The sequence below is a fragment of the Daucus carota genome, chromosome 2 (assembly GCF_001625215.2).
Source record: "Daucus carota subsp. sativus chromosome 2, DH1 v3.0, whole genome shotgun sequence".
NCBI lineage: Eukaryota > Viridiplantae > Streptophyta > Magnoliopsida > Apiales > Apiaceae > Daucus > Daucus carota.
The window spans coordinates 24,763,574-24,822,216 of NC_030382.2; the positions used below are offsets into that span (position 1 = coordinate 24,763,574).

At 37.4% G+C, this 58,643-nt stretch overlaps 4 protein-coding genes, 1 long non-coding RNA gene and 2 other non-coding genes across 10 annotated transcripts; 2 read left to right on the forward strand and 5 right to left on the reverse strand.

Moving 5' to 3' along the window:
* Window positions 1-5,801: 5,801 nt before the first annotated feature.
* On the reverse strand, window positions 5,802-31,997 carry LOC108206854 (uncharacterized). 4 transcript variants are annotated; one of them, XM_064086998.1, is made up of 3 exons: window positions 31,430-31,997; window positions 31,126-31,355; window positions 11,203-11,747 (listed from the first exon to the last, which is right to left on the reverse strand). In XM_064086998.1, exons 1-3 carry the CDS (start codon window positions 31,767-31,769, stop codon window positions 11,622-11,624), a joined length of 696 nt encoding a protein of 231 aa, XP_063943068.1. In that variant the 5' UTR covers window positions 31,770-31,997; the 3' UTR covers window positions 11,203-11,621. The 4 variants fall into 4 exon arrangements, with proteins under 4 accessions (XP_063943067.1, XP_063943068.1, XP_017232766.1 ...); XM_017377277.2 differs by lacking the exon at window positions 11,203-11,747 and adding an exon at window positions 29,834-30,306 and having other exon boundaries at window positions 31,439-31,994; XM_017377276.2 differs by lacking the exon at window positions 11,203-11,747 and adding an exon at window positions 29,834-30,306 and having other exon boundaries at window positions 31,430-31,986.
* On the forward strand, window positions 9,822-9,928 carry LOC135150925 (small nucleolar RNA R71). Its single transcript, XR_010289386.1, has one exon. It is a non-coding gene; the product is annotated as a small nucleolar RNA R71 (small nucleolar RNA).
* A 1,586-nt stretch (window positions 31,998-33,583) lies between the features above and the next one.
* Window positions 33,584-36,992, reverse strand: LOC108206714 (uncharacterized). The gene is made up of 3 exons (XR_001804170.2): window positions 36,761-36,992; window positions 36,086-36,148; window positions 33,584-34,029 (listed from the first exon to the last, which is right to left on the reverse strand). It is a non-coding gene; the product is annotated as an uncharacterized LOC108206714 (long non-coding RNA).
* Window positions 36,993-43,223: 6,231 nt separating this feature from the next.
* Window positions 43,224-44,183, reverse strand: LOC135150473 (uncharacterized). The gene has a single exon (XM_064086783.1). The coding sequence runs from the start codon at window positions 44,181-44,183 to the stop codon at window positions 43,224-43,226; it is 960 nt and encodes a 319-aa protein (XP_063942853.1).
* Window positions 44,184-44,776: 593 nt separating this feature from the next.
* LOC135150985 (small nucleolar RNA R71) lies at window positions 44,777-44,883 on the forward strand. Its single transcript, XR_010289438.1, has one exon. It is a non-coding gene; the product is annotated as a small nucleolar RNA R71 (small nucleolar RNA).
* Window positions 44,884-49,829: 4,946 nt separating this feature from the next.
* Window positions 49,830-51,470, reverse strand: LOC108208778 (3-oxoacyl-[acyl-carrier-protein] reductase, chloroplastic-like). Its single transcript, XM_064086999.1, has 2 exons — window positions 51,240-51,470; window positions 49,830-50,635 (listed from the first exon to the last, which is right to left on the reverse strand). The coding sequence occupies exon 2, from the start codon at window positions 50,616-50,618 to the stop codon at window positions 50,124-50,126; it is 495 nt and encodes a 164-aa protein (XP_063943069.1). The 5' UTR covers window positions 50,619-50,635; window positions 51,240-51,470; the 3' UTR covers window positions 49,830-50,123.
* LOC135146790 (uncharacterized) lies at window positions 51,232-51,576 on the reverse strand. The gene is made up of 2 exons (XM_064086784.1): window positions 51,486-51,576; window positions 51,232-51,428 (listed from the first exon to the last, which is right to left on the reverse strand). The coding sequence occupies exons 1-2, from the start codon at window positions 51,574-51,576 to the stop codon at window positions 51,232-51,234; spliced, it is 288 nt and encodes a 95-aa protein (XP_063942854.1).
* Between the last annotated feature and the right edge of the window lie 7,067 nt (window positions 51,577-58,643).

A 58,643-nucleotide genomic window follows, 5' to 3' on the forward strand; every position in this document is an offset into this window, starting at 1 on the left:
GCCAAGACAATAGAATTGTCTGACCGAAGTGGAATGGATGCTTGCAAGACAATCAAAATTGTCTAGCCGAAAGTTGCATCCTGCCAAGACAATTTGATTGTCCTACCGAATTCCTGTATTGTCTTGCCCTTCCTTTGGTTTGTCTTACTGCCGTATAAATGGCTTTGTAAGACATTTAAATTGTCTTTTCTTGCTTATGTTTTTTCTTGCCCTTGCTAGATTGTCTTTTCTACTTGTATTTGTCTTGTCTTTCCATTGTCTTACAAGTACAATGCTTTGCCTATATATATGGCTTAGCATTCTTCATTTCAAGTGTTCATCACTTTGTAAATCAAAGCATTTGTAAAACTTTCAAGTTGTTCGTAACTTGCTTGATCGTTATATCCACAGTTTTCTGTGCTTTGATAACCCGGTTGTTTTAATCACTAAAATCTATAATATACCCTGTCGAATTTATTCTACGAACTTTAGTGAACATTGAAACTGAACCATATTAATTATATAACAACTTCAAACATTGTTATATTAATTAATTATAATCTGATTAACAAGTTATATTTAAATCAGATTCACTTCCGCGATAATTTGGTATCGATTATATTCAACCCCCCCCCCCCCTTCTACAATCGTATCTGGACCTAACAATTAACAATAATATAGAAAAGGCAGAATTATGTAAATCATAATTAATAAAAACACATCCACTATTATGGCCCCGGAAAAATCAGCTTCGAATTCATCCTTCGAAAAATTCTGGAAATCTTCGACAGCCCGTTTGGAGGCCTAAACAGCCTTAGACAAGGTATTATTCGCCCATATCGGACATCGTATGCAAAAGTTACGGCCAAAACAGCGAAGCACGCCTGAAAACAGATCTCAGCAGCGGAAAATCTTTGTTTCTTGCAGCCCCGTTGATCAAACAATTACATACAAACTTTTACAGACGAACCAGCCTATTCTATTACATCATATCATAATCTAAAACAATTACAAATTGATTTACAAGATCAAAAATATCACGGTCAACCATCGTGATTTACAACAAAGCCACGATAAACCACGTGGAATCCAAACATAACAGAATAACCACGATAAACCATGTGGGATCCAAAACACATAATCAAAACATGGCCATAATAGTGGATAACAACCTGCATCACAGAACCACTATATACATGCATATATGATCATGACATGGACTACATATCATAAAACGTAGAATTGCAAACCTGGCTCTGATGCCATTTTAGGAACAATCGGATCTTGGCCCTGCGTTTTATGATATCAATTGAAAAAGTTCGAACAGAATATTAACCTTAATCGCTACGGCGCAAACGATTCAAATCCACGTCTTCTACTGTATTCTTTGATTCTCCTTGGACGAAGTGTGGCCTTCGATCTCCCAAAGTGTACCTCTCCTTAAAGCTTCGAAAACCCTAGCTGGCTCCTTGAGAAAAACGGCTGGCTCTCTCAAACCCTAGGATGAATTCGTATTTTGTGTGTATCATAGCTTTAGGAGAACGAGAATATATATAGGCTACAGTAGGGATCATGGACCATTAGGTCAGGCCTTCCAATGACATTCCGGGCCAAGCCCAATATCATTAAATATTAATTCAATCCACTAAAGAATTAATATTTGCACTACCTTTTTTAATTCCGTAAATTAATTATTTAATTCGGCTCCCATATTAATTGCTTATAAATTCCCCATGTTTAAGATATCGCATGTCCATTAATTAAATTAATTTCCGACAATTAATTTAATCAATATCTTTTATCCTTGATCATCCACTCAACCTTATAATTATGCAACAACAAATCTGCTTGCAGGACTAAAGCATGATTATCTTTATGAGCTTTCAAGAGGACATCATCACCCGAATATATTTTTCGGAGATGGTTTCCTTTTATAGTTAATATCCCACTCTGTATATAATGTCATTGCCCAATACATAAATTCGTAATTTAAAATAAATTACTTAACGTATGAATCAAGGCATGTGCATTAGATACAAGTGTCAATCACTATTTCCGGATTAAGAACCTAAGCAATAATAATGTCATAGAATCTTAATTCTTTATTGTCAGAATTAAAGAAACAATTATTCTACTATTTTGATCCCGTTCAATATACACAAAGTATATAAGTATTATTCAATAGTCAAGATAAACTATTTCCAAATAATACTTCAGTCGTTCCAATGGTTTGTCTAACACCATTTAGACTGTGAACCTTTATTATATTATATAAGGAGTTTGACAATCCAATCTTCTGCTATCTCATTTGATACTAAATTGTCTACAATATATAATATACAAACAATGTGAAAACATGCATTCAAAATTCTCATATAATAATTATTAAAGTATATACTTCAAAAGAATATTTTAGTATAAACCCCAACAAAGAATTGTCTCACCTGACTTCTCACACAGAGAACTTGGCTTTCGTTGCAGATTCAAGAGTTTCTAAGCCTGGATTCAACAATGTTCAGAAACCTAAAGCTGGTTCTAATGCTACTTCTTCTCTGAACAAGAAGGGAAGCTATTTTCGCACCAATTGCAAGGTGTCTGGACACAGTGTGGATAGGTGTTTCAAAATTCATGGCTATCCCCCGAATTTCAAGTTCAAAGATAAAAGGGTGGCTGCTGTGTCTTTCAATCCTAGTGCTTGTATTGCTGCATCTGAAGGCACTAGTGAAGGAACAGACAGTTCTCCTCCTATTTCACAAGCTCAGTTTCAACAATTGATGGATCTTCTTAATAAATATAATTCTCAGACTTCTTCAAATGTTACAAAACATGCTTTGCTTGCTGGTCTGCTTTGTCTTCTATCAAATAATCATTCTAAATCCGGCTGGATAATAGACAGTGGAGCCACAACTGACATTTGCTCATATCTCAGTGTTTTTCTACTTTTAAGCCTATTAGTGGTTCCAATGAGTTCATCTTAATACCTGATGGCAGACAGGTCCCAATAACATATGTTGGATCAGTTATGGTGACTAATGATCTTACTCTGCATAATGTGCTTCATGTACCAACATTTCAGTACAATCTCATTTCTGTGAAAAAATTGTGTAAAGATCTGAATTGTTCTTTGGTTTTCAATGATACTACATGTATTGTACAAGACCTTTTGCAGAAAAGGCATCAACTTTATATTGGTAGTATACAGGGAGGACTTTATGTACTCTAGAGCCATCAAGAACAGGAGACTTAAGTACTATAACAACTTTGCTTTCCATCAAAGAAGATTTCACAGTTTGGCATCTCAGACTTGGACATGTGCCATTTCAAAGATTATCAAAGCTTCCACAGTTAGCAACTCTACAGAATTCTAATCATAGTCTTATTTATCAAATTTGTCCCATGGCTAGACAAGCAAGAAATGCTTTTCCTCATAGCTCAATTAAAACTGTTTCTCCTTTTCAGTTGATACATATTGATGTTTGGGGCCCTTATCAAGTCAGGTCTTACACTGGATGTAATCAATTTCCGACTATTGTTGATGACTATAGTCGTTTTACTCGAATTCACCTGTTGAAACACAGAACTGAATGTGTGAAAGTTATGACTGATTTCTTTGTCAATGTTGAGACTCAATTTAAGCAGAAGGTTGAAATGGTTGGATCTGATAATGCACCTGAACTGTGTCAAGGTCTTATGAGGGAGTTATTTTTGAGCAAGGGTATAATACACCAAACCAGTTGTAGTCACACAAAAGAATGGAGTAGTGGAACAAAAACATAGACATCTTCTTGAAACTGCACGATCTCTTTATTTGCAGTCTTAAGTTCCTGCCAAATTTTGGAGTGATTGTATACTCTGTGCAGCATATTTGATTAACATCACAACCTTTCAAAGCATTAATAATGCCACACCTCATTTCAGATTAAATGGTACTGATTCTTCGTTATCTCATTTAAAGGTGTTTGAATGTCTTTGTTTTTCTTCCAGCAGTGTTGATCACAGGATCAAATTTGACCCCAGAGCAATTGCTTATGTTTTATTAGGCTATTCAGTTACACAGAAAAGCTATAAGGTCTTAAGTTTAACTGATAAACAGTTTTTTGTTAGTAGAGATGTTGTTTTTCATGAGACACATTTCCCATTTCATAGTCACACTAGACCTACACTGTTTCCCACATATATCTATCTACCATCTATCACAGAACCGTCCTTTGATACTGGTGTTCCGTTGGAATCCTCAGTTGAGCATGATCTCAATAATTCTACTGATGCTTCTACTTCGACCTTTGCAGAACACTCTTCATCTACTCCACATTGTGCTTCAGAACTATATGATCTTAGCAGCAATGTTACACTGGATTTGAGAAGATCCACCAAAGTGCATAAGCCACCACATCACTTGTCTTCCTATCACTGTTATACTGCAGAATCTGTACCAGCCAAACATTGGAGCAATTTGGTTCAAACATCTTCTTCTGTTTTCCATAAGTGTTCAATCACAGAACCAACATCATACCAAGAGGCAGCATCTCATCCATTGTGGGTTGAAGCTATGCAAGTTGAGATTCAAGCTTTACACAACAACAAAACTTAGGAGTTAGTGCCCCTTCCTTCTGGAAAAAAGGCTATAGGATCAAATTGGGTTTACAAGATCAAGTTAAAGGATGATGGAAGTCTGGAAAGATGCAAGGCCAGATCTGTGGCTAAGGGATATAATCAAAGATTTGGTGTGGACTATGAGGAGACATTCTCTCCTATGGCAAAGATAGGAATTGTTAGAGCATTGTTAGCATTAGTGTTCGCACAAAATCACGCAAGCGTACGTGGTCACAAGTAGTATAGAATCAAATTCAGTTCGTTCCCACAGAGACTGGTGTATTCAGAAATATGTACTTAGAGCAAGTCCAACAGCTGCCTCAAATGATGTCCTAAGTCATAATTTGAGGCATTTGATTGAAAATATTGCTCCAACAGTGTCCTAGTGATACCTTAAATCACTAGGACAACTTACTTCAGCCCTATTTTTAGGGCTCACCTACTTGAGCCTCATTTCACTTTTAATAATAAAATATTATCATTCTCTCTCTCCCCACTACTTTTCCCTCTACTTTTTCATTCAAAATATTAATATTTTAATAATAGGGCTTGTGGATAAGGCTTTTTGTTGGAGTGAATTTATAAAAGTGATGTCCTGAACTACTAGGACATTATATTTTATTATTTATATAGGGCATCCTCTAAGACACTCTTGGACTTGCTCTTATGCACCAATGTATGATTATTGTTCAATGCTTAGACAAGTAACAATTTGGTTGGTTTTAACTAAATTAACTAATTAAGTCGAATTATAACTAGAGAATTAAAATCGAATTACTATGGAGAATGAAACATGGGATTCTAACTTCATTATATACTTCCTTCAGAGCTATGCCTTGTCGATATGTGATGGTTGATAACTAATCAGATAACACGAAACTAATACACGCTAACTGTCGTTATACGTGCACCATACTGCTACACATCCACAATTAAGATAGAAGGTAAACAGACACCAATTATGCTTAGACCCTATATGTCTATAGAATTTGAAAGCATAACGGTTGAAGAACAAGTTATCTATCAAGATTACATAGGGCGATGCAAGATGAGTAAAATCACACCACTAATCATGTATATCGAATACATAATCCTATGTTCGCATGGCAAGTTCTAAATCAATATATCCACTGTCGCTTCAATAAAGATTAACACACAATCCAAGATGTTAGCTACGCATCCAAGACGAATAAGCACAATGAATACGAAGAAATCAAACATTCATCACATAAATAATTAAGGCAAATCAACTACTGAAATCCATATATAAATCCGCTAGAATCCCACGATAATGATTAGCTCATAATCGAACTTCTCATCATCATGGGTTCGAATGTAAACATGGTACTGAACATGAAAAACAAAGTTAAAGTACGAGAATAAGAGTTAAGAGACAAATCCGAAACGAGCATCCAAAGTTACACCTACTTCGAAGAATTACAAAAGTAAAAAGCTATGAAATTCGATCTCGATCTTCTCCGTAGCCGTCACGTGCTCCCTAGAATGTTTCTAGGTTCTGTTTTTAATCCCCCAAGTTTTTCTTGTACTTCCCCAACGGACGGGCCTTCAAACGGATCAAAAACGGTCAAAACGGGCCAAAAATCCCGCTCACAGCTCAGGCCGGGGCCTCACAGCTCAGGCCGGGGCCTCACATCTCAGGCCGGGGCCTCACAGTGGCAGAATGCTTCTTTGCCCATAACTCTCTCCTCGGGCATCCGATTGCTTCCCCGTTTTTTTTCAATGAAAGCTATGATTCTCCTCTTCGTCCTCCTTCCAAGAACCTACACAAAAAAACACTAAAAAAATATCAAAAACACCAAAAGCTTGAGGCCATTTCATCGTTTTAAGTCAAAACGAAAGCTTCCAAGTGGATATGAAATCCACTTATCACACCCCCAAACTTAAACCGATGCTTGTCCTCAAGCATAGACACACACACAAACACTACTAATAATGCATGAATGCAACTAAATGCCTACATCTAAATGAATCCTGAAGTGTACTCCTTGTTAACATATAACCCTCAGAATATGCAACATTCTCGGCATTCATCTCTTTCACATATTTGCCATGTTCTCTTCCACTAACAAGTGTGAAGTGCATCGTGTGTGCTAGCATGCTCTCTAGTGAAACAAAACAAAGACCATCAAACTTCAACAGAGTCCTCACTATGAGCCGTTAATCAGAATCAGGTTTAAACACTTCTTTACTAACGAGTCAACTAAAATTTAGGGTCACTCAAGAATTCCTATGCCTCTCCTATTTTTTTTCTATATTTTTTCTTTTCTTGCTAAGTCTAAGGGTGGGACGCTCCTCAGTGCAAGTGAGTCACAACCGCCATTCGACTTCGCTTATTCTATTTTTTTTTTTTATACTCAAGTAATTCTCCAGTAATCAAGGGCTGTGAAAAGTCACCAAGAAATTGCTTATTTCTAATACATCTGCACTTAATACCAGCACAAGTACATGGATCGTCCCTTTCACATGGCATTGCATTCTACCCATTGATCTCAAAGGAGTACTTGATAAATTTTATTCTCTTTTTTTTTTCTCTTTTTTTTTCTCTTTTTTTTTCTTTTTTTTCTTTTTTTCTTTCAGAAAGGCGTGTTCATCCCTTAACTCCCCCAAACTTAAGATTTACAAGCTCTAAGTTCAAAAAGGGAATATTCCAAACTCTACGCCCGACTCAACGCAAGGACTCAAGAAATAAGTTAGTCTAAGTCTAATCTCTAGAGCATAAGTGTAATTACAATTTTCACACAAGTAGTTTCCAAGTAACAAGGCATCACCTGCGATCAAGACTACTAGCCAAGAAATTATGCACATAAACTCATCATAGGACATCAACTTGTAAAACAACTTCAAGATTCATGCAAATGCAACTATATGCAACTACTAACACATACTAAACACAAGCATATATAAAAAAACTACTAATATGCAACTATATGCGATAATACGCTAAACTATATGCAACATGCAATCTATATGAACATGCACTACTACTAGTCCTTAGATTACCACCCCCAAACTTAAAATATTCAATGTCCTCATTGAAGGTGATAAAAAGGATCGAATGTACCTAGAAGTCGGGATGATCACCCTCCTCGGGTGGAGGATCAGGTGGTGAATATACCATGCCATTTCCAAACACTGGCCAATCAACCTCCACACCAATAGCTCGAAAAGCACTCCCAAGAGCCTGAGTCAAATCCTTTGCAAAACGGCGGTGAATGTCATGCATGTCATCTATGCGCCGTGACAACCTTCTAAATTGCACATCACTTAAGAGATCCGGTGGTAGTTTGAGTTCGAGTATGGGAGCTTCTTCAATAGATGGTTTAAGATGCTCCTGAACATTTTTAAGCTCTGTTACTCCTTGAGACTTGAATGGAATACCAACCTTCCTCTTCCATGGAGATGAATTCAAGAACTGAAGTTGCTCTGCTTCCTCTTCACCTCCGAATTCAGCTTCACCTGTTAGAACCCTTTCCAAGATGTCAGTTTTCAGCCTTGGGTCAATTTCTGGATGAGCTGCAGCTTCTATTGGCTCCACCTTAAAGCATTCTTCTTCGTCAGTTGGAAATTTCATTGCGTTGAACACTTTGAAAGTGACACTCTGATCTTGAACTCTCATTGTAAGCTCTCCCTTTTGCACATCGATCAAAGTTCGGCCTGTAGCTAAGAAAGGCCTTCCCAAGATAATGGGAATCCTCTCATCCTCCTCAAAGTCTAGAATGACAAAATCAGCAGGGAAGATGAGCTTATCCACCTTCACCAAGACATCTTCCACTATACCTCTCGGGTATGTGATGGACCGATCAGCCAGTTGTAATGACATGTTCGTAGGTTTCGGCTCCGGCAGCCCAAGTTTCTTGAAGACAGACAACGGCATCAGATTGATGCTAGCTCCCAAGTCACACAAGCACTTGTCGAAAGATAACTTGCCAATGGTACACGGGATTGTGAAGCTTCCCGGATCTTTCAGCTTCGGAGGCAATTTCTGCTGCAACACAGCACTACACTCCTCGGTCAAAGCCACAGTCTCCAAGTCCTCAAGTTTGAGTTTCCGAGATAGAATACCTTTCATGAACTTAGCATAACTCGGCATTTGTTCTAGAGCCTCCGCGAAAGGTATGTTGATTTGTAGTTTCTTGAAAACTTCTAGAAATTTAGCGAATTGCTTATCGAGCTTATGCTTCTGAAGTCTCTTCGGAAAAGGTGGAGGTGGATATACTTGCTTGACCCCAATATCAACTTTCGGGCTAGATTTCTCGGCTGAATCCTTGCTTGCTTCCTCGTTGATTTTATTCTTGTCAGCTTCAACAACAGTTTTTTCACTATCTGACTTAGATGAGAGCTCGAGTGTTTCAACCTGTTGATCACTCTCTTCCTTGTTTTGCTCTGTTGCTGATTCTTTTTCCTTCGTAACCTTTCCGGACCTTAAGGTGACAGCCTGTACCTGTTCCTTCATCTCTTTCTTACCCGGATTGGCCTCGGTATCACTAGGAAGCGTTCCTTGTGGTCTGTTTATCAACGCGTTAGCAATCTGCCCAATCTGATTCTCCAAAGTTTTGATTGACACCGCTTGGCTTTTAATCATTAATTTCATCTCTTCCCATTCAGATCTTTCGTTGGAAGACTGTCCAGCCACCCCATGATTTTGTTGCTGGAATCCAGGTGGATGGAATTGCTGCTTCGGTGCAAACTGTTGTTGAAAACCAGAAGGGTTGAAAGGTCTAGCTCCTTGCTGCTGAAACTGCTGAAACTGTTGTTGCTGTTGTGGCATGAAGTTCTGATTATTGCTCCAGCTGAAATTCGGATGATTTCGATTATTCGGGTGATAAGTAGCCGGAGCTGGCTGCTGAGATCGCTGAAAATTGGTCACAAACTGAGCTGACTCGATAGATATGGCACACTGATCAGTGGAATGTGTACCCGCACAAAGCTCACAAACTGAAGGTGGCTGATGAATCCCCAAGTTTACCAAAGAGTCCATCTTCATAGTAAGAGCCTTGATTTGCGCAGTCAAGGCTGTAGTAGCATCAACATCCAGAATCCCTGCTACTTTGCCCTGATGAAGACGCTGAGTAGGATTCTGATATTCATTTGCAGCCATCATCTCGATCAACTCATAAGCCTCCTCATAACTCTTAGTCAATAGAGCTCCACCTGATGCTGCATCGAGCATTGGTCTCGATTGAGGACCCAAGCCATTATAAAAGCAATTAATCACCATCCAATCAGGCATCCCATGATGTGGGCACTTTCGCAGCATCTCCTTGTAGCGTTCCCATGCTTCACATAAAGTTTCACCAGATAACTGAGAGAATTGAGTGATAGCATTCCTCATTGCAGCTGTTTTGGCCATAGGGAAGAACTTAGTAAGAAACTTCTGAGCCAGATCCTCCCATGTCGTAATAGATCCTGCAGGAAGAGAATGCAACCATCCCTTAGCTTTATCCCTCAGAGAAAACGGGAACAGCCTCAATTTAATGGCATCTTCCGTAACACCATTGAACTTGAAAGTGTCACAGATCTCAATGAAGTCTCGAATATGCATATTAGGATCCTCTGTCGGAGAACCCCCAAACTGTACTGAGTTCTGTACCATCTGAATAGTGCTAGGTTTGATTTCGAAAGTGTTGGCCTGAATCGCTGGCCTGACAATGCTCGACTGAATGTCATTGATTTTCGGCTCAGAGAAAGTCTTAAGAGCCTTAGTATCATTAACTGCTGGTGGTTGATCATCCATTGTAGTACTCACTATCGTTTCTTCCTTAACCAATGCTTCCTTATGAGCCCGAGAACGTGTTCGCATACACGTCACTCAAGTACCTGAAACACACACAACGAACTAAAGTGAGAAAAGAATCCAAGTCACTGAACTTTAATGACCACTAATGACAAGCACATAAACTAAAATAAAACACCGAGTCCCCGGCAGCGGCGCCAAAAACTTGTTCGCACAAAATCACGCAAGCGTACGTGGTCACAAGTAGTATAGAATCAAATTCAGTTCGTTCCCACAGAGACTGGTGTATTCAGAAATATGTACTTATGCACCAATGTATGATTATTGTTCAATGCTTAGACAAGTAACAATTTGGTTGGTTTTAACTAAATTAACTAATTAAGTCGAATTATAACTAGAGAATTAAAATCGAATTACTATGGAGAATGAAACATGGGATTCTAACTTCATTATATACTTCCTTCAGAGCTATGCCTTGTCGATATGTGATGGTTGATAACTAATCAGATAACACGAAACTAATACACGCTAACTGTCGTTATACGTGCACCATACTGCTACACATCCACAATTAAGATAGAAGGTAAACAGACACCAATTATGCTTAGACCCTATATGTCTATAGAATTTGAAAGCATAACGGTTGAAGAACAAGTTATCTATCAAGATTACATAGGGCGATGCAAGATGAGTAAAATCACACCACTAATCATGTATATCGAATACATAATTCTATGTTCGCATGGCAAGTTCTAAATCAATATATCCATTGTCGCTTCAATAAAGATTAACACACAATCCAAGATGTTAGCTACGCATCCAAGACGAATAAGCACAACCAATACGAAGAAATCAAACATTCATCACATAAATAATTAAGGCAAATCAACTACTGAAATCCATAGATAAATCCGCTAGAATCCCACGATAATGATTAGCTCATAATCGAACTTCTCATCATCATGGGTTCGAATGTAAACATGGTACTGAACATGAAAAACAAAGTTAAAGTACGAGAATAAGAGTTAAGAAACAAATCCGAAACGAGCATCCAAAGTTATGCCTACTTCGAAGAATTACAAAAGTAAAAAGCTATGAAATTCGATCTCGATCTTCTCCGTAGCCGTCACGTGCTCCCTAGAATGTTTCTAGGTTCTGTTTTTAATCCCCCAAGTTTTTCTTGTACTTCCCCAACGGACGGGCCTTCAAACGGATCAAAAACGGTCAAAACGGGCCAAAAATCCCGCTCACAGCTCAGGCCGGGGCCTCACAGCTCAGGCCGGGGCCTCACATCTCAGGCCGGGGCCTCACAGTGGCAGAATGCTTCTTTGCCCATAACTCTCTCCTCGGGCATCCGATTGCTTCGCCGTTTTTTTCCAATGAAAGCTATGATTCTCCTCTTCGTCCTCCTTCCAAGAACCTACACAACAAAACACTAAAAAAATATCAAAAACACCAAAAGCTTGAGGCCATTTCATCGTTTTAAGTCAAAACGAAAGCTTCCAAGTGGATATGAAATCCACTTATCAATTAGCTGCTAGTAAGCATTGGCCTTTACATCAACTGGATGTAAACAATGCTTTTTTACACGGCCAGCTTAAAGAAAAAGTGTAAATGAGGGTTCCAGAGGGCATTCCTAATCCTCATAACTATGTCTGTCTTCTCAAGAAATCTTTATATGGTCTGAAACAAGCTTCTAGAGAATGGCATGGTAAGCTGGTAGAAGAGTTATTTGCACAAGGTTTTACTCAGTCCAAGAATGATTATAGCTTGTTCTATAAAAAGTCTGATGATCGTATCTGCATAGCTACTGTGTATGTGATGATGTCATCGTCACTGGTAGTGATGATATAGCTATCAAGGATCTTAAAACTCATTTGAATGTACTTTTTGGTATAAAGGATTTGGGGAATCTGCATTATTTCCTGGATATTGAAGTGACTCATACTTCTGATGGAATTATTTTGTCTCAACAAAAATTTTCTTGAGAATTGCTTCTAGAATCTGAGTTTGATGTTTCTCAGCGAGCATGCACTCCACTTCCAGTTCATCTAAAGCTCAATCACAGTGAAAGAGACTTGTTCACAAATCCAGAACTTTATAGATCACTTGTAGGTAAATTGAATTACCTCATTAATACACGTCCAAATTTATCATACACAGCACAATCACTCAGTCAATATATGCATACACCAAGGACACAACACATGATGGCACTGCAACACACACTCAGTTATGTAGCTAATATTGTAACTCAAGGTATTTTACTGAAAGCTTTAGACCAGCTTAAGCTTCAGGCTTTCTCAAATGCTGATTGGGCATCTTGTGTTGATTCTCGATGATCCATTACTGGATACGTTTTGTTGTTGGGTGATTCTCCCATTACCTGGAAATCTAAGAAGCAGCATACAGTCTCTAAGTCATTTAGCAGAGGAAGAATATAGAGCCATGGCTGCTGCTCCAGCTTAGCTTACATAGATGGTGCGCTTACTTGAAGATTTAGGAGTAACTAATCTCAAACTTGTTTAGCTGAATTGTGACAACCAATCTACTTTGCACATATCAAAGAATCCCGTCTTCCATGAACGTACTAAATACATTGAACTCAATTGTCATTTTACTCAAGACAAGGTCCTTGAAGGGTTACTACAACTCACTTATCTTCCCACACGTTCCCAGCTAGCTGATGTGTTCACCAAGGTTGTTCAGTCACCTCACTTTAACACACTGCTGTCCAAGTTGGGCATGTTGCCTGCACAGGCAACATGCGGGTCGAATAACCAGATCAAAGTCGAGATGTAACTTTCTCTGTTAGTAAACTAGATTTTTTTATCTAGTGGAGGAAGCATGGCCAATTGGGCATGAAGTGAACCAGATATCTTATTTGGACATTATGAGCTAGTAAAATTCTATCTTTGTTCAATCTGGCCCATACTATATTGTGCCATTTGTAAAAACTTGCATGCTCCTCTGGTGATTAGAACAACACAAGTTGAAGGTCTTGTGGTTGTTTCATAATGAATGTGATAGAAAGCTGCAGAGCTTGAGTCTACTAGAGCTGGGTTGAGAGTTGAGGTGGTGATCATCTTAGTCTCACAACACTGTTGCCAGCTAGCACCAATTTTCCAATGGAGTTGATTAATCAAGATATTGATTAGCAACTAATTTATCTTGTTATTTAGAAGGTGGTTACTCTGCCAAATTCATATTTCCTTGTTATCTTTAGTACACTCTTGTTATTTAGCAGCTAATATATCTTGTTATCTGTAGTTAAGCAACAATTATTATCATTTTAACAAAGTAAGACCCCAGTTACAATGTGCCTAAAGCCCAAGTCAGGGAAGCAGAAAATTTTACTAACGAATATTATTCCTCAATATTGATCATAAATATTGAAAAATAACATGAGATGGAGGGAGTACAAATTAACCAAAAATATTATACATACCAGAATCTTCAACATCCAGGACAACACCAAAATCTTTTAAATATAAATTTCGCCAAGATCTTGAACATAAATCACTCTACATGGGATCACTAATTTCTCCTCTCATCTTTGTAAAATTCATTTTGTAAAATTTTGTTAATATCAAAATATAAATATGTCAGAGGAATTAAAAACGAGCATACGATTTCATGAAAAATATTTCAAAAGATACATAATATAATAACAAAGAGTTTTTTTTTAGTAGAAAATCAATTCAATAATGAAAAGCCATACGGCATCTACAAAAATAGTCGCGTCGAACAAACATAAAACATAAACAATCACTGATTAATCCATTATTCATGGAATCACGCGATTTGTTGAAGATGACATATTTACAAGTACCCTCTTCTCCACATCCGGTTGGAGTTAATCCTGTTTGAGCTATCGACCATAGTTGCAATCCCTTAACATCTTTTATCACTAAATCTACTCTCACAAAGAAAAGAGAGAAAAACCAAAACTCTCACCAAGGAGAGAAACAACCTAACTCCCACCAAGGAGAGACTACACCAAATCGAAATAATAAGTAAAGATAAATATACCTTAGATCTGGAGTGGAACCATAAAAACAAGAGAAATCAAACTGAAAATCCACCCGTTTGAAACAGAGAAGAAAGATAGCGAAATCTCCAATGGTTTTAGATCTAAAAATTCTCCTGAGAATGGATCCGGAGCAGAACCACAAAAACAAGAGAAATCAGACTGAAAACCCGCCCGCTTGGAAGAAAGACAGCGAAATCTCCGATGGTTTAGATCTAAGCTCCCGGAGAAGAACCGTTATTCAAAAACTAAGAAGAACACAAAGTAATTAAATGATTTGGGGCTTTCCACTGGTGAAAACCGATGGAAGTCCTAGGCGGCTACGACAAGAAGAGGCTAGAGGGAACTAGGGTTGAATAACAAAGAGCTGATCATAATAAATGATGTTGCGAACAATATAACAATACTACTAAACAAACACGAAGACAAAAGTCAAAATTAAGACGTGACCAAAAGGACCAGACAGGTTAGTACTTTACAAATAGTTTTGTCTTAGAAAATAATATACTTTCATATTTTATTTTTTATTTAATTTAAAATTATGATTTATTATCGATAAATATTTTTTTCATCATTTTAGATATGTTAAGAATAAAATTTAATAAGAAATTAAAAAGTTCACGTGCATTGCACGAGTTATAAGCTATATACTCCTTCCGTCCCAAAAAGAGTGAGCTGATTTTGACTTTTATGGAGATTAAGAAAAATGTAGTAAAAGAAACTAAATTTAGTTGAAAAGTGGGTAAAGTGGTGGGACCCATTAAAATTTTAATAATAGATTTGAGATAGTGGAGGAAAGTAGTGGGTATAAAAGTATTTATATTATTATACAATGGAGATAGTGGAAGAAGGTAGTGAGTTTAATAGTGAAAAATAGCGTTAAAAAATAATTGAAAGGCTTATGTTAAGCCTATTTGTATTTAAGAGTATTAACTCAACTCTGATAAGAAAGAAAGTAAATTAGCAAGCTCTACTGAAGGAATCTGTACGAAGAACGTCAAGTGATTTATTAAAATCATATGTCTGAAGAATTTCAGGATGCTGCTGCACACCACTGATAGAAGTTCATTAATATGTTCAAGCCTCAGTGTACAAATAATATTTTGTAGCACGTCCAGAAGTCCAGAAGGTATAAAGTTTTAATACTTTATTTATTCAGAAGATTCCAAACTATTTCTACTTATGAAGATGAACTACGAAGACAAAGACTCGACGAACAAGCCACTTCTCAAATGTTTAATTGATAAAGAATATTTGATTCAGCTAGATACAGATGAACCAGACAGTACATTTGTGTGTCAGCTGCTCAGATTAAATATTCTGCATCAACGATAGGTGGTCGTTCAATCAAGACATTGAATCAAATCTTTTAAAGGAAGTCTGAAGACCTGCTGCTGAAGACTGTGCTCAATATAATTATTCTTTTAATTTATTCACATCTCAAATTAATTATATAAGTTATGTAATTTATTTATTAAATTAATTCACACTTGAATTAATTTAATTTATGAATTTATATGATTAATATAATTAAGTGAATAATTATTGAATTAATTATATTAAAGAAAATCTTTTTATAAACTGATTTTGGGCACGGTATGACAATCATATAGATTGTCATACCGCACCTGGTTTGTCATACCGTGTCTAGCAGCATGACTTGCACAATGTCATACCGAATTGTGTAGCATGACAATGTTACACTTTGTCATACCGATTTGGCTTAGCATGACAATGTGATGGTATGTCATACCGAAGCAAAGTGGTATGACATTACCTTGCATTGTCATACTGAATCAAACTTAACCTCCAAGTCATATGTCATGCTATGAATTGTCATACCTAAATTTGTAGTATGACATTAGCTGACATTGTCATATCGATTCCAATTGCAGCATGACAATGTCCTGTTATGTCATACCGATTTCTATTTCAGTATGACATTAGCTCACATTGTCATTCTGATCTTTGTAGCATGGTCATACCAAGTTTGTCATACAAGTTCAAGGTGTTGCCTATAAATATGGCTTCAACCTCTTCATTAGTTGTTGTTCAAAGCTTTGTAAACTTTCAAGTTGTTTGTAACTTGCTATTCGTTATATCCACAGTTTTCTGTGCTTTGATCACTCGGTTGTTTTATTCACTAAACTAGAATACATCCTGTCGAATTTATTCTACGAAATTTAGTGAACATTAAAACGAACCATATTAATTATATAACGACTTAAAAAATTGTTATATTAATTAATTTAAATCTGATTAACAAGTTAAACTCCGATCAGATTATTCCGCCGAGATTATTTTGTGACGATTGTATTCAACCCCCCCCCCCCCTTCTACAATCGTATCTGGACCTAACAATTGGTATCAGAGCAGTTGATACCATTTTTCCGTATCAGATCCTATACACACTCTGTAACGTCCAAATATTTTTTATTCGAATTAATTTTATTCCAAAAATTAATTCTGATTTAAAATATTTTTCTTTCAAAAATCCAAATCTCATCCAAACACTATTCATTTCAAATCCTTAAAAATGAGTACGCAAAAGATCAGTAGCATTAAAATCCCACCGTTCAGCCAGGAACACTTTGGCCTATGGAAAAGGCACATGTTCCTATTCCTTCGAACTGCGAACAGAAAATACATTGGGATTTTAGACAAAGGTGTTACTACTCCTATGAAGGTCATATTAGCACACGAAGAGGATGGTGTGTTGATACCTCATCAGGTCATTCCGAAAGAACTTTCTGAGTACACAGATGAAGAGAGTGAACAGATGAATTTAGATGATGCTCTTCAACTAATTTTGGTTGAATCTCTAGATCCAGTGATGTACAATGCTGTTGTAAATTGTAAGAACGCCAAGCAAATCTGGGATACGTTAGAGATTATCAATGAAGGCTCAGAGGAAGTCAGGGAAAACAAGAAAGAGATACTGATGGCTCAGTATGAACAGTTTGGTTCCCATCCCGGTGAAGGGATTTCAGAAGTATTTATCAGACTTAATAATTTGATAAATGATTTAAATCTGAATGGGAAATTCTACGACAAGAAAGAGGTCAACATGAAGTTTCTCTTAACCCTTCCTGAACATCTGGAACACAGAATCACTGCCATCAGGGAAAGCAGAGATCTGAATGAGATTTCTCTGGAAAGACTCTACGGAGTTTTGAAAACTTATGAACTGGAGCAAGTTCAGAGTAAACAGAGATATGGCTGGGGTAAAACACAGAACCATTCGAGAGCTCTAGTTGTTGAGTCACCTGTACTGGAAGAAAAGAAGAAGGATGTTGTTGTTCCTTCTAAGACTACTCAGGAATTTGTTGTACCTGAGATTGGTCAAACTGCTTCTTCCAGTGGTGACGAAGAGTTCTATACAATGGAAGAACTTGAACTGTTAGAAGATCAATCTCTATCCCTGTTTGCCAAGAAGTTTGGAAACATGAGATTCCGGAAGAACCCTTCCTATAAATACAAACCTACTGTTAATAAATTTCAGAAGGGAGGCTATTCATCTTCAACAAGCAAAGGAGGATACAAGACTGGGATGGTGGACAGAAGTAAATTTAAATGTTTCAACTGTGGTGAACCTGGACACTTTGCAACTGAGTGCAAGCAGCCCAAGGTTCAAGGAAAGAGAAAGGATTCGTATGATGAGCTGAAGCAGAAGTATGATGCCTTAGTAAGAAAGCATCATGGTACTTCTGGAAGTCAAAGCTTCAAGAGCAAATCATATCTAGCAGAAGGGAAAAGCTGGGATGATACAGATAGTGATGAAGAAGAGCAGATTGGGAATGTTGCTCTCATGGCTGATGCTGGATCATCTTCACCTCCTCCTGCTGGAAGCTTTCAGGTAGATCCTACATGCCCTAAACTGTTTATGCAATTAGGACTTGAAAGAGATGATGCTATTAAAAAGTTGAAAGCTGCCAATCTTAAAATTGATACTTTAGTCTTAGATATTCATGCTTATAAAATGAATGAGATGAAAGTATTAAAACCTAAAATAGAACAATTGACTATGGATTTAGGATTTCAAAGTGCTAAAGTCAAAGTTCTAGAGATAGGTGAGATTGCTTTAAGACTTCAGCTAGACGAAGAGAAAGTTAAGTGTAAAGCCTTTAGGGATGCCTCCATGATAGTCAAAGAACTTAATGATAAACAAGAGATCAAGAGAACTGTTGGAATAGGCTTTGACTATAACAAATCTGTAGGTAAGGCTAGTAACATTACTCCCTTTAAGAAGAGTGCAAAGGAGAGAGGAATTCCTTTTGTTTTGAAAGATTCCCCTCAACCTTTGTTTAAGGTCTCAGAAGCTGAACCTCTGTTAGAAACTCCTGTTGTCATTAAATATGAACTCAAACAGGAAGACCTTAAAATGAAAGAGAGTAATGAGAAGAAAGATGAGATCCCGACATCACTGAAACCAATCAAAGTGAAAGGCAATGTTAGGTTGCTTAAAGCTGGTTTAGGTGTCAACTCTGAAAGAACCAAATTCAACAAGCCTAATAGTTTTGTGAACAGTAAGAACAGAGATAACAGATGTCATTCTACTGAGAACTTTAAAACCTTTAACAAAGTTAGAGTAGAATCTGTTGACATTCCTACTGTGATGACTGATATTCTTGTTGCTCCTACATTTGATTCATGTCATAAATTCTGTGGTGTTGATAACTGTATGCTCTGTGCTTTCAATACTATGTCTGCTTATTTTAATAATTTGCATGCTAAAAATGAAAACACGACACCAAGACAACACACAAACCACAAGCATGCTAGATCAAAGACTGCTAGTCCTCCTCGTGTTAGGAAGGAGACTTATGTTCCAAAGCCTAAAACCAAGGTTTATAAGGCTGTTGTTAAGGAAGTAAGTTCAGTCAAATCTGAACCAAGTATCAGTCCAAGAGGCTCCGTTGTATTACCTAATAGAAATCAGTTCTTTAAGACTGCCGGACCCAATCAAGTGTGGGTCCCAAAGACTGTCTAATCAAGTTGTCTTTTGCAGGGTGCCAGTGGAGTTGTTCGTGTTACCTGGGTGCTTGACAGTGGAGCGTCAATGCACATGACTGGCAATAGATCCCTGCTGGAAGACATAAGAGAAGGAGCTGGCCCTACAGTCAGTTTTGCTGATAATAGCAAAGGTCGAACTGTGGGATATGGCAAGTACAAAATTGGAAGGATCATCATAGAAGATATTGCAATAGTTGAAGGACTTCAACATAATCTCCTGAGTGTCAGTCAATTCTATGACAAAGGATATTATGTTCATTTTGAAAAGGAGATATGTATCATTAAACATATCAAGGATAAGCGTCCTTCACTATGTGGCATAAGGAAAGGCAATATATTCGTAGCTGATTTATCTTCAGGACCAGGAAACGAAGTTCACTGTTTCTATGCCAAAGCGTCTGCTGAAGATAGTTGGTTATGGCATAAGAAGCTCTCACATCTCAACTTCAAAACCATGAACTCTCTAGTCAAGAGAGATCTAGTGAGAGGGTTGCCTTCCCTGGAATTCTCAACTGATGATCTTTGTGAAGCTTGTCAGAAAGGAAAAGCGAAGAGAGCATCTCACAAAGGCAAAACCATCAATACCATTACAGATCCACTTCATTTGTTGCATATGGATCTGTTTGGCCCTGTAAATGTTGCATCCATTGATGGAAGAAGATATGCCTTGGTTATTGTGGATGACTTCTCGAAATTTACTTGGGTTTACTTCCTGGCTTCTAAGGATGAAACCCCGTTGACAGTGATTGATCATATAAAGTTAGTTGAATTGGATAAAGGTGTGCCAGTCAAAGCTGTAAGGTCAGACAATGGCACAGAGTTCAAGAATCAAACTCTAATTAACTTTTACTCTGAAAAGGGAATTAGAAGGCAGTATTCAGCACCAAGGACTCCTCAGCAGAATGGAGTCGTCGAAAGAAAGAATCGTACACTGATCGAAGCTGCAAGGACTATGATTGCTGAAGCAAAGCTTCCACTGTACTTTTGGGCTGAAGCTGTGTCTACTGCCTGCTACACCCAGAATAGAACTTTGATCAACAAGGATCATATGAAAACTCCATTTCATCTGTATAACAACAAGAAGCCTTATGTCAAACATCTTCATGTATTTGGAGCCAAGTGTTATGTTCTCAAGGATGGTGAAGAGAACTTGAACAAGTTTGAGCCAAAGGCATCTGAAGCAATTTTTGTTGGTTATACAAACAATGCTTATAGAGTTTTTGTAATTGATACTCTGTCAGTGAAAGTTAGTGTCAATGTTACATTTGATGACACTAAACTTCCAAGTATACAATCTGCTGATCCATCTGAATCTCTGAAGTTTGATAACTATCCAGATTCTGATTCAGATGATGATGTGCCACCTGAGGTTGCAACAGGTGATGACAACAATGATGATGATCCAGGCAATGGTGGAGGAAATGGCAATAATGCTGGAGATTCCACTGATGCTAGTGGTGGATCATCAAGTCAACCTGGCAACAACTCAGGGGGAGCTGGTGGATCAACTAGTCATACACATCAGCCTAATGATAATACTGCTGAATCATCAAGGACACAACTTCCAAGGGAAAGGATTTGGAGCAGAGATCATCCCTTTGATCTGATTATTGGTGATCCTGATGTTGGTGTAAGGACTAGAAGTGCTACGACAAATGAATGTCTATTCTCTGGTTTTCTACCACAATTAGAACCAAAGAAAGTTGATGAAGCACTTGCTGATCCTGATTGGGTTCTTGCCATGCAAGAAGAACTCAATCAATTTGAGAGACAAGAAGTCTGGGCCCTGGTTCCAAGACCAAAAGGAAAGTCTACAATTGGATCTAGATGGGTCTTCCGTAACAAGTTAGATGGTGATGGCATTGTTGTAAGAAACAAAGCCAGACTGGTTGCAAAAGGTTATTCTCAGGAAGAAGGAATTGATTACGATGAAACCTATGCTCCAGTTGCTCGTCTTAAAGCCATCAGAATATTTCTTGCATTTGCTGCACATTCCAGCTTCAAGGTTTATCAGATGGATGTGAAAAGTGCATTTCTGAATGGAAAGCTAGAAGAAGAAGTATATCTGGAACAGCCCCCTGGCTTTGAAAATCCAGAGTTTGCTGATTTTGTGTACTTCTTATTCAAAGCTGTCTATGGGCTCAAGCAGTCACCAAGGACATGGTATGACACCCTCTCTGAATTTTTAATTGAAAATAAATTTACTAGAGGTGTCATAGACAAAACTCTCTTTTACAAATTGCATGATAATGATATGATATTTGTTCAAATATATGTTGATGATATTATATTTGGTTCTACTAACGATAACTTGTGCAAGAAGTTTGCTAAGTTAATGCAGAGTAATTATGAGATGAGTATGATGGGTGAACTGTCCTACTTCCTTGGTCTTCAAGTAAGCCAAAAGGAAGATGGAATATTCATTTGCCAATCAAAGTATGTCAGAGATCTTCTAAGAAAGTACAATCTAGAAGACTCTTCTCCGGCAAAGACACCCATGGCCACTGCCACAAAGCTTGACCAGGATAAATCTGGTAAGAAAGTTGATATTACAAGCTATCGAGGTATGATTGGCTCATTACTTTATCTTACTGCGAGTAGACCAGATATCATGTTTGCAACATGTTTATGTGCTAGGTTTCAGGCTGATCCTAAAGAATCACATCTTATAGCCGTCAAAAGAATCTTTAGATATCTTAAGGGTACACCTGGTTTAGGTATCTGGTACCCTAAGAATACTGGTTTTGACTTAACCGGCTATACAGATTCTGATTATGCAGGTTGCAGGATTGACAGAAAGAGTACGTCTGGAAGTTGTCAATTTCTAGGACGTCGATTGGTTTCCTGGTACAGCAAGAAGCAACACTCAGTGTCCACTTCTACTGCTGAAGCTGAGTACATAGCTGCTGGCAGTTGCTGTGCTCAGATTCTCTGGATCAGGAATCAATTAAATGATTATGGTATTTCTGTCGACAAAATTCCTATATTTTGTGACAACACCAGTGCCATAGCCATTTCAAACAATCCAGTGCAACACTCCAGGACCAAGCACATAGATATCAGGTATCATTTTATTCGAGAACATGTCATGAATGGAACTGTGGTGTTACATTTTGTACCCACGGCTGATCAAATTGCTGACATCTTCACTAAACCACTTGATGAATCCACTTTCTCTAAGTTGGTTTGTGAGCTAGGGATGTTAAATATGCCATGATTCTCTTTGTATATATTATATATTTGTTCTATATATTATTATATATTTTTGTGAATTTTCTGTGTAATATATATATTTTATTAGATTTTATATAATTGTTTGTAAATTATCTGATAATTTTCTGAGTAATTATGCATGTTCATATTTGTTTCTGTTAATTTTCTAAGTGCTGCATACTCCCCTGTATTATTTTTCAAGCATTTGGATAATTATTTGTGCCTATTTTGTGTTTTTCAAAATTAATTAAGCATAAATATCAGTTTTTAAGTTAATTCATTTTTATGAATTAAATTTAAATTCATAAATATTTATATTTAATTAAAGTTGAATTTTACAAAATATATGTGTAATATATTATATATTATTTGTCTTAGGTTTTTGATTTTATGTGTAAACAGTTTTATTCCAAAAGAAAATCAAAAATCATAATATTTATATATATTTCTGTGTTGTTAATCTTATTTAACTCGGCATGACAATCTGATAGATTGTCATACCGAGTTTATGTACCGGTTTTTGACTCCCGTATGACAATGTGAGGTTTGTCATACAAGATTCGTTTAAAACTCGGTATGACAATTCTTTACATTGTCATACCGAAGTTCAAAACTCGTATGACATTATCAACCATTGTCATACTAAACTCTTTCACCAACCCCGTTCAAAACCTCGGTATGACAATCCATTAGATTGTCATACCGAAGTTTTAAATCCGTATGACATAAACAGACTTTGTCATACTAGCCACTTCATCTTCCCCAGTCGATACACACACATACACGCACCTAACTCCACTCGGTTTTCAAGTTTCTTCCATAAAAACTTGCTGGTTACTCGATTTCAAGCACGATTTTGCTTGCTGGTTACTAATTCTTCGATTTCCAAGCTGTTATTCTGCCCGATTTTGTTTTGATCTTACTGAGTTCGACCGAGTCACTGAGTTCGACCGAGTTGCCCGTTTCTGAGCGAGTTTGAACGATTTAGTGCCGATTCCGTGATTTTGTGACTGTGCATTATCAGTATTGATCGATTTCCACCTATCTCGAGTCGACTGAGTTTGAAACCCTAAGATTGTGTTCGAATTTTGGGGGTTCTTGATAAAATTAAGGGCTCGTTTGGCTAATTGGAGTTTTTGGGACTTTGTTGGACTTAATATTGGTCATTTACAATTTAATTAATTTTTAATTCGAGTTTAATCTTTTAATTCGAATTATTAATTAATTGGTTAATTGTTAATTAATTATTAATTGAAGTTTGCGGGATATTTGAGAATTAACCTTTTATTTGAAAAATTCTCGCTTAATTCAATTCTTAATTATAAAAAATGGCTGGCCAATTTGTAATCGGGGAGACAAACTACAATGGGTACTTGGACCCTGATATCAGTTTAGTAAGATTCCGACCGTGGGTGAGATTCCTGAATAGTCAAAGTTTAGTCAGCACGGCGATCACCGCTCATGCTGATTTACAGATTCGACCACTCCAGGACTTTTACTCCTCTGCCATCAACACTACATTGCTGGAAAGCTTCAGAGTCTCGGGAAATATTGGTGGTGGACGAAGTATCACTATATCTGTGGATGATGTAAATAGGATTCTTGGATTTCCACGCGACAACTTTGCTGAGATTCCTACAGATGCTGAGATTATCCAGTTCTTTCAGACCATTCACTATCAAGGAGAGATTCATCTACCGAGAATGCTGAAAGGGAATCTTAAACCTGAGTGGGATTTGTTCTTCGACACGCTGGCAAAAGTCTTTTCACCTACCACTCGAAGCAACTACAACATCATATCTTCGCTTCTTCAGATCATTGGATTCTGTATTGTTTACAATCGACGAATCAACTTTGGCAAGTTGCTTCTTCAGTCGATTTTAAAGAAGTTGGGACCACTCAGCAGCCGATCAGTTGCACAGAATCCCAAAGTGGTGTGCTTTTTCCCTCGGTTCTTAATGCTCTTTCTGAATGATAAGATGACAGACGCGGAGAAGAACTCTTATTTCAATTCTCCAATTGCACCAACTCTCCGTGTCTGTACCAAACTGATGAAATCTCTGACCAACAAGAGAAAGCATGAAAATATACCCCTGGTCGTAACTCCATACTTGTTGGAACAGTTCAATGCTCAACAACAACTGCATCAGTTTCAAGTGGCTCAGGAACAGCAACAGCAACAACCTCAACTACAACCAGAACACCAACAACCTGAACCCCACCAATCACCACATCAATCTCCACATCAGTCACCATACCAATCACCACATCATTCCCCTCTACATCAAACACACACAGTTGAAGACGAACGTCAGGAATACAACTTCTTCGAAACCCAACCGTCTTCATCTGAACCACTACCGCAACAACAACACACCCACTTTTACCCACAAACACAATCAACCTCACAACCACTACCTGCTGACTCTACCTCAAATCCAGAGTTGCAGTCCTTTCGAAAGGACCTACAGGTAGCTCAGGTACTTTCTGACTTCTCTTCTAACTTTAATATTGATATGTCAGATTATGTTTGTGACCTTGATTTTGTTTTCCAGCCTACCAGCAATGAACCTGACAACACACAGGTTCATAACCTAGCTGAAGATTCTCTTCAACAAATATTCGTTTCTCCAAACACATCAACCAACACTTCAATGCAACCTGTTCGTAAAGTTGCGAGGAAACGGAGTTCGAGTAGTTTATTGAGTCAACCCGCAGCTCTGTCTTCCATAAAGAAGCCAAGGTTGGAAGCCCTGGAGACATCTGCAGCCTCATCCTTGCCTTCCCAAAAAGGCTTGGACTTGGAACAGGCAATGAAACAGTCTTTGGACTCATTCTCTCAACAGAATGATGCCATTGAAGTTGACCGTCCTGCCACGGTACCCTGTACAGAGTCAAGCACTGCGCTAGCACTCACGCTAGTGCAAGACCAAACAGTTACACAGGTTACTATGTTTACTGATTGCACAGATTTTCAAAATCCAATTAGTATGTATGAAAACTTTACTGATCGCACTTTCTTTGATGATCAGGAGGAACTTGGCAGCTTGCAAGTAAATCTGCCCTCGCAGGCATTCGGAGGACAATTTGTTCCTCCACTACCTTTGAACCCATCTCAGGGGACATTGGTAGTTTACACAGGTACAGCTGGAAGAGTGAATACTATGAGTGAAGAAAGGCAAACACCGAGCGATACACATGCACGTGAGGCTAGTGAAACAGCTTTGAGTGTACGTGAGGTGAGTGCACACACTAACACAGCTCTGTTGGAGGAACAAATGGCTAAGCTGAAAGCTGAATTAGCCCGAATGATTGCAGAAAATGAGAAACTAAAGGGTGCACAGTTGGTGACCCTAGAAAGGAAAGCAGATGAAAGGCCATCCAGTTCTTCCAGGGATGAGCTTAAAGAAGAAATACATGAGTTGGCTGTCGAGATGAGATCTAACCATGCTCTTTATATGTCAAGATTTGATGATATCGACAGTAAACTTGATCAACTCCTCAGGAACTCAAAGTCAGATGCTGATACCTCCAGAGAGGATCCCTCAACTAAGGGGGAGAATAGAAGAGATAGAGGAGGAGATGGAGACAAAGGTGACAGGGGCAATAGTTCGAATCAAAGCAACAAAGGGAATACTTCTGAATCTGCTCCTGACAATTCTGGAAAGTCTAAGGGCAAAGAGCCGGCACATCAATCTGAGGATGTCTTTAATTCTGATAATTATGATGATTTTCCACAAGACATGGATGATGATGACATCTTCGATGCTACCTACCGTCAAGCAGAGGAAGAAGGCAAATTTGAGGAGAGCTATCTGTTTCAGGATGAAGAACCTGTTGATCCTGAACACGAAGAAAATGTCTAGAAGTTTAAAGCTGAGAATGAAGCTAGGAAGCGTAAGCTTCGAGATTACCAGAAACTTCTAGAGGACAAGTTGATAACTGAAGAGCAAATCAAGATAGAGAAGCAGAAAATCTATGATGCTGCGTGCAAGCAGAAGAATCTTGATATAAAAAGGAAAGTTGGAAAAAGCTGGGACATAGCAAAGAGGATTTTCAATGGACCTCAAAGGGAGTCTTTCAATGACCAAAAGTTTTTATCTCTGATCTACGATCTTCGAGAGGTAAACCCTGACGAGGATATCTTTATGCATGCCCTCGCTTTAGAAATTGATTATTTGACTGTGGGAGTCAATAACTTGCTAGAACAGTGGGAGCTGATTGTATATACACGGAGAAATGGTTCATTTAGATTATCTGTTGAATTTCTTAAATCATTCTCTGTGTCTGAGCTTTGGGTACTTCGCAATAAGGTAAAGCGATGCTCCAACCTGAACGAACTCCTTCGTGATAAGCTGTTGGATTGTGCTGTCTTCAACAGTCCACAGGTTGTCAAAAATCCATATTGTATAAAGTTTGTTCACAAGGAGCTCTTAAGCACTGTCTATCTGAATGAAGAGGCTTTACCTAAGTATCCTGCTAAGCGACTGGCTCTAGCATCCACTCTACTTCGAACCAAGGGCTTCGCTTCTAAAGCTAAGTCTGATGCTGATGATGTGATTCTAGCCTACTGCACCCGAAGGAATATTTCTCAATACTTCCGGAGGATGAAGAATGTTACAAAGGCTCAGCCATCGGATTTCCAAGAAGACCCTGTAGAGATGGAAGTGTTACATCAACTGGCTCTGGCAAGGGAACGTAAGAAGCGTGGTGAGTCCACTACATCAGAAGTGCCATCCAGAGAAGAACCGTCAACTCCTATTCTTCACGATTCTGATATCGAAGAAGGAGAAGTTGATCTTTAGATTTGTTAAGGAATTTGTGATATATGTTCAGTAAGAACATCCTTATGTAATCTAATGTACTTGTTTGAATTCTGGTGAATGTTTAATGAAATACCAGAAACTTTTTGCTATTTACAATTCATGTTTAATCCTTTGTCTTATCATTTAGTTGAGTTATCCTCTCGATAATTTGCATGTTATGTTAACAAACAAATAGGGGGAGATTGAAAGGCATATGTTAAGCCTATTTGTATTTAAGAGTATTAACTCAACTCTGATAAGAAAGAAAGTAAATTAGCAAGCTCTACTGAAGGAATCTGTACGAAGAACGTCAAGTGATTTATTAAAATCATATGTCTGAAGAATTTCAGGATGCTGCTGCACACCACTGATAGAAGTTCATTAATATGTTCAAGCCTCAGTGTACAAATAATATTTTGTAGCACGTCCAGAAGTCCAGAAGGTATAAAGTTTTAATACTTTATTTATTCAGAAGATTCCAAACTATTTCTACTTATGAAGATGAACTACGAAGACAAAGACTCGACGAACAAGCCACTTCTCAAATGTTTAATTGATAAAGAATATTTGATTCAGCTAGATACAGATGAACCAGACAGTACATTTGTGTGTCAGCTGCTCAGATTAAATATTCTGCATCAACGATAGGTGGTCGTTCAATCAAGACATTGAATCAAATCTTTTAAAGGAAGTCTGAAGACCTGCTGCTGAAGACTGTGCTCAATATAATTATTCTTTTAATTTATTCACATCTCAAATTAATTATATAAGTTATGTAATTTATTTATTAAATTAATTCACACTTGAATTAATTTAATTTATGAATTTATATGATTAATATAATTAAGTGAATAATTATTGAATTAATTATATTAAAGAAAATCTTTTTATAAACTGATTTTGGGCACGGTATGACAATCATATAGATTGTCATACCGCACCTGGTTTGTCATACCGTGTCTAGCAGCATGACTTGCACAATGTCATACCGAATTGTGTAGCATGACAATGTTACACTTTGTCATACCGATTTGGCTTAGCATGACAATGTGATGGTATGTCATACCGAAGCAAAGTGGTATGACATTACCTTGCATTGTCATACTGAATCAAACTTAACCTCCAAGTCATATGTCATGCTATGAATTGTCATACCGAAATTTGTAGTATGACATTAGCTGACATTGTCATACCGATTCCAATTGCAGCATGACAATGTCCTGTTATGTCATACCGATTTCTATTTCAGTATGACATTAGCTCACATTGTCATTCTGATCTTTGTAGCATGGTCATACCAAGTTTGTCATACAAGTTCAAGGTGTTGCCTATAAATATGGCTTCAACCTCTTCATTAGTTGTTGTTCAAAGCTTTGTAAACTTTCAAGTTGTTTGTAACTTGCTATTCGTTATATCCACAGTTTTCTGTGCTTTGATCACTCGGTTGTTTTATTCACTAAACTAGAATACATCCTGTCGAATTTATTCTACGAAATTTAGTGAACATTAAAACGAACCATATTAATTATATAACGACTTAAAAAATTGTTATATTAATTAATTTAAATCTGATTAACAAGTTAAACTCCGATCAGATTATTCCGCCGAGATTATTTTGTGACGATTGTATTCAACCCCCCCTTCTACAATCGTATCTGGACCTAACAATAATAAGTACAATAGATTTATTCTTTTTGGCACGTCCCAAAAAGGAACAAGGGTCGATTAAAATGGGACCGAGGGAGTATATAAAAGTTGTACCGCATTATTTGGTGATGGGACCGTATTAAATCCATATCACATGTAAATGGGAAACATGAAAAGCGTTTTTTTTTACGGCAACTAAAAGGAGGAGATGTATGTGTACGAGGAGAGTTTGTCGTAGAGGGAGAAGAAGACAGTTGTACGAGGAGAAAGCTTTGTATGGCTTAAAACAATCGTCGTAGGTCCAGTCCAGTAAAGTTGAAAGTTACTTCAAAAGGATGGGATTCCAGAAAATCAATTATGACCACACTCTGTTCAACTGGTAGGGTCCTTCGTGTATGAACCGAAAGAAGAACACAAGATTATTTCTAAGGCCTAGGAGAGTGCTCACATACTTGAAAGGTACCCTGGATTTCGGAGTTTTCTACAAGAGAGATACGTGTAGTGATCATGCACGAGATTTTGATAACGAAGAAAGTACTGCAGGCTCAATTTTTTTACTATGTGGTACATCAATTTGTCAAAGTTGAACAAAGCAGGAAATTGTTACTTCATCTTCTGCAGAGGCTAAATATATGGCTGCTCCTGCATGCATACGCTCGGCTATTAAGTTTCTAAGAATCCAGTTATGCATCGAAGACAAAATACATTGACGTCAGATATCATTGTTTACGAAATCTGTGAACTGAAGGGGTTGTAAAATTAGTATTTTGCCGAACAAATGATCAAGTAGCAGACATATTGATAAACCTGTCAAATTAGATCAGTTTATAGATCTCAGGGGTTTACTTCCATATTTCAATAACATCAACTATGTTTGATATATCATCCACATAATTTGGATTGAGAACTCTGCTCCTATGTGACATTGTAGTCATATTTCTTAATTGATCAACTTAGATAAGATAATCTTGTTTTCAGAAGATAAATGTAGTTTACAGGGAAGAAAATAAAGGAAGACCAGGAAGAGTAAATCCAGCATCAACTATGAAAACATTGCCTGTGACGTACTCTGAAGAATCATGACTTAAGTAGAGGATGAGCGATGTCAGTGCGGGATCAGATGTAAGAAAAGTTTTCAATGGAACTGTTCTTGCACACACGTTCTTAAGCCACTCCTTTTTCATCAGGTTCTCTGTTATCTCAGATGGGAATAGACCAGGCGATATTGAATTTACTCTTATATTATATTTTCCCAGTTCTAGTGCCATAATCTGTTTATTTGCAAACCAAAAGTTAAAATCGAATAATAGCAAAACAACAATGCTAAACTATACTGTAATGTGTTTTATTACAGTTATACATGGTAATTGGCAAGGCTATGTATTATTCTTTTACTACAACCTCCTCTTCAAATCCACTGATTTGTTTTTCTGCAGATGCTACGTGCTTCTGTATCAGTCTAACTAGCTCATATCCTCTCGATCATACATAGGGGTGTAAACAAACCAAACTATTCGTGAGCTACTCAAGCTCGGCTCAGAAATTATTCGAACTTGATTCGATACTAATCGAGCCGAGCTCGAGCTCGAGCTATTTGGGTGTTTTACCGAGCCAAGCTCGAGCTTCAAATTACTCGGCTCGTAAGGTTCGCGAGCCTTATCGAGCCTCTACTATTTTTTAATTTTTTTATTATGAATATATATTTACAAATATATTTAATATTTTATTTATAATTTATATATTTAATCGAATCGAACTTGAGCCTAACCGATTATATTTCAAGTTTTTGTCAATATTTGGTGACTCGATTCGAGCTGAGCTCGAGCCTATCGAACTGTTTACGAACCGAGTTTCGAACTTGAAATTAAATACTCGATCGAACACGAACTCGAGCTCGAGCCCCGAACTTTTCAGTCGAGCTCGAGCCGAGCCTGACAGTGTTCGACTCGGTTCGGCTCGATTACACCCCTAATCATACGTGTAAGTGTGAGGCTTGTGATGGAAATGTTTTTCGCCATCAATGAAAATCTTCTAATTCACAACTGCATGATATAAAGTTAATATAGGTTAACAAATCAAGAACAGTGTACCTTAGTCATGGAATTTAGTCCCGATTTGGAGGAACTGTAGGCAAGACTTCCATGTATTTGGGTTCTATTCAAACCAGCAGTTGAAGATATATTGATGATACATCCCCCTTGAAGTGCTCCCACCATGCATAATCCGACATACTTGGACACCAACCATGATCCTGTTAAGTTCGTCCTCACCACTTTGTTCCATTCTTCTTCACTTATAAAAAGTGAAGATTTCGTTCCACCTTGTCCAAAAAAAAAAGTTCATATATTTTTAAAGTAATCTTGTGAAATGTTAACCTAAATGGCAAGAAATCACCTCTCACACCAGCGTTATTGATCAAAGTATCAATGCGGCCAAAACACTTCCACGCTTTCTCTACGGCCAATCTGACCGCCTCACTATCCCCTGCCACATCAAGCTCAACAGCAGCTGCACGGTACCTAATACTACCAGGTCTTGGCGCATAAGCAAGCTCACTAGCATCGACAAACTGGTTGATTTCTTCACAAAGAGACTTAAGCCTGTCCATTCTCCGAGCAGCTGCAACGACTTTACAACCTGCATTCGCCAAGTCGATACAGAGTTCTCGCCCAAGTCCGGATGATGCGCCCGTTACCATCACAACCTTGCCATCTAAATTGCTCCACGGTTCCATTTTCTTCAAGGCTCTACTTGTCTTTGCTTCAGCATTTAAAGGCCAGTGTCTCTTTTATGTGGGACTGTGTGCGCCTTATAAACGGGCTCCCTTCTATTTGTGGCCACCCAAAACTCCCAATTAACATATATGATCACCCTAGTTGCACTTTAATTTTTTGGTCACCATAGTTCACAAACACAGCCGGGGGCAAGGGTGGATTGAATTTTTATATGTAATAAACCCCAACAGAGGCGAATATAGATAAAATTAAAGTGTTGGACCATACTGAGGACGAACACTTAGCATTATATTTTTAAAAACAATATTAAAATGTTCCACTAGAATAAGAATGAATAGAGTATAAAATTATTCTGATTTTTTTTAAATAGTTATATGTTCGACCAAGTATAAGGCCACACTGAAATTATTATTTTTTTTTAAAGAAAAGGAGATAATTCAATAAATAATAGCCATACGGCATCTACAAGAATGATCGAGTCGAACAAACATAGAAAAAATTAACATCCCTGTCTTCATACCCAAGATGAGACAAATAAGAGATGTTGAAATTGACGATAAAACTCCGTTTGAGCTATCAACCACAAATGTAATTCCCGGAACGCTTTTATCAATAAATCCAAACCAACTCTCACAAAAGGAGAGAAAAATCACACACTCTCACGAGGGAGAGAAATCAAACTATAACCAAAACTAACTGGAGAAAATCCAACTCTAAACTAAAACAATTAGATCTGCACCACGACATGTAGGAGATAATCGATCCACGCACAAATTCCAAAAGCTTTCGGAAAGTGAATAAGAACAAAATCCGAAAGTTTCGGTGGTATAGATTTAAGAAAACGTTTCTCAAAGAAGGAGATTTATTAAGAAAATTTAATGAAAAAGCAAGAACAATGAAAGGAAAATTTTGAGGTTTTTCACCGGAAAACCGATGGAAGCCACGTCGAAGATGAAAAGAGTGAGGCGGTTAGAAAGTAGCGACAAAAAAAGAAACTAGGGTGTTAGACTTTTCACTGAAAAGTTTTTTAAAACTTTTTTAGGATTCAACCCGGTGAATACGGCATGTACTTCCAATTTATGGTTTTGCTATTTTTTTATATTTATAACTTCTTGAGCATAAAACATACTAATATAACGATAAAATACTGTAACTTATATTTTGTAAATGATCATATATATTTTCGTAAAATCAAAATTTTAAAATATAAATATATCATGATATTATAATTTTCAACTAATATGTGACTTCTGAAATTAAAAATATAGCATTATACTCAACAATCAGTTTAATACTTTTATTTTAATTCAGAAGTACGTTAATGAAACTCATCTCACTATCTAACTTCTTAAACTCAGAGCAAGGGAATGAAAATAGTATCAGCTCATCATTTCATTTAATTCGATCCTGCTTGTCGCATTATTATTTTTTAACTAGCATAATAGCCCGTGCAAGGCACGGGCGCTAGTTATATTCATGTGTTATCAATTTTGTCTATTGTTATTTAAACCAATTTTTTGTTGTAAGTTTTCTAGTGGTGTGTGAAGCTTTTGTTGGTTTTATGTTGAGTCATTTAAAGGTCCTTGGTAGTTTGCTGAATCTTTTAGTTTATGGATTGTGCATAATGTGCCGCATGTGCTACACTCAATTTTGATTATGTTATCGCATTTGGAATTTGATTGTAGGAAACTTTGAGACGATAATTGTCAAAATGGCTCAGTTAATTACTAATCAGTCCTTTTCACAGGTCATTTTCTTGAAAATTGTTGTAATGTGCTTAATCTTCAGCTTTTTACCAGAAAAGTATCATATATTTTTCAAAAATTAAAGACAGAGAGTTTTATCATCGGCAAACACAATATGAACAGAATTCCGCATGTATTTACCCTCTGTAGAGAGCGGTAATAGTACATTTCTAAAACAAAATGGTAATAGAATTACATTATCTCAGCTTTTGTAGAAATGTACTAAATCAACAAACCTTAGTCTCTGAATCAAAAGGGAGAATTTCCTCTTTTGTCAGACTAAGAAATGCACTCTATCTATCTTAGCTCTCAATCAAAAAACCAAATTTCTTAAATCAGTTTAAACTCACGAACTTGTATTAGCTGCCTAGCTTCAGCTTGCCCTGTTAGTAGCCTGTATAACACTCATAGAGCAACATGTTGGCTTCTCTGGATCGAGATGAAAAAGAAACAGCTTTGTCATATCCTGAATGGCCTGTTTCCAGAGTCTCCATCTTTTTACCTTGGCATTCATCTGTTTAAAATATATTAAACAATAGGCTAATATAAAACGAAAAACTTGACCGAGTGTTAACAACAAAGAGTCAATGATGTCCCATGACCTGCCTAACTGAAAATATGCAGAAATTTGTGGTATATACTTATAATAACACGATTTTCTGAAGGAATATCAAGAGGAAATAATAGTTAAGGCCACAGAGGAAACAAACCTCGTGTCACCGGAGCACATTAGGATATCTGAGTAGATTTCATGTGCCAATTTCCCTCTTTATTTGCACATTCCAAACATAGTTAATGAATCAGTAACTTTGTCAGCCTAATCGTTGATTATTATTTTTAGCAATAACCAAAATTATAGACACATTTCTCTATAACATGTCATCTATCAGGAACATTTATGTTATAATACCATGTGGGAACATTTATGTTATAATAACATGCCGTTGTCTGATGCTCTAAGAATATTTTTATTTTTTATGGTGCATTCAGGGGTTGAATGATAATCAGCCCTCTGCCCAAATTCCACCAGCACTGGGGCAGCTCACAGATTTGTTTGACCTGTAATATTTCTGTTGCTGTTTTTTGTTGTTATTTGGGCAATTTGGTTTATGTAATCGAGTAACTAAGTCAATGTGATTGTACTATGTGTATGCAGAAATGTTGCCAACAAACATCCTAAGGGGCCTATACTTAATAATCTTATCCTTGATGAGGGGAATGGGGAAAAACCACATGGGAAGGCCGTAGCTGCCCTGCAAGCAGCCGGTGAGCAGCTTAAAGAAAGTAAAAAAAAGTGTGAAGCTTACAATGCGGCGACACCTGTTTTAAGGGAATTTTGTTTTTACGGGTTAAGGAAGTTTTATAATCTGAATTCCTAAATACTTAATGGGCTTATAAGCACTTAAGCTTTGTTAAATAGTTAAATGTGTGCTTGGTTAACCACTTATAGCACGTTGTGTTATGGCCTGTTAGGTGTGCACGCTCTCCTTTTTTGTCAGGAAACTAATTAACATGTCAGTGTCAGGCCTAATGAGTATTTTGTTTAGAAGCTACCTTGATAATATTAATAAATAACACAAATTTGATTTAGGTACATCAATTATTCTTAAACAATACAAAAGTGTTATCTATGAAACTTGTCTCTCTAATATAGCTGGTAAAATAGGGAAAGTATTGTTATAGCATTTGATGGCAGAGTTGCATATGTGATTATTAACTTCTTTTTTTTACCAAATTTGCAGAGTTATTTGAAGTTCAGCTTAACTATAAAACTATCAGACTTGTCCATATGTTCTACAAACAGAAATTTCGTTCAGTATTTTATCGAGACATAGTCCTGCAAGGCTGCAACCAATATACTTCGGAATATAACATATTAAAAATGTATATGTTAGTATTATACATAGAACAATAAAGTAAGATATATAACTATGCTGAATCTGATGAATTCCATTACCATAGTTGCCAAAAAAACATCAGACATATAGCACTATTAATGCCAAAGCTGAAAACTTGTTCGGAGTCATATTATCACCTTTTCAGTACAAGTACGGAAGCACAATAAATACATCAACATGTTATTATTACTTTTCCAGTAAAATCTTAAGACCAAAATACTTTACCAAATTCCTAGTAACTTGAACTTGACATCGTAAATCCAACACTTGCAATTTTATGTAGTTTAATTCTAATATCAGATGGAACACTAAGAGAAGGCAACATCCATTGCAAGGTAAAAGCTCTGCAGTAAGCCTCAAAGTAGAGAATGCAGTTTCACTAAATCTCCGCACTAAGCATATAATCTTTCCTCAGGTGGAGCTATTCTCTTTAAAATTTATTAAACAATTATTTAATATAAAACGAAAAACTTTACCGAGTGTCAACAACAAATAGCCAATGATGAAGCAATCATACATCATATCATATAAGTTATAGAGGTCACACGTTTAATGTCGCATGACCAGCCTAACTGAAGATATGCACAAATTTGTGGTATATACTTATAATAGCACGATTTTGTGAAGGAATATCAAGAGGAAACAATAGTTAAGGCCACAGAGGAAACACACCTCGTGTCACCGGAGCACGCTAGGATATCTGAGTAGATTTCATGTGCTAATTTCACTCTTTTCCTGCACATTCCAAACATAGCTAATGAAGAAGTAACTTTGTCAGCTTAATCGTTGATTACTACTTTAGCGATAATCAAAATTATAGACACATTTCTCTATAACAGTCATCTATCAGGAACATTTATGTTATAATACCATGTGGGATCATTTATGTTATGACAACATGCCGTAGTCTGATGCTCTAAGAATCTCTTCATTTCTTACGGTGCATTTTGTTATCTAAGTAGTAATTAATATCATTAAAATTAGAGTTGGATATATTTAGTTCTTTGATAGTTTGATTGAAAAGAACATCTCCATTTGCCATTAAAGCTGAAACTAAATGAACGAAAGTTATTTAATTTGGCCTAGTTTGAATACATGTCCAAATCAAAAAAATGAGATTCGAATGAGGAGAGTGTTGAAATATAGCACAAGAATCACTATTTCACGCTTATTATCTAACAACAAATGTACAAATGATACACCCCACCCTGGCTTGTAATTATCTGGGTTTTATTCACTTTGAAATCAAGTCATGGCATAAAACCCACCTAGAACAACCGGGGTCTAAGCCAATCTAAGAGCACAAACATGGATATAAATAACTATTTACCGTGAGGCAGGCCATACCTTTGCTACACCCGAATCCTCCTTCCTCCAATACTCCTTCCCCAATCACGAATATGACCACAACTACCCGATACACGGTCCGCGAACAGCTGAAGAATCACGGGGGACGCGACAGAACAGGAATTGAACTACGACCCTAGCAGCTGCCTATGCCTGATGCTGAATCAGATGTACCTCCATGACCCTTTTATGTCAGTCTTGCTAACGGAAATAAGGCGCAAAGACACGTGAGAACTGAGAAGCGATGGTATAGCTGCAATTTTCAATTTCATAAGGGTATTGCCGTCATTTCGCAACTAATTTCTTGGCATATTTTGCCCTTGGTTCTTCTTTTATATATAAGAGTAGATTTCTGGCACAATGTTATAGAATTTATTCTAGATCGTAATAACCAAATATATTTACAATTTGTAAATTTATAATTTGATATAATATCTCCCACGTATATGATAAATTTTAATTTATTAGTTAAAATTAATCAATTATAATTTTAAATTTAAGTATAATATAAATTTAATTACAGAATTTATTCAAGAATTCTCGAATTATAGGACAATTCTTGAATGAATTTACTAGCAGAGGATTTGAATTTGTAGAACTAGTTCTTCTTGAATCTCATGTTCCCAAATTTCCTGCAAACGTAGCAAGAGATTCGTCCTCAAACTGATCCAACCCCTGCGTAGTATAGAATTCATCATCTCCCATACTTGCTCAAGTATGTCCTATCTCAGAAACCAAATATTTCTGGGCGCTTCGTGAAAGCACAACATCCATTTGCTATGTCATAAGAGGTGATTCTACTATCAGAGCCGTAGACGTGTTAATCGTCTTTCCTCTTTCATACCTCTGTTTGATATAGGCCTTTTCCAATTCATAGGTAATTTAGAACACCGTAGAGTTTTTCAAGTGAAATCTCTAACATATCTTTGCTCTCTTTGAAGGTAGTAATCCAATGTTCGGGAAGCGTTGGCAAAAATTACAGGTTCACTTCCTTGTTTTCGTAGTGTTTTTCACTCAGATCCAAATTATTAATGAGGTTATTGAATCTGATGAAAACCTCAGAAATCCCCTCATCGGTATTAGAGCTAAACTGCCCATACGGAGCAATAAGTATATCTTCTTTTTTTTCGGACTTCCTCAGATCCCTCATTGATTATCTGCAATGTACCCCATGTATGTTTAGCATTTGTACATTTAACAACATTATTGTACATAACAGGATCTGAAGACTCAATTAGACTGAGCTGCAGGCTTATGTCTAGTTATATTAGCTCATTGTTCGCACAAAATCACGCAAGCGTACGTGGTCACAAGTAGTATAGAAATTCAATTCAGTTCGTTCCCACAGAGACTGGTGTATTCAGAAATATGCACTTATGCACCAATGTATGATTATTATCCAATGCTCAGACAATTAACAAATTGGGTTTTGGTTATCTACTTAACTAATTCGATTCGAATTATGAAACCAAGAATTATAAACTAAGAGAATAACGATTTACTAATGAGAATAAAACATGGGATTCTAACTTCATTATATACTTCCTTCAGAGTTATGCCTTATCGATATGTGATGGTTGATAACTAATCAGATAACACGAAACTGATACACGCTAACTGTCGTTATACGTGCATCATACTGCTACACATCCACAATTAAGATAGAAGGTAAACTGATTAGTCCATATTTTTGCATATTTAAGTGCCTATTTTTTGTTTATTTTCGTAGTATTAATCGCTTATTTATTTTATTTCAGGAAATTGTAGATAAATAAAGAAAGAAGAGAAAATGCACTATGATTTACCCAACACACATCACACATGGATGGCTATGATTTACCCAACACACATCACACATGGATGGATTAGATTTAGCCACCCTACCCCTAAACCCTACATTTCTAGCTATAAATACCCCCACCCCCTTTACTTGTAATCATCATATTTTTAACCTAGTCTTTTCCTAATTGGTAGGTAGTATAGTGCTAGATCTTCTTTTGTTCTCTCATTTTCATACTACATTTGTAAACACTTTTATTTTTTAATGCAAATCTTCTTTTAGCTTAATCTTGCATTGTCTCTACTCTCTTTCTACAAGAGAAATGATTCTTAGTACCACCCTATATGCTTGAGGGCTTTTGGGAAAAGAAGATCTTATGATTATAATTAGTGTAGATCTTATAATTGTTTTAGTTAATCGTTAAAGCTCTTTTAAATTCTAGCACAAAAGATGATTTGTGTGGGGGTTTGGCTTTAAATTTCAAGATTACTAACATAATATTAATTCAGCATTTCTTTAATTTATTAAACAAGTTTAGTAGCACAGATTAATATGCTTTGGTTTAGTTGTTTTTAAAACCCATTTCGTTTGTTTTGTAAACAAAACACACTTCCCCTGTTTTCCAGTCCAAACACAAACAACCACTGAGTTCCTTTTTATTTTTTTGTTCTCTTTAATTGCTGAGTTTTAAATTTGTGTTTTGATGGTTGATTGCATTGCTGAGCCGCGAGTTTACCTACTTTGTTTTCTGTCTTCTGTTCGCTCCGTCGCTACATCGAGTCAGTTTTTGTTGTGTTTGATTTTTGGATTTGAAATCGAGTCCCCTGTTTCTTCCTGAGTCAAGCACCGAGTCAGTTCTGTAGTTTCTTTGGGTTGCCGAGTTGGTTCTTTGTGCTGAGTCACTTGTCTGTTTAGAGCTGAGTTTATCCTTTCTTTTTCCGGATTTTTGTTTGCTGGAGTAGCAGTCGAGTTTGGCTACTGAGTTTCTGCTTTGCTTTCGCTGAGTTCACTGTTGTTTCCGAGTCCGTTTTCAAGTCTGTTTTACTGCGTTTCCAGTCGAGTTTTCCTTTGAGTTTGCTGTTCTGATTTGGGCATTGTTTTAGTCGAGTCTTGTGCGTCGATTGTTTGGTTTTGTTGAGTTTTATCTGTTTTTCGACTGAGTCGAGTTCTGTTTTCACCGAGTCCAGTTTCGAAGTTCTGCTGCAATTTGTTTAGCTGTTGCGTTTTTGTGTGCTGAGTCGCGATTCGAGTTCTGGGTTTGCGATGAAGTCTGTTCATTGTTGAGTTGTTTAGCGAGTTCATGGCTGAGTTCGATTTCCTGGGTTTAGCTGTAGTGTTTGTTTCTTGTTGCTACTGTGTTTAGTCGAGTCTTTTTGTTAGGAGTTTTCTGGTTTTCGAGTCGCTTCTTGCTTGCTGCGTTTTTGGTCTCTGTTTGTGTGGTTCAATTTCTGAGTCCGAGTTCTTCCGTTAGTTGTTTGAGTCGAGTTGTTTTAAGTCGCTAGCAGAGTCAGTTTACTTTGGGTTTGATTTGTTTTCGTCTGGTTGCAACGAGTCGGGTTCTGGTTTAGTATGGTTCTGCCGAGTTGCCTTCTGTTGTATTGAGTCTTATTGTCGCGTTCCTTGTCAAATTTGTTTTAAATTTGTAATATGAGTTTAACCAAGTATAGCATCTATTGTTTGTTCCTCTTGAAATGCTCCTGTTTATACGCTTGTTTTTGACTCAGTTAAGTTGTGGGGATTAATTTGTAATGCCGACTTTTTCTTTGATAATTAGTTACATCTTTGATAAAGTAATAATCAATTAAGTTTATATTCGACTTGATAATTTTAGATTTAGTTTTAAAAACCCTCTTTTACAATTAATTGTTCTAATTCGCCTAGGTTAGATTTAAAGGTTAGCGAAAAATAATTTTAATCTCTGTGGATCGAATCTTAAATATTAAAACGGTGATCGTGCGCTTGCGATTTTAAAGTCATATTTTCTAGCACATCATAAACAGACACCAATTATGCTTAGACCCTATATGTCTATAGAATTTGGAAACATAATGGTTGAAGATCAAGTTATCTATCAAGATTACATAGGGCGATGCAAGATGGTTAAAATCACACCACTAATCATGTATCGAATACATAATCCTTTGTTCGCATGGCAAGTTCTAAATAAATATATCCACTGTCGCTTCAATAAAGATTAACCCACAATTTAGATGTTAGCTACGCATCCAAGAAGAATAAGCACAACCAATACGAAGAAGTCAAACATTCATCACACAAATAATTAAGGCAAATCAACTACTGAAATCCATATATAAATCCGCTAGAATCCCACGATAATGATTAGTTCATAATCGAACTTCTCATCATCATGGGAATAAGAGTAAACATGGTACTGAATAGTCTAAACAATATCAAAAGAGTAAAACAAGAGTTTCGAAACAAATCCGAATGAGCATCCAAAGTTACGCCTCCGTAGAAGAATTACAAAAGTGAAAACTATGAATCTAGATCTTCTCCGTAGCCGTCATGTGCTCTTTAGAATGTTTCTAGGTTATCTTTTAAGTCCCCCAAGCCTTACTTTAAGTTTCCCAGCGAACGGGCCTTCAAACGGATCAAAAACGGGCAAAACGGGCCAAAATTCCCGCTCAGGTCGTGGGGCGGCCGCGCCAAAGTTGGGGCGGGCGCGCCAAAGTGGCAGCCTCCCGTCCAGGTTTTGGGGCGGCCGTGCCACATTTGGGGCGGCAGCGCCAAAACAGCAGCCTTGCACCCTAATGTTTACGCATGCATAACTTTCTCCTTGTGCATCCGATTGCTTCGCCGTTTTTTTTCACTTGAAGCTATGAGTCCCCTCTTCGTCCTCCTTCCAAGAAACCTACACAACACAACACTAAAACATATCAAAAACATCAAAAGCTTGAAGCCAGATCATCCATTTAAGTCAAAACGAAGGCTTCCAAGTGGATATAAAATCCACTTATCACACCCCCAAACTTAAACCGATGCTTGTCCTCAAGCATAGACACACACACAAATACTACTAATGCAATGCATGAATGCAATTAAATGCCTACATCTAATCGAATCATGAAGTGTAATCCTTGTTAACATATATAGCATCCTCAGAATATGCAACCTTCTCGGCATTCATCTCTTTCACATATTAGCCATGTCCTCTTCCACTACAAGTGTGAAGTGCATCGTGTGTGCTAGCATGATCTCTAGTGAAACAAAACAAAGACTATCAAACTTCAATAGAGTCCTCACTATGAGCCGTTAATCAGAATCAGGTTTAAACACTTCTTTACTAAAGAGTCAACTACAATTTAGGGTCACTAAAGAATTCTTATGCCTCTCCTATATTTTCTTTTTTTTTTCTTTTTAAGTCTAAGGTTGGGACACTTCTCAGTGTAAGTGAGTCACGACCGCCATTCGACTTCGCTTATTCTATTTTTTTTCTCTTTTTTTTAATCAATTAATTCTCCAGTAAGCAAAAGTTGTGAAAGGTCACCAAGAAATTGCTTATTCTAATACATTTGCACTTAATACCAGCACAAGTACATGGACCGTCCCTTTCACATGACATTGCATTCTACCCATTGATCTCAAAGGAGTACTTGATAATTTTTATCTTTTTTTTTAGAAATGCATATTCATCCCTTAACTCCCCCAAACTTAAGATTTACAAACTCCAAGTTCAAAAAGGGAATAATCCAAACTCTACTCTCGACTCGATGCAAGGACTCCAGAAATAAGTTAGTCTAAGGCTTATCTCTAGAGCATAAGTGTAATTACAATTTTCACACAAGCAGTTTTCAAGCACAAGGCATCACATATAATCAAGACTACTAGCCAAGAAATTATGCACACAAGCTCATCATAGGACATCAACTTGGGAAACAACTTCAAGATTCATGCAAATGCAACTATATGAAACTATTAACACATACTAACACAAGCATGTATATAAAAAAAAACTAACTACTATGTTACAATATGAGATAATATGCTAATCTATATGCAACATGCAACCTATATGAACACACACATTACTACTAGTAATCCTTAGATTACCACCCCCAAACTTAAAATATTTAATGTCCGCATTGAAGGTGATAATAAGGATAGAATGTACCTAGATGTCAGGAGGATCACCCTCCTCGGGTGGAGGATTAGGTGGTGAATATACCATGCCATCTCCAGACACTGGCCAATCAACCTCAACACCAATGGCTCGAAAAGCACTCCCAAGAGCTTGAGTCAAATCCTTTGCAAAACGGCGGTGAATGTCATGCATGTCATCTATGCGCCGTGACAACCTTCTAAACTGCACATCACTTAAGAGATCCGGTGGTAGTTTGAGTTCGAGATCGGAAGTATCTTCAATAGATGGGTTAAGATGCTCCTGAAAATTTTTAAACTCTACTAATCCACGAGACTCGAATGGCATATCGAACCTCCTTTTCCATGGGGATGCATTCAAGAACTGAAGTTTCTCTGCTTCCTCTTCATCTCCAAATTCAGCTTCACCTGTTAGAACCCTTTCCAAGATGTCAGTTTTCAGCCTTTGGTCAATTTCCGAATGAGCTGCAGCTTCTATTGGCTCCACCTTAAAGCATTCTTCTTCATCAGTTGGAAATTTCATTGCGTTGAACACCTTAAAAGTGACACTCTGATCTTGAACTCTCATTGTAAGCTCTCCCTTTTGCACACGATCAAAGTTTGTCCGGTAGCTAAGAACGGCCTTCCCAAGATAATAGGAATCTTCTTATCCTCCTCAAAGTCTAGGACGACAAAATCTGCAGGGAAGATGAGCTTATCCACCTTAACCAAGACATCTTCCACTATACCTCTCGGGTATGTGATGGACCGATCAGCCAGTTGTAAGTACATGTTTGTAGGTTTCGGCTCTGGCAAACCAAGTTTCTTGAAGACAGATAATGGCATCAGATTAATGCTAGCTCCCAAGTCACATAAACACTTGTCGAATGACAATGGTCCAATGGTACACGGTATTGTGAAACTCCCCGGATCCTTGAGTTTCGAAGGTAATTTCTGCTGCAGCACCGCACTGCACTCTTCCGTTAGAGCAACGATCTCCAAGTCCTCAAGCTTCAGCTTACGAGATAGAATACCTTTCATAAATTTAGCATAACTCGGCATTTGTTCTAGAGCCTCCGCAAAAGGTATGTTGATTTGTAATTTCTTGAAAACCTCTAGAAATTCAGCGAATTGCTTGTCGAGCTTATGCTTCTGAAGTCTCTTCGGAAAAGGGGGAGGTGGATATACTTGCTTGACCCCAATATCAGCTTTCGGACCAGACTTCTCGGCTGATTCCTTGCTTGCTTCCTCGTTGATTTCTTTCTTGTCAGCGTCAACAACAGTTTTTCCAGTATCAGACTTAGATGAGAGTACGGGTGTTTCAACTTGTTGATCACTCTCTTCCTTGTTTCGCTGTGTTGCTGACTCTTTTTCCTTCGTAACTTTTCTGGACCTCAAATTGACAGCTTGTACCTGTTCCTTCTTACCCGGATTGGCCTCGGTATCACTAGGAAGAGTCCCTTGTGGTCTGTTTATCAACGCGTTAGCAATCTGCCTAATCTGGTTCTCCAAAGTCTTGATTGACACCGTTTGGCTTTTAACCATTAGTCTTAATTCTTCTCGTTCTGATCTTTCATTGGAAGACTGTCTAGCCACTCCATGATTTTTTGTTGGAATCCAGGTGGGTGGAATTGCTGCTTCGGTGCAAACTGTTGTTGAAAACCAGAGGGGTTGAATGCTCTAGATCCTTGCTGTTGAAACTGTTGCTGCTGTTGTGGCATGTAGTTCTGATTATTGGGATGATAAGTGGCCGGAGCTGGCTGTTGAGACCTCTGGAAGTTGCTCACAAACTGAGCGGATTCGCTCGATATAGCACACTGATCCGAAGAATGTGCACCAGCACAGAGCTCGCAGACTGATGGTGGCTGCTGATTTCCTAGATTTGCCAAAGAATCTACCTTCATAGTAAGAGCCTTAAGCTGAACAGCTATGGCTGAAGTAGCATCAACATCCAGAATCCCTGCTGCCTTGCCCTGATGAAGACGCTGAGTAGGATTCATCTCAATCAACTCATAAGCTTCATCATAGCTCTTAGCCCAGAGAACTCCACCTGATGCTGCACCGAGCATTGGCCTCGATTGAGGACCCAAGCCATTATAGAAGCAATTAATCATCATCCAATCAGGCATCCCATGATGTGGGCATTTTCGAGGCATTTTCGAAGCATCTCCTTGTAGTGTTCCCAAGCTTCACATAAAGTTTCACCAGACAGCTGAGAGAATTGAGTGATAGCATTCCTGATTGCAGCTGTTTTGGCCATAGGGAAGAACTTAGTAAGAAATTTCTGAGCCAGATCCTCCCATGTCGTAATAGATCCTGCAGGAAGAGAATGCAACCATCATTTAGCTTTATCCCTCAGAGAGAATGGGAACAACCTCAATTTGATGGCATCGTCAGTAACACCATTAAACTTGAAAGTGTCGCATTTCTCAATGAAGTCCCGAATATGCGTATTAGGATCCTCAGTCGGAGAACCCCCAAACTGCACTGAGTTCTGTACCATCTGAATAGTCCTCGGTCTGATCTCGAAAGTGGTGGCCTGAATTGCTGGCCTGATAATGCTCGATTGAATGTCATTGATTTTAGGCTCAGAGAAAGCCTTAAGAGCCTTAGTATCATTTCCCCCTGGTGGTGCTGGTGGTTGGTCGCCCATTGTATTGTTCACTATCGTTTCTGCTTTTGCCAATGCTTCTTTACGGGCCTGAGAACGTGTTCGCATACACGTCTCTCAAGTACCTGAAACACACACAAACGAAATAAAGTGAGTAAAGAATCCAAGTCACTGAACTTTAACGACCACTAATGACAAGCACATAAACTAAAATATAACACCGAGTCCCCGCCAGCGGCGCCAAAAACTTGTTCGCACAAAATCACGCAAGCGTACGTGGTCACAAGTAGTAAAAAAATTCAATTCAGTTCGTTCCCACAGAGACTGGTGTATTCAGAAATATGCACTTATGCACCAATGTATGATTATTATCCAATGCTCAGACAATTAACAAATTGGGTTTTGGTTAGCTACTTAACTAATTCGATTCGAATTATGAAACTAAGAATTATAAACTAAGAGAATAACGATTTACTAATGAGAATAAAACATGGGATTCTAACTTCATTATATACTTCCTTCAGAGTTATGCCTTATCGATATGTGATGGTTGATAACTAATCAGATAACACGAAACTGATACACGCTAACTGTCGTTATACGTGCATCATACTACTACACATCCACAATTAAGATAGAAGGTAAACAGACACCAATTATGCTTAGACCCTATATGTCTATAGAATTTGGAAACATAATGGTTGAAGATCAAGTTATCTATCAAGATTACATAGGGCGATGCAAGATGGTTAAAATCACACCACTAATCATGTATCGAATACATAATCCTATGTTCGCATGACAAGTTCTAAATAAATATATCCACTGTCGCTTCAATAAAGATTAACCCACAACTTAGATGTTAGCTATCCAAGAAGAATAAGCACAACCAATACGAAGAAATCAAACATTCATCACACAAATAATTAAGGCAAATCAACTACTGAAATCCATATATAAATCCGCTAGAATCCCACGATAATGATTAGTTAATAATCGAACTTCTCATCATCATGGGAATAAGAGTAAACATGGTACTGAATAGTCTAAACAATATCAAAAGAGTAAAACAAGAGTTTCGAAACAAATCCGAATGAGCATCCAAAGTTACGCCTCCGTAGAAGAATTACAAAAGTGAAAACTATGAATCTAGATCTTCTCCGTAGCCGTCATGTGCTCTTTAGAATGTTTCTAGGTTATCTTTTAAGTCCCCCAAGCCTTCCTTTAAGTTTCCAAACGAACGGGCCTTCAAACGGATCAAAAGCGGGCAAAACGGGCCAAAGTTGGGGCGGCCGCGCGAACTTTGGCGGTCGCGCCAAAGTTGGGGCGGGCGCGCCAACGGGACGGCCGCGCCAAAGTCGGTGCGGCGCGCCAAAGTGGCAGCCTCCCGTCCAGGAGTTGGGGCGGCCGCGCCACATTTGGGGCGGCCGTGCCAAAACAGCAGCCTTGCACCCTAATGTTTCCGCGTGCATAACTTTCTCCTCGTGCATCTGATTGCTTCACCGTTTTTTTTCACTTGAAGCTATGAGTCCCTTATTCGTCCTCCTTCCAAGAAACCTACACAACGCAACACTAAAACATATCAAAAACATCAAAAGCTTGAGGCCAGATCATCCATTTAAGTCAAAACGAAGGCTTCCAAGTGGATTTAAAATCCACTTATCACTCATTACCCTAATCTGAAAACTCAGTCAAAATTTTTAGATAGGTTTTTTGAAGAATCATATCATCATTCTCAATATGTCCCAAGACCACATGCATTGAGGATGAAAGAGCCTTGGTAAAAATATTTGAATATTTTGTTCGCTACCCGGAGGAACAATAACATATGTATCGTCCAGGCCGAAATTTGGTTTGTTGAAAGGTGGAATATTAAGGCTCCTAATTTTTGTGGTAGACATGATAAAAGACTGGAGAGTTTAAGTTGGGAAAAGATTTGATTTTTGAAAGAAAAATAATTTTTGATAAGAAATAATTTTTGGGATAAAATTATTTCGAATTGAAAATTATTTGGAAGTTGTAGAAAGTTACAGAGTGTGTGTAGGATTCGATAAGATATATTATATTAGCTGCTCTGGTACTAACTGTAAGGTCTGATACGATTATATAAGGGGATTGAATACAATCGTACAATTTTCGCACGGAATAATCTGATTGAAAATATTATTTTTTTTTTCAATTAATCAAAAATAATTAATTAAAGAAACAAAGTTCAAGTAGAAAGTTATTTACATTTGAAAGTCGTTACTAAATTAATTAAGGTTCAGTTTTAATGTCCGCTAAATAATCTAGAATAAATTTGACACGTTATATATTAAGTAGACCCGTAGAATAATACCGACTGATTGATAAAACTCGACCGATCAATAAAATTATTAATATTTCAGTTTTAATAGAATAATAACAATAATAATAATAATAATAATAATAATAATAATAATAATAATAATAATATAGTATAGTATAAATAAATATTATAGATATATAATTAATGCATTTAGTTGAAACATATTATCGGTTGTATATTAATAGTTATATATAATAGTATTATCTTTTTCATATGTATGTTGCATGTGTTATTTTTGGAAAATGGACTTTTTAGTTAGGAATCCCAAGAATATAATACTCCCCTGTCCCATTTTACATGACCCTTATTCTTTTTTGGGACGTCCCAAAAAGAATGAACCTATCGTACTTACTATTTTTGAACACTACTTTACACTGTTACACCCACTACTTTCTTCCATTATCTCCATTATATAATAATATAAACACTATTACACCCACTACTTTCCTCCACTATCTCAAATCTATTATTAAATATTGATAAGTCCCACCACTTTACACAATTTTCAACTAAACTTACGACATTTTTCTTAATCGCCGTGAAAATCAAATCAGCTCATTCATTTTGGGACGGAGGGAGAATGTTTTAGTTAAAAATGATAGCTGCTATGTTGTCGAGTGTTATTTTTAAAAAATTGAGTTTTTTTTTAATTAGAAAATATTTTAACAAAATACGTTTAATTAAAAAGGATTATAATTTTAGTTAAAAAAGATAATTGATTATATGACTCGGCCAAGTACCAGCCCATCAAAGTTTAATGTTTGGACTTGGATATACATACATATGGTACGAAAACTACACACGAACCTCTAACCAGATAGAGTGGAGAAAGACTCAAGGGGAGCCACAAGGCACATTATGGGAACAGAAATGTTCCTTAATTAAAATAGGAATGAGCGATGGGAAGAGCTTATTGATTAGAACCACAGAGCTCATTTTTGCTGATACAAAATGTAACCCTGCATTGTGAGAACAAAATTAGGCAGCACTTGGGTTTTAAATTAACTCCTTGTGCCCGGTGTAGCCGTTCCTCGTAGCAGGGTCACCAGATCCTTACCTGATCCGAGAAGGTACATGTTACTCCTGGTTAAGGTAGGGTTCCTTGGTTAGAAATTCATGATCTTGTGCTACTAGTTTTTCACCCAAGGAAAGACCTAAAAGCTTGTTTATCAAAATGTGCCTTGTTATGACGGCCACCACTATTGCCGTAGGAGTAAAAAAACTTTTTAGTTCAAAGTCAAAAAAGAGCAAATCGAAACGTGAAGCTGAATCTGGTGCAGCCAGCTCGGTCTCCACAGGAGAAAGGGGCGTATCAAAGGGATCAACAAAAAAAGAAAAGAAATGATGATGGGTTAGGATTGGCCTTTTGTTTTTGAAATTATTAGGACGTCCAGTACGTTGTTGGCACGGGATTTCGGAGGCACATTTTATTGGCTATGGATTACGGTAAGTAGGTCATGCATGTCTCCATGAAGGCTCCTTGTGCTAAGATTCTGGAGAGAGTAGAGAAAGAAAACAAAAAAAAGTTCAAGACTGTAGTAAAATTATCTTGGCAACTTCTGGTTGTGCTATAATATTGTTTAGTTTGATTTCCACTTCAAGAACCTTAACAGGGATCTGAGGAAAAGGCTTTCTTATGGTTGGTTGTACTTGATGCTTCTATGAATTCCAAGAGTTTGAATGCTTTTCTTTTATTACTTTGCAGAAATGAGACCAAGCTTGCATTTGTTTACCCTAGTGTGCATTATATGTTTTAATTGCGCTCTTACTGGTGAATATAATTTTGGCTTAATGCCCTTTTAACCCTCAATATTGGGACCGTGTACCGATGCGGCCTGAATGTTTTAACTCGGCTGATTCAACCCTCCAAGTATCTGATATGTTCTAATTAACTCAATTTATGATTAAGACCCCCAAGGCATATCAAAATAGAGGCTGAGTTGGCGCAGTTGCTAGGTACCCAATTTATGATCGAAGGATCATGTGTGTGACTCTTTCTCTGGTATGTCTGTCGTCATTTTTCTTTTCTAAGACAAACTCTTTACTCTCTGGGGTAAGTAAGACTGCGGACATCCTAAGAATTAAGAAAATATAAGGTCATGCCTCTGATTTATGCAACTAATGAGTATCCCCACAGGCCACAGGACACCTACAAAAAGGAGCATATAGACGACATATACTGATTAAAAGCTGAAAATGAAACAACAAATGTTAAATTTGCTAAAATCTTAGGTGATATATAAAAATGATGATTTAAGTGTAGTGGTATGAATTTTTATTATAGTGATCGGAGTCCAGAGCAAATACACCATAGTCCAACACACGGAGGAAGCACCTAATTGCCTTCGACGACACATAGAAAGGGAAGCTCTATCTAGCTTAACAATGGTAAAACTGATCCATTGATCCGTCCATCAAATTACATACAGTATTACCAACATCCTCAGCAAGGATTCTACCACCAAAAATTAGTGATAACCCTCAACAGGACGAGTACAGTTGTTTATTACAAAGAAAGTAAATTTATTCAAAGGGAGGAGTAGAGGGGAACACCGGCAAGACTACTACCACCATCTACTATGAAAATGTTGCCTGTAACATATTTAGAAGAGTCGTCAATCAAGTATTGGATCAGTGGTAGAAAGGCCGTTTCAATCGTGGATTTATGATATGGCAGTGGCACAATTTTGTTGACTACCCCCAAAAACCACTTCTGATTAAGAAGCTCCTCTGTTATTTCTGAACGGAAAATAGATGGCGCTATTGTGTTCACCCTAATGTTATATGCCCCCAACTCAAGTGCCATTACGCTGGTCAGGGCATGCATCCCTGCTTTGGATGAACTATATGCAACACTTCCTGTGCTTTGGACCCTGCTTAGTCCAGATATACTTGATATATTGATGATGGATCCTTCTACTTTGGACGCTTTCATCTGCAGAGCTACGTATTTTGAACATATCCAAGCTCCGTATAAATTTACTTTTAAGACATGCTCCCATTGCTCTTTTGTTATTTTCATTGCAGAACTTGCGCTACCTGATGAACATGGCCAGACAATAACAACAATTGCTTATTATGGTGACATATTAACATTAGTATAAATTCGTATTAACAAGTAAATACAAGATTCCCCTGAAATTAGCTGGAAAAAATTAGAGTATAAGATCCCCAAGAATGTTAATGTTTTAAAAAAAAAAATTAACTCAACACTGACAAATTTGCAAGTTAAGTGACCGATTCATTAAAACTAAAAAAACACAATTTTATGATATTTAAAACTCACCTATGATTGAACAGACACATAATAGACCAGACAATTAATTAAAGAGTTCTGGGAGGTCTTATCTAACACACAGCTCCATTACCATCAGATCTGTATTTCAAGGGTCCGGATTGACAGGAAAGGAAAAGTTCCGATCTGCGGAAAATTATAGCGGATAGTTAAAAAAAAAGTTTTAATCTAAACCTTTGAAATATGGATCCGACACTGTCCTGACAACCAAGACCCTTAATTAAATAAATTAGATGGGTGAGAGGACTCCAATTTTACTCCCTAAACTCAACTCGGATACCATGTTAAGTACCTAATCCAACAAGACCTCGTATTACTCAACATAAATCACAAAACACATTTAGTAACCTCGGAGACCAGCGTTGTTGATTAAAACATCGATCTGGCCAAAGGCTGACCAAGCCTTTTGTATTGCTGCCTCAACAGCTTGAGGTTCGGCCGTCACATCGAGCTCCAGCGCGACAGCTCGAGGAGTTTCAGAATACTGAGCATTAATGAGATCACAAACCGAAATCAGCAAGTCCAGACGCCGAGCAGCTGCAATCACCTTGCATCCATTTTTGGCAAGAAGAATGCTGAATTCTCAACCGCTACCTGATGATGCGCCTGTTATGAGTACAACCTTTCCGTTAAGATGAGACCATGGCTCCAACTCTTTGGATACTTTGCTCTGGGGATCACTCATTATTTTTCTTCTGCAGCAGAGATTGTGGTTAGCTAAGCATGTAGGTGGTTTAAATAAAGTATAATTAAACATAAATTCTGGGCAAAACAAATACTAATTTCTCACCCACTAACAACCACGTTTTAATTAGGTCGCATGTTTTTATGATCTCATTTAATTAATAAAGATAGCTTTGCATGTACAAAAATCACAAGCGAAAATCTTTCCATTAATTGTAAGAGCATCTCCAGCAGAGTTCTAACTGGTTCCCTAAGTATATAATAAAATATGTATCTTTTAAGAGATTACTACATTTTATTGAATGAGAACTCCAACAACATTCCCTATTTAAAATTCCATATTATTATTATTACTCATAACATTATATTCAACTTGTAATAAGAGAGAGAAAGGAGGTAAAGAGTGGGAAAAAGGAAAGAAACGAATATTTTATTCTTGAAAATAGTATGAGGAATGGTTCCACAATCCTTAAAAATGAGGAATGAAGAGGGCATCCTAACTTTTTTAAAAATTGCTAGGACTCTGCTGTAGTCATGTTTTGTGTCATAGCTAAGCTGCTGGAGATACGCAGACCCTTAAAGATAATGTACAAAGGTAAACAATGCTCGGATTCTTTATAAAACAGAGTACTAGGCCCGCAAAATGCCAAAACAAGTCAAACATGAATATTCTTATAACTAATACTCCCACCCGTCTGGTCTACTATACAGGACGTTTGATTTTTTACGCGTATCTTTAGAAGTTCTGACTACATATTTAAAATTGATATTTTTTTGAAAAAAAGTTTTCTAAGAAAATATTTATTTTATATTTTTATTCAGAATAAAAATTATAAAAATATTAATATTTGCTATATGGTTAAAGCACCTAAAGTTACATGTAAAAATTCAAACGAATAATATAATGGACGAGAGGGAGTTAGTTATTCTCGACATTGTTCCAACGAAATATATGTGATTAATTTTTTAAAAATATTTTATCAATTACACTCTAATTTGACTAAAAATTCTCGATTTATAAAAAAAATCAGATAAATCCTAAATCGATATATCAATCGATTAGTTCTGATTTCAAACTTCTACGATATTTGATATCAGAAATTTACATATGTAGTCACACGCAATTGAGAACCACCTTATATATTAAATATACACATAAAATTCATTTATCAATCTCATTATTTTTCAAGTATATAATAGGAATCAAAAAATAGAATTTCGTCATTTTTCCTCTAAAAATACGTTGAAAATTAATCATAATATTGTTGTGAGAGGAATTAATACAACACCCCCAGAATTATATGCTCGAATTATAGGGATATTTGTTATTGATATGTAAATCACGGCTAGCTCATCGGGGCTATCGTTAACAAGAAATGTGGAAAAGTGGTTAAGTTTAAGGGCTGAGCTTGCAAAATACGAAACACGGAGGACGGAATAATGGAATTCCGTCCTGCGAGTACCCGGAGAAATTGTCACGAAAATTACACGTGACTCTCTTTAAAGTGTAGAACTTGTGAATCCGAATCCTTTTGCAAGGTGCCTACATACCCTATATACAGGGATCAAGCCCTTGTAGTTCTAGAGATAAGTATGGCCAAGAGATAAGCTCTTGTCCCCTCTAATTTAGGATAAATCAGCTTTCTGTCATTGTTATTCGACGAATCCACCCCGAGTAGGTCACTCAAAGCCTTCAAGCTAGTATATATCCAAACACATACAAGATATATATATATATATATATATATATATACATATATATATATATATATATATATATATATATATGCTGTAATTATCTCCAAAATAGTGACATTTATCCCCTAATTCGTGGATAAAGGATTGCTTGAAATCTCTAAACCCATATCCAATTCATCCTCCTAGAAACAAGGAATGAGAGTCCTAGCATAACTCTGCTAGGCTTCTTCCCAGGTGGATGCAACCCTGCCAACTGCATCTCCTAACTGCAGCCCTACACCCGCAACCTTGGGTGCAACTAGCGATAACCCCTAGTGGGAGCAGCTCCCGAAATGTCTCCAAATGAGATTCCATCCTGACGAAAGCCCATCTTTTGTCTTCACCGCAAGCTTCCAGACTTCCTATATGGTCTTAGGGGTTTACCCCGTCCAAGCGAAACCCGATACTTTTCCCAAACAGCCCAAATAAGCCCAAATAATATAATGGGGTATAAAATAAGCCCAGGGGGATTTTATGGCACAACAACTACCCCTGGTTTCTTGAAGTATTAAATACGAGATAAACCTATCTGGTTTTATCCCCTCTCATCCAGATGCAAGCCCTTTTACCCTGGTGCAAGCCATTTATCCTATAAAATTCTAAGCTTACGTGGACATACTCGGTGTAAAAACAAGAATTCTAACAGGCTAGGCGTACTTAGGGGTGGAAGTTTCGGGTAACGGGTCGTGTTCGTGTTAGCAATCGGGTCAATTTCGAGTCGATTTCGGGTCAAGCTAAAATCACTTAAAATTGAATAAAGCTTAAAATTGAAGTTATTAGAAACGAAATTCTAATTTCGGGTCATGTCGGGTCCAGTTCGTGTCAAAACGGGTGATTTTCGGGTCACTTTCGGGTTTTGTCTCAATAGATCGGGTTACGGGTTCGGGTCGGGTTCGGGTCGTGTCTGATATTGCCGGCCCTAGGCGGACCCCTAGATTCTCGACTCACTTTCAAATTTACCATTACGCGACTGAACCTTCCAATTCATCTGGGGTTCCTCCCCGGGCTGCAGCTGTTGTAACCTTATTAATTATTCACGCATGCCTTCATTATTCAAAATAAACCTCGCTCAGTTAAATTAATTTAAAATTTAACATTGAAACATCCCAGCTCAACTGAAATTTAATTAAAGAGTTTAAATCTTGAAATAAAACAAGAGAAAAGTGCACTACGTGTACCTGTGCTTTGGCCTATACAGCACTTGCAATACTATAGTTTCAAATCCTACACCCGAAGTATTGTACTTTCGAATTTTATACAGTCAGTGTACAATCGTCAAATAAACACTGACGCCGTTAGGGTACATATGAAAATTATTACTTTAACAGCTCTTTTATCTTCTTTAAAGGATCCGATCAATGAACGGAAACATAAAGTGATCTTTTCTGGTGGCTTTATTGAGTTTACGATAATCCATGCATATTCTCCAACCTGTGACTGTTCGAGTTGGAATGAGCTTATTCTTCTCATTAGCTACCTCGGTCATGCCTCCTTTCTTAGGCACACACCGAACAGGGCTCACCCAAGAACTATCCGAGATTGGATAAATAATGCCGGCATCAAGCCACTTAAGAATCTCCTTCTTTACCACTTCTTTCATGATTGGATTAAGTCTTCTTTGATGCTCAACAGTGGGTTTACTACCCTCCTCGATCAGAATTTTGTGTTGACAATAAGAAGGGCTGATTCCCTTGATATCTGCGATAGTCCTTCCAATGGCTGATTTGAATTCCCTAAGAATTCTCAAAAGCTTTTCCACCATTTGTTAAGGTAAAGATTGACTATCCCTCATCTTCTTCTGATTTCTTCTATTTCTGCAGTAGCTATGGAAGTTGAACACCCTCAAATTCCTACCAAAGTTGCCAATTCTAAAATGGTTTCAAAATCAAAGTCTAAGAAGCCCACCTCTCTAGTGTCTCTCAAAAGACATTAGTTGCAACAACCACCACTACACAACCTGTGGGGAGTGTGAAGGAGGTTAGTGGTGATCAGGAGAGGTGTGAATATCAAAGAAGCCCCCAGAATAAGGTGGGAGAGGAGTGTACTGTCCAGCCAATCCATCCCACATCTTCCCACCAAGATGTGGTGATTAATAAGGATACAAACACATCTCTAATGACATCTTCCCAAAAAGATGTCATTATTGAAAATAGCTCCCAACCAGGAGCATCTAACAAGAGGGCTAGGGACACAAGCCAAACACCACCATTTACTTCTCAAATTCAAGTTGATGTGCCTCTAGTAAATGTGGAGTCACAGCCCCTTCAAATTGAAACACATTACTCTCTTAGTTCATAATCTCAAATGGGGGAAGTTGATTTACTATACAACTTTCCTCAAACCTTTTCTTTGAGGAGCCAATTTCTCATTCTGATGATCATCTCTTACCAGTTTTATTGGATCATCAGCCTATTCTTCAAGATACTATTGGGAATTCTGTGGCTTTAAAATTTCAATCACTCTTCACAGATTCCACAATTGATTCTACAACACCATCAACTGCTCCTCCTTCTACTTCATCAACTAAGATTCTTCATCAGTTGATAAATGCAGTTTCATCAACGGGTGAGCTTAACAGCAGTCATCCAGTGATAGTTGACAATGTGCCATCAACGGCTATCTCTCAGCCGTTGATGAATGTGACTTCTTTAGCAGTTAATACCCAACTTGACAATCTAAATGTTTCAGCTACTGCTATTGAAGAACGCATAATTGTAACCGCACTTTTAAGATTGAGAGATGGTGTGTTAGAGGAGAGCTGCTTCAAGACCAAGAAAAAGGAGAGACTGAGTGTGAGAGGTTGGGTACTTCTTCCACCCAAGCAAAAGGAGAGGCTGTGGGTTCCACCTTGGTAGGTTAAGGTGAGTGTGTGGTGAGCCAGGGTGAGACCCTGATGCAAGAACAGAGAGATCAAGAGAGAAATGCAGGTACTGGAGAAATAAGGAAGGAACCTGTTATGGATGCTTTGGATTCTACACAATTTACTCATGACAATCCAGCCTATCAAGTTCTGGCTGATCAATCCAACATCCAAGAATAGGAAGCACTTGGAATCATTCATACCTCTGAAGCTTTGGAGATAACACGACTTGCTCATGCAGCTGTTCCAAAGGAGATGATTAACACTACAGGTCATTCAGCCTTTGATGATCCTTTTGATGTTGATGATAATGGTGAGGATGTTGATGAAGAGGTTGCTGGCCCCTCAGAAGTCCCAGGCTGGGTTTTTAACCACAATTATTCTACTGGTGATTTTGAGACAGAAGTCCTAAGGCAACACAAAAGGGCTATAGAATGGGAGGGTGATGAAGACCCCATGAAGAAAACTCTCATTATGTTTGTCAAGGATAAATTGAGGTTTCACAAGTCTCATTTTAACCAATTTGAAATTCAAGACATGAAGTCTTCTCTCACTTCCATCAAAGAAGAAAACCACAAAAATTTGGAAGATAGAGTTCCTCTGGGCACAATCATTAAAATCAAATCAAGGGTAGAGAAAAAGACTGTCATTGATGCTGCCATTGCCTCTATGAGCAAAAGGATGACAAAAGTGGAAAATACACTCAATCAAGTGCTCATCAATCAGGTCATTGATCAAACTCTACTTCTCACACTTTTTAAAGCTCAAGGCATTCCCATTCCTACTTTGCTTGATGCTAACAAAAAGGGGGAGAAGTCTACAACTGAATCCTCTACCATTGATGCTGCACATACACCATCTTCCTCTTAACCACTAAAGCTTCAAGAAAAAGAGAAGGAGCCTATTATAGGACTTCTCAAGCAAACAGAGTCAATTACATCTGAGGGGGAGCTTGTTGTAGTTCCAACCTCTCGTCCCCCTGTGGTAGAAGAGAAAAAGGAAGAAAAGAAGATGGAGCCTCATAAAGCATCTTCAAAATCTGTGATTGTTAAGAGTATTAGTGAAAAGGGAGAGCCATCTAACGTGAAAAAATGAATGCCTATACTTGCAGATGAGGCCTCTCTAGTGAAACCAAATGGGAAGAACAGATTACTAGTAGATTATCCTATCCCAAGGCCTGAAAAAGGAAAACTCTTGGGACTTGCTTTTAAATATGGCAACGTTTGGTAAAAAGTGGGATGAAGATGAAGAGACCACGAAAGAGGAGGAGAAGGCTGAAAAGGAAAGGCCTGAGCAGGTGGAGAAGGATGTTAAAGAAGGAAAGCCTGTGAAGCCAAGCTAGTTGTTGGCAAAATGGCTCATGACAGCTTGTGGAGATCTAAATTTGCATTTATTACATCGAATGAGCAAATTATCTATATATGTTCCACCTGGACACCCCTTGTACTCTAAAGCCAAAGAAGAATAGAAAGGCTAAAGGGATCCACCACAGCTGATGATGTTGAGCTATAAAGATTTGTTGAAGAGTTTTAAGATGAACTGGATAATGAGCTGAGAATTGAATTAGGTTAAGATTCTAATTTAGCTCCTCAACAACAAATTCTGGATGAGGCTAAGAAGAACTTGAAGAAGAAGAGTAAGAAAAAGAAGAAATCAAAGCCAGAAGTTGAGCAGCCATCAAAAAGGTCAAGACAAAAGGAGAGAACCACAAGGCCAGATCGACAAGCTGAAATTCAAAAACCACCTTCTTCAACTTCTCATTTGCCTGAAATCAATATCAACCCCTAAGGAGATTAAAGAGGAGCCTGTAGAATTTGATTTTTCAAAAATGAACTTTCCTAAAATCTGTATCTCCCAAGAAGATGAGATGGCTGACTCTCTTGGATCTAAGAAAAGTAAATCTTTTTTAAGAAGAAAATTCATGCTAGTGCAGATTAAGAAGAAGAAGCATGGTAATCCAAGGAGATTTGATCCAGTTGGGCCAGTTCATGTACAATCTCCAACTAGAGAAGTTGTAATTCCACTGTACCTGAAATTGTCAAGATTCCAAGGTCAAATTATGCCTATGCCATTCATATTAGTGATCAGCCTCTGATTGAGCTATATCCAAATGAATTGGAATGGGTAAAGGCTTTACAAGCAACTAATAGATATCCAGAAAGGTTGGAATTTCACTACAAAGCTAGACCCAAGATCATCCGTCATCTACAAAGAATTCTTGATCAAGACTATTATGCTCTCAAGACTGTTTATATGGAGATGGATGTTAGGAGTGCTTTTTCAAATGGTGTGAGGCATGAAATTCTACGGAAGTTTGAAGAGATTCAAAGAAGCTGGAGCAATCCTACAGATCTACCATTAAGATTGTCCCTCCCTGAAATAAGCAAAATAATTCATGATCAACCTTCAAGGTTAATATGCATTTCACATAATTCAAGCTGATACTTTATAAAACCTGAAAGCATTTCAAA

Excerpts from the sequence above, each read along its gene's own strand:
- LOC108206854 (XM_064086997.1), bottom strand. The coding sequence starts at position 10,393 with ATGCGAACACGTTCTCGGGCTCATAAGGAAGCATTGGTTAAGGAAGAA.
- LOC135150473 (XM_064086783.1), bottom strand. The coding sequence starts at position 44,183 with ATGGTTAAAAGCCAAACGGTGTCAATCAAGACTTTGGAGAACCAGATT.
- LOC108208778 (XM_064086999.1), bottom strand. The coding sequence starts at position 50,618 with ATGAAAATAACAAAAGAGCAATGGGAGCATGTCTTAAAAGTAAATTTA.
- LOC135146790 (XM_064086784.1), bottom strand. The coding sequence starts at position 51,576 with ATGAGTGATCCCCAGAGCAAAGTATCCAAAGAGTTGGAGCCATGGTCT. Across the intron at positions 51,429-51,485 it reads CATAACAGGCGCATCATCAG|CTGCTCGGCGTCTGGACTTG; the intron begins GTAGCGGTTGAG and ends AGGTGATTGCAG.